At 39.6% G+C, this 72,089-nt stretch overlaps 2 protein-coding genes across 2 annotated transcripts; both read right to left on the reverse strand.

Moving 5' to 3' along the window:
• Positions 1-16,717: 16,717 nt before the first annotated feature.
• Positions 16,718-23,184, reverse strand: LOC138880148 (uncharacterized). Its single transcript, XM_070159813.1, has 6 exons — positions 22,998-23,184; positions 22,663-22,946; positions 17,720-17,881; positions 17,504-17,641; positions 17,266-17,401; positions 16,718-17,079 (listed from the first exon to the last, which is right to left on the reverse strand). The coding sequence occupies exons 1-6, from the start codon at positions 23,182-23,184 to the stop codon at positions 16,718-16,720; spliced, it is 1,269 nt and encodes a 422-aa protein (XP_070015914.1).
• Positions 23,185-48,520: 25,336 nt separating this feature from the next.
• LOC138880149 (uncharacterized mitochondrial protein AtMg00860-like) lies at positions 48,521-49,117 on the reverse strand. The gene has a single exon (XM_070159814.1). The coding sequence runs from the start codon at positions 49,115-49,117 to the stop codon at positions 48,521-48,523; it is 597 nt and encodes a 198-aa protein (XP_070015915.1).
• Between the last annotated feature and the right edge of the window lie 22,972 nt (positions 49,118-72,089).

Raw genomic sequence — 72,089 nt, forward strand, 5'->3', positions numbered from 1 at the left:
GAGTGACTGTTGCGCAAAAACAAAAATCACGTGCTCACAGCTGCCCCTCTTTGTTCGGAAACACGAAGAGTTTTCGTGCAAAGATAAAGTGAGCGTATATGAGCGATTTTTGCCTATGGACCACTCCGTATGAAGCATGTTTTTTGAAAGATCTGACCGAATCTTGCTTCAAAGATTTCCTACATATCCTGGGCTAAACAGGAATCAGGTCAATGTAGTTCGAGAAAATTTTGGTAGCTGGGACTACCATGGGATTGCAATGCTTGCTGCTACTGCTGTTGTTGTTGCCACTGCTGCGTCACTGACCGCCTTATTACAACCAAACGAAAATTGGAAACTAAGCTAACTACTTGTGTGTATGTCCACTGCTAGTTACAAGATTCATATCTATGATTCTTTTACGAACTTGATCTTGGGTCTTAGCTGATTCTGCTTGCAGACTCCGATCTGAATCTTGATGCTTGCGAGTTGTGGTGACCTGTTTAATCTCTGGGATACTGAGTGAGGCGCGACTGGCAGGGTTCAGGACCTTAATTAAATGCTGGAGTCAATCCGCCTTCCATTTACTCCGAATCTTGGGACACCTCTTTTTCTTCTTTGATTTTGAGTTGAGACTCATCTCGTGGGTCATTTCGATCCGTGTGGCTCGAGGTTAGACCTGCGGGAAAAAACAAACAAACGAACGAAATTTTCTGCCCCAGTTTCACTAGGAAAATTTCGTTAATTATTCACCAGGAAGTTCATAAAATTGATGAAAGAGGATATGCATGCTCAGTTCAGGGTTGGAGCCCTAACACCGGCTAGCTGGGGAGAGGTTCGGTTTGGCGTTTAAAACCCTAACGCCGAACAAAAGAAGAATTCAGTTTAGGGTTTAAAACCCTAATGCTGATTGCACGGAAAAGCTCAGTTTAGGGTTTAAAACCCTAATGCTGGATGGAAGGAAAAGTTCAGTTTAGGGTTAAAAACCCTAATGCTGACTAAAAGGAAAATTCAGTTTAGGGTTTTAAAACCCTAATGCTGACTAAAAGGAAAATTCAGTTTAGGGTTTTAAAACCCTAATGCTGATTGCATGAAAAAACTCAGTTTAGAGTTTAAAACTCTAATGCTGGCTGAAAGGACAAAGTTCAGTTTAGGGTTTAAAACCCTAATGCTGACTAAAAGGAAAATTCAATTTAGGGTTTAAAACCCTAATGCTGATTGCAATGGAAAAGAGTTCTCGGGTTATGCCGAAAAGATTCATCGAGTCATGCTGGGAGGATTTATCGGGTTATGCCAAGAAGATTTATCGGAATATGCCGAAAAGATTCATCGGGCTATGCCGGGAGGATTCATCGGGTTATGCTGAAAAGATTCATCGGGTTATGCCGGGAAGATTCATCGGGTTATGCCGGGAGGATTCATCGGGTTATGCCGGGAGGAATCATCGGGTTATGCCGGGAGGATTCATCGGGTTATGCCGGGAGGGTTCATCGGGTTATGCCGGGAGGATTCATCGGGTTATGCCGGGAAGGTTTATCGGGTTATGCCGAAAAGATTCATCGGGTTATGCCGGGAGGATTCATCGGGTTATGCCGGGAGGATTCATCGGGTTATGCCGGGAGGATTCATCGGGTTATGCCGGGAGGATTCATCGGGTTATGCCGGGAGGATTCATCGGGTTATGCCGGGAGGATTCATCGGGTTATGCCGGGAGGATTCATCGGGTTATGCCGGGAGGATTCATCGGGTTATGCCGGGAGGGTTCATCGGGTTATGCCGGGAGGGTTCATCGGGTTATGCCGGGAGGATTCATCGGGTTATGCCGGGAGGGTTTATCGGGTTATGCCGAAAAGATTCATCGGGTTATGCCGGGAGGATTCATCGGGTTATGCCGGGAGGATTCATCGGGTTATGTCGGGAGGATTCATCGGGTTATGCCGGGAGGATTCATCGGGTTATGCCGGGAGGATTCATCGGGTTATGCCGGAAGGATTCATCGGGTTATGCCGGGAAGATTCATCGGGTTATGCCGGGAAGATTCATCGGGTTATGCCGGAAGGATTCATCGGGTTATGCCGGGAAATTTATCGGGTTATGCCGAAAAATTTATCGGGTTATGCCGAAAAGATTCATCGGGTTATGCCGGGAATTTGGATAAAAAGGGCTCCTTGGGTTATGCCAGGGAGATCCGGGGTTTATACCGGGATAGTTGAGGAACGAGGTCTTATGCTACCATGATTTGTTTTTCTTTTGAGATGTTTATTCCTTATCTTCTTTCTTTCCTTTGGTTCTCCCCTTTCTCTATTTTTATTTATCAGAAATGCACGAAAGAATTATGGGGAAACTTACCATTGGTCGTTTTCCCGCTGCAAGGCTGTTTCAATGCTTGTGTGCTCCATTTCTTTGGGCTACACCAGCTTCATGCATGGCTGATTTGGGTCGTACCTGTCTCAATTTCCTACACAAAGAAAACATTGTCAGTTTGGAAATGGCGGTTGGTTTTGGGGGCCTTGATCGTTCCAATTGCTTTGTCTTAGCCTGATTCTTGTTGACCAACTCTGCCATTAATGTGAAACCCTTTGGACTACTCAGACTTGCGTTCCCAGATTTGTGATGATTTGCCTTATAAGGCTTTGGTTTTCCCGTCCCGTTCCGCTTGGGGATTTTCGGTGGGGATTTCATTAGGGAGACTCTGTGGGGATTTGTACAAGGGAATCTCCGTGGGTATTTGCCCAATGCGAACTCTGTGAGGATTTTTTTTTTTTTTGTAGCAGACTTGCGGGGGATGTGCTGGGGTGGACCTCTTTGGGGAATTGTACCAGGGGGAGACTTCGTGGGGATTTGTAACAAGGGATACCCTGTGGGGATTTGTCGGTTTTGGAAGCAAATCAACTACCATGGCTAGTCGGGGTGGGACTGACGCGCCACTGAGGTCGTACATTTATTTGACTCTTGCCAAACGGAGCCTTGTAAAACTGGTCCTGCCACCTTTCTTTGCGGTCATTATGGAATTAAGAGTTAGATCAAAGAAAACTATGTAAAGGAGAACATATGAGTTTAAAGAGAAAAGCCCCTTTCGGGGAAAAAAGAAGGACTTATCTGGAGTGTATGCCAGTTTCAAACTGACATGACATGCCTTTTGGACTGGATGCCCGACCTCCGAGAACTTGCATTTCCTCATGAATCAAAACAGATCTATATTTTTCAAAACCTGGGAACCTTGCCAGGACTTTCTGAGGTGGAATCATCTTTTTGGCTGACAACGCCTTTTGCGGGTTTTCGTTAGTCGACCTCTCTCATTTCTCTTCTTACTGTCGCCTGCTAGTACTCCTTGCGAGTTTTTACTAAACAAGCTCTCTCATTTCAATTTCTCTTCTCTCGTCGCCTCACGGTGCCCAAAGGTTTTCACCGACAAGACTCTCTCATCTTTATTCTCCTCATTTTGTTGTATCGGACCCAAATAATTCCATCTTCCTATTTTGAAATGCTTTGCTGATTGATCAGAAGGACTTAAAAAAGGTTTGGGGTGAAAAGAATTTGGATTGAACTACAACTTGGAACTTTTGGGTGGGATTATTGCCGAATTATTATAACTTCTGCCCCAGTTTTACGTTCGGGGGAATTCCTGGATTTATTGTTGGTGTGACTGAACCCCAAGGAGAGGTTGCCTACGTATCCTTTCGGAATCAAGTCAGACGTAGTTCATACACACTTTTTTTTTTTTTGGATTTTTGTTTTTGTTTTTGTTTTTTTTTTCGTTTCTGTTTTTGTTTTGTTTTTTTTTTTCACTTTATTTTCAACAATATTTTCAGGTTCCAAAGAGGGTAATCAAAGAAGAGTAACCAGCTCAAATGGGTTTTGCAAAGGGTTGATAGTGTTTGGGTAGCGAGAATGAAAACCTTCGTCATCTCAAACTGTGCAAAGATACCGCCAGAGTGATTTAGACATATCACCGCACCTGCTTTCCAAGCAAGGCTGACGTCGTTTCTTTCGACGTCGCCCAGATACAAATGCTCCATTTGGTAACGTTCTTCAATGACGTATGGACCATTCTTTCTGGGTATAATTGCCCGTGACAAACCGCAGTTATTAAGGTTATCATTCTGTACGGGTCTAAACCCATTTACTGCTCTCAAATTCTACTTTAGTGACGGACATTTTCCAAACCATGAACCAATTTTCTTTAGTTGTTCCTACTTTTAAATTCTTTATATCTCAAATTTTGACTCATTATTTGAAGTCTGATCGGAGTTCTCGTGATCCGGGCATGAAGTCCACAAACATGTCATGTTATTTAAAGCTGCATTTATCAGAATTGAACAGAACACAAAAAGAAAACATAGAAGAAGAAAGTGAGTAATCAAGCATGATTTCATTTCTTGGCATTTTGGGGAAGACAAGGAAAAAGTTTGACATTCAGGAAATTAAAAAAAACATGAAACTGAAGAAAAACATCTGAGTCACCCTCTGGGGTTACTCGTGATGCAGAGAAAGTGGCAAGACAGGTTCATTAGGACCTCCGGTTGATCAAGAATGGCGTAGCCTTCTAGTTTTGAACTAGGTGCTTGGTCCCATATACGATACTTCAATGGTGCTAGTGCCCTCTCCTAGCTGGACCATGTGTATTTCGCATAGCTTTTCCCTTGTCGCCTCACATATTCCCTTGCTCTCGTCGAGCGGGGACACCTTATCATCTCCTTCTTTGTTGCATTTTGGTTCCTGTGGTATGCGTCCGACAAACACTGGCTCGTTCGGCCGAGGTTGTTTGATCGTCCCCCATACCATGGAGGCCTGCTTGAATACATCACTTATTCCTTTTTCTGGCTCCGGAGTTACCCTGGGTCCTTTCTCTGTATCAGCAATGGCGATTATGGCTTTAAGTGCTGGATCAACTTCCTCGTCTTCACCAATCATCCCAACTATCGGCCCGTTGTTGTGGGCGGGCAACGGATTATTGGTCACATTTGGGATATCCTCATCTCTCAACACAATCTTCCCTTGGTCTAACAAATTCTCCACAGCTTGTTTCAATGTCCAACAGTCGTTGGTGTCGTGCCCTTCTACCCCTGAATGGTATGCACATCTGACACCCCGCCGATATGATGGTGATCCCGGGTTCTGCCCGTTCGGTGGTATGGGCTGCAACAAATTCATTTGGACAAGCTTAGGGAATAGAGTGGAATAGGGTTCACCGATTGGTGTGTAGTTGGGTCTCCTGGGTGGTTCCCGAGGGCGGAAATTATTTTGAGGAGGTCGAGGATTGTAGTGGTTTCGGTGAGGAGGCTGATTCCTAGGATGTGGGGCCTGCCCCCGATTGACTGGTTGTGTCCGCTGTATATAAGGCTGGGTGCTCATGACCATGTAGGGCTGAGGAGCGTAGGTCGCATTTTGGTGGGGGAAATACTGTTGCGAGGTTCTTTCCGAAGAACAAAGCCCGGGATTATGATATTCTCCCACCTCTGCCACTGTCATGGACGTTTCCTCTTTTTTCTTCCCTCTTGCCATTCCTCCAGACCCGCTTTGGACGGCTTGGGAGGTTGCCCTTATGGCTGCCTGACTCAAAATTCTTCCCGTTTTCAAACCGTTCTCCACCATCTCTCCAATCTTAATCGCTTCTGCGAAAGGCTTTCCCATGGCCGACATCATGTTTTGGAAATAGTCGGACTCTTGAGCTTGGAGAAAAGTAGTGACCATCTCTATCTCGTCCATGGAAGGTTTTACCCTTGACGCTTGCTCACGCCATTTGATGGCGTATTCTCTGAAACTTTCCGAGGGTTTCTTCTTTAAGTTTGACAAAGCATTTCTGTCTGGTGCGATGTCGATATTATATTGAAACTGCCCTACGAAATTTCTGGCAAGATCATCCTATATATGCCAGCGAGATACGTCCTGGTCCATATACCATTCCGAAGCGAATCCCACCAAACTTTCTCCAAAATATGCCATTAGCAGCTCTTCTTTTCCGCCGGCTCCCCGCAATTGATTGCAGTATTTTTTAAGATGTGCAATGGGGTCACCGTGCCCATAGTATTTCTCGAACTTTGGGGTCTTGAAACCCGCTGGCAGGTGCACGTGAGGGAACATGCATAGGTCGGCGTAAGAGACGCTCTTCTGTCCGCTCAATCCTTGCATATTCTTCAGACATTGTTCAAGGCTTCTCATTCTCTTGGCAATCTCATTTTGTTCTACAACTTTAGGGTTCTGATCCTGCCCTGGTGTGGGCTCGCACTGAGGCGGTAGAGGATTAGTACTGGTAGCGAACCTAGTTGGTTCCATTGAGAACGATGGTGCTTGGAATGTAAAAGAAGAGGAGTCAAAGCTTGGCTTGTATATGGCAGGCTGTGCCGTAGCCGGGCAAGGCGATGCAGTAAAGATGTTCATGCTTGCATCGGGGGCTGACATTCGGGGATGAGGGTCGGAAGGCGATCCAGCAGAGAAGGCTGAGGTGGCTGGGTACCCGAATGGGGTAGCAGGATAATTTATGGGAACATTTGAAGTCACACTTGACCTGGAGAATAACTCAGGGAATCCGGGGATGACACTTGGCGGCTCTTTCCCATTATTCCAGTCGTCCAGCATTTCCAGCATGCGGAGCCGTAGGATTCTATTTTCCTCCGCAGTTGCGGATTCAGGTGTGAGGACGGCTGAGATCGAGCTTTCCTCGGAAACCGGGGTTGTTTGCAACGGAATTTCTGAAGACATTTCCACACTTCCTTTTGACCTGGTGAAGTAAGTGTGAGTACTGCTTCTGGCCCTAACAACAGGCAGCTGAACACTTCCCCTTGACCTTGTGAAGTATGGGTGCGAGGCCAGACTTTCACCAAACCAACCGTCTTTCAAAAAACCCTGGATATACTCATCGACAAGCGCACGGTTAATTTGCAGCAAATAACAGATAGTTAATCTCACATTGGGCATGATGCACCTATACAGTTAAGTGGATTACTATATGTTTGCTACGAGAGCATGCGTCATTCCGGCATTTTTATTTTTTTATTTTTTTATTATTTATTTATTTTTATTTTTTTTTATTTTGCAGTAAAAGAAATGCGACCGGATCCGATGAGGATTGCCTACGTATCACGATGCCTACGTGAATCAGATCATTACGTAGTTCGAAACTAACAAAAATAAAGAAGCAAGTGCTCATCTAGCATAGGGCTCAAAAGATTTGGCTATTCTTTGTTTATTTACTCACTCAATTTTTTTTTTTTTTTTGAAAGAAATACTTTAAAAGAATAAAGAAAATTTTGTTTATTTTGATTTTTGTTTTATTTTTAAAAGAAATACCTCTACAATTTATTTGCTTTTGGCTTGAATTCAGGAAATTTATTAAGAAAAGAAAAATATGTTTGGTTGATTTTTTTTTTTTTTGTTTTGTTTTACCTTTTCTACGGAGGATTATTATGATGTTGCCCCTCAAATTTTGAAAGAGAGACTTTTAAGAAAATGATGTGAAATTCTGAGTTTTATTTATTTACAAAATCACTTCTAAAGAAGAATCCTAATATCTCGAAATTCAAATTTTCAAATATACATATATTATTTTTTAAAAAAAAAAAATATTTTACAACAAAGAGACTAAAAGCAAAGAGTATTTTTTTGGATTTTTTATTGCTGGTTTTTAATTCTTATTACATTATTTTACATGAAAGACTTCAGAAAGAAAGAGACTATTTTTTTTTATTTGAGTTTAAAGAAACTTCTATGTTATTTTTTGTTTCTTTTCTTTTTATGTTTTCTAAGGAAAAATTTATAAAGAAAGAACTAAAGGGAAATATATATTTTTTTTTATTTTGAAAATTGGGGCCGGAACCGATGAGGTTTGCCTACGTATCTCACATCCGGTGAGAATCAGACCCGCGTAGTTCGGCCCAATTAACCGAATTATTTTAGAACAAAACTCTTTCCTTTTCAACAAACAACTTTCCAAAAAGACTATTTTTCTATCTTTTGTTGTTTTTTTTTCTTAGTAAATAAAACATTTTCACCTTTTATTATTGCAAAATTTCAACAGCGTTTTGACGGTAATTGGGCATTGCTATTTTTCAAAGTAGAAAATTAATCCTATACACTGATATTTTTTTTTTTATTTTTATTTTCAAATACTCCAAAGTCAGGTAACATGCATGTCCGAGACAAATAAATGCGCGGAAACAAATAGGATGCAACAAGATGGTCTTTTCATTTCAGGTTGCTAGTCCTAGACGGACCCAACCCCTGTGTTGAGTCCCCTAAGTCAAATGCAACATGATGCAAATAAGCGTTCCTACTAGGGATCCGGCATGAAGTCGAGTTATACTAGGTTTAAACCTTGGTATTTGTTCTAGACTGTGTACCCGAGCGGACAACTCGAGTCGAGGAGGGGCAACTTACCGGGAACCAAAAGGCCGTCCGGCTTCGTAACTTATCCGTCCTCTTTCTTATTCCAGGTATCGACACTAACAGAATAAGGAGTCTCGACCAGCGAGCTTCTCCCCGGAGGTGAAGAGAGAAGGGTTCGGCACAGTTTATATGCAGTTCAGATAATATCAAAGCGGTAAAAGACAACATTTAGTATGTTATGTCAAAACATGTAATATATATCAGATAGTGAGGCCAAATACAACAATTATTCTAAACTCGAATTCTTGAACCCTGAACCAGCGGTTCTGGGTCTAATTCTCCAGCAGCGGTTTTTGTTATACTGGGTTTATAACCTGGGTATACGTTCTAGACTGTGTACCCGAGCGGACAACTCGAGCCGAGGAGGGGGCAACGTACCGAGGACCCGCGAGATCGTCCGGCTTTGTAATTTGTCCGACCTCTTTCTTATTTCAGGTATTGACACTAACATAATAGGGAGTCTCGACCAGCGAGCTTCTCCCCGGAGGTAAGAAGAGAAGAGTTTCAGCACAGTTTATATACAATTCAGATAATATCAAAGCGGTAAAAGAAAACATTTAGCACATTATACAAAAACATGTAATAAAGATCAGATAATAAAGCCAAATATAACAATTATTCTAAGCTCGAATTCTTGAACCCTGAACCAGTGGTTCTGGGTTAACGTCCCCAGCAGAGTCGCCAGAGCTGTCACACCTCCTTTTTGCGCGCCCCCGCCCCGAAGGGTTAGATGCGCGGGTGGGAGTTTTTCCAATTTAAGTGACAATATTCGAAATGGGATTATTTATTTAATTCAGAGTCGCCACTTGGGAAAGGTTTGGCTTTTGGTGTCCCAAGTCACCGGTTTATCTCGAATCCCAAATCGAGGAAATTTTAGACTTTTCCAAATGAAGTCTGCGAACCAGAAATTCTAAGTAAGGAATTCTGTTGACCCGAGGGAAGGTGTTAGGCACCCCCGAATCCCGTGGTTCTAGCACGGTCGCTTAAATTGTTATAATGGCTAAATATCTGGTTTAAATACATGTTGTGACTTATGTGCTTTTATTAAGTTTAAACCGCTTTTATTATTATCACTTATTTTTTATAGAATTGCAACGTCGTGAAAATGCATCTCGAACCACGTCACAATCAATGCACCCGTGATCGTCGACACATTTGGACTTCGTTGAGATTTGGATTTGGGTCACATCAATGTGCACCCGAATTTAAGAATATGATTTAATTAAGCCGCGCCTAGAGAGTCTAACGCGTTATTATTTTGTAGAAGGCCATGAAATTTATTAAATGGCCTATCCTGAATTCTAAATAATTATCATGGTTATTTATTGAGGGCCCCGCAATTTTACATTTTTATTTGGCGAGGCTCGTCTCTATTTTAGAAAGGATATCCTAAAGTGGCTACATTTCTAATGCATTAGTCTCTAAAACTAGAAGAAAAGGTACATGCTAATTCAATTATAAGCCTTCGCCTAATCTGGATTCTTGTCAATTTTTGATTAGTTATTTACAAAGTGGAGAGGCGTTATACCTTGTGAGACATGCTTCAATTGGACAAAGAAGTTACATTCGATATTGACCCAATGCTATACGTGCGTCCAAAACCTTTCTTGAATTGAATTTAACTAGATTTATTTAGGCTGGATTAAAGGATTTAGTTACTAGATATTGTTACTAATGGGACTTTGAGCGTGACCCTATGTACTGCCTAACGGAACCAAGAAAAAAAAGATTAAATGAAACAGAAACAGCATTGTATAAGATTGGAGTATACATACCCCGTATTAACAAACAACTACCAAACTAAAACACAAAGGGCTAAACCCAGTCGAGTACCAGTACATGCTTTCAAACTATTGAATTATAAACTAATCAAATTTTTTACAGAACCGTTAATGTACCATGAATATCACAACAAATACTTGAACTTCTTCAACCCTTTTCATTTCATGCTTTCGAACTATTTCAGTTACATCAATACGGGACTCGAAATGTGTACCTGGAAGGCTGAAATGCAAAGAAGAAGAGGAGAATAACAGGGAAGATCAGCAGCAACAGGAATCAGAGTAACAGCAGCAACAACAAATGAAACAATTGGGGTAGAATCTAGATCCCAGCTAGACCAAGTCTCAGAATAGACCAACAAACGACCAATAGACTCAGTCGGATTTAGAAGGAATCAGTGTTGGACAACATATCAAGACCAGTGAAATCAAAACAGCAACTAAGAATGCAATTTCTAGTTTTTGTCTGTCTGTGTTATCAAACAGGGTTCTTTCCCAGCTTTTCTGTTTGTGTGTGTATATCTATCTCTCAATGTATATTCCCCTCCCTTTTTCCAATTCTCCTATATGCTCTGTGTGTATCTATTTGTATGTATTTCAGCTCTCTCTTTCAAAAATTCCTCACAGTCTCTGTATTTTCTTTTCTGTCTTTTGCCTCTAATTCTGTATATGACTATCTCTAATCCCTCTGTATATCCCCTGTCCTTCAGATGGTATTCCCTCTAATTATGTCCCCCTTTATAAGCCTCAGAACTATCTCTTTTAACAGTCTGTTTTCAGAATATCACCATGCCCCTCCCATGTGCCTTCCATTTTCAGTTCCACTCATCTATTTTAAGTATTAACCCCCATCAACATTCCCTGGCAGGCTCATTTTTTAAAAGGTTTAATACTTCTTAAACTAAAACAAAGCATGGGCAGCAGAATATATCTGACAGCATATGCTGTCAAACCATTTTTAACTCAAAATCCCTTTTATGCAGGAAACAGGCTGTGCACAAAGCACATGAGGTGCACCAATGCACATGCTGTGCATGAGTGCACATGCCCTCCAATTCAAAGTTTAAACCAAACATCCCTTTTACATTACTGATCTAAATCAACAGCTATAAGTAAGCAAAACTGGTTCTTAATTGATTCAGGCAAATGTTCAACAGAAGCAAATCGATTGTTATCGTTCGGACAGTTGAAACTAATTGACGACATATGTCGACTCGACTATATTAATCATAACACATACAACCGTAACCAAAAATCAGACATTCAAAGTATAGGGCACATGACTTGAATTGTACTGGCTAAACAAAATTATACTTCGAGGAATCAGTTAATCAAAACAAATTTGGAATTCAAACTAATTGCACAACAAATACACACGCCTTATCAGAATAGGAGGGGGGTTCAGACAAACACAGAGGTTCAGGTAAAGTGGATAAACAAAAGTTGATGAACAGACTTTTAAAACAGATCACACGGACTAAAACAAAAAATAAAGAAAAGAAAACAAGACTCACCTCAAATCTTTGGAAAATCAAAACCTTGGCTTGGATTTGGACAGACCTTTCTTAAGGCTGAACGGACTTTAATCGAAGTGTTTCTCAGATGAGAAACACCTCGATTAAGGTCCATTAGGCCTTAAATTCTTTGGCTCGAACGAAACACGGACCAGTGACGAAGGATCTCAAAGCTTCAAAACTCATATCTGGGATTCATGCTTCCCTGATCTGATTCGGACCAAACCAAGTATGGTTTGGTCACGAGGGGGGTCTGGGGAGTGTCTGGTATGATTTTAGGGTTAAACCGTGTAGATCGAGTTTTGACTCGAATCTTCAAATGAAGATTCGAGAAGGTGGGAAGGGATTCGAACTACATGGTTGATAGATTTGGGTTCAGGATGGCAAGGGGGTTCTAGGGTGTTAAGGGGAAGGTCACCGGCGTCCATGCCGCCGGGTTCTGGTGAAGGGAGATGAGGGCGGCTCTAGGGTTTCGTGGGGGAAGGGATGAGGATGAAGGCTAGGGTATTGGATGGGGGGCAGGGTATGGTTGGGGACTTATATATGAGATGGGTGGGGTTGATCTTAGCCGTTGGATGAGGCGAGATGGAAGGCTCAGATCTTTCTTTTGATGAGGAAACGGCGTCGTTTCTCATTCAGAGTTTGGGGGTCGGTTTGGGTAAGACGGGTCGTGTTAGTTTATGGGTATGGGGATGTGATCTAGGCCGTTGATCAATCTGAGATCAACGGCCCAGATCGGGCTCAAACATTACGACGTCGTTTAGACGTCTTTGGTGTCAACTGGACAAGGGCCGGGCAAGCCTTGTTCTGGGCTGTTTGTTTGGGCCAATTTTAAATAAATTGGCCCAAGTCCGGAAGGGGTCTTTTCTTTTCTTTCTTTTTTTTTCTTTTCTTTTATTAAAAAAATACAAAAATAAGTAAAATCAAATTAAAAAAATAAACACCTAGTACAATTATTTGCACACACATTAAAATAATTCAAAACCGGTAAAATTAAACAAAACAAAAATCACGGACAAAGATGCTTGTTTATGCTTTTCTATTTAAACCGTGTTACGGTTCAGATTATGCATGACCCGTACACACATTTTTTTGAATTTTGTTTTTAACAAAGTAAATAAATAAAACGGGCCAAAGTCACAAATAAATCAACAAAGTGCCGCACAGAAATCCAAAAATTGTACAGCAGGACCAATTTTATTCTTTTGGAGCGACTGTTGCGCAAAAACAAAAATCACGTGCTCACACAGCAGATGTTATTCAGATTTATATCTTAGACGCATGCTTATGGGTGTTTGACAGATAAGACTCAGGCACTCGTCGCGGCCCATCAGTTTGGATCGTGACAATGACAAATAAAAATGAGCTAAGAGCTGATCCCTGATGCAATCCCATCATCACTGGAAAATAATTTGAATCCCCTCCAACGGTCCTCACCCCAGTTTTAGTTTCATCGTACATATCCCTATCATCCTAATAAACGCTACCGGAACAAACTTATAATTTTATATAATAATAATAATACATACAAATATTAATTTTTAAAAATTATACAGCGAAATTAATATTATAAATATATTACATAAAAAATAATTAGGTATATTAGGGACCTAAATGAAAAAATAAAATTTATAATATGTTTAATTAAAAGTGTTATATAGTAAAAATAATATTAAAATATTGATGAATAGTAATGGTGTTGATAAATAGTGTTACATTAAATTTGGTGTAGCATTATTCATACATCAAAATGGTGTTGGATTGGATCATCAAAACACCAAATATTACACCAAAATAGGATTTGGTGTAATATTTAGTATAAAGTTGGGTAAAAATGGCGTGTAGTAGCCACTAATTAAGGGTGTCTTTAATTTTTATCCACTAATTATAATGCTCAGCAAAAATAGCCACTACTAATAGAAAAAAGACAATTTTACCCTTTCTTCCTCTCTTTCGCGTTGCATTTTTATCTGGAATACCCAAGGTGATTTCACGGTCGGCCTCCTCCATGCTTGGTCAATAGCATCGGGTCTATTAGTGGCCCCAATTACTAGGACATAACCAGGTCCATCACGAGATCCTTTTGATTTTGCTTCACTATTTCTTTTACCAATACGTACAGTAGTTCCTTTTGCATCATCAAAATTTTCAAGTTCTGAATTTTTTAGCAGATGTCTCAATTACGTATAGTAATTTCTTTCTTACCTTGTTTTTGATTCTTTTAAGTTCAAGGATTAAAAGTTAAGGACATGAGTCTTTAAGTTTGACATGCAAGTTTAAAAGTTAAGGACAGACAATCCTTAAATTTGACATGCAGGTTCAAAAGATAAGGACAGACAATCCTTAACTTATAGTTTCAAGTTCAAAACTTAAGGACAGTCAGTATTTAAGTTATTGTTTCAAGTTCAAAACTTAAGGACTTTCTGTCCTTAACTTTGAGTTTTAGGTTCAAAAGTTAAGGACAGACAATCCTTAACTTATAGTTTCAAGTTCAAAACTTAAGGACAGGCAGTCCTTAAGTTATTGTTTCAAGTTCAAAACTTAAGGACTGTCTGTCCTTAACTTTGAGTTTAAAGTTCAAAAGTTAAGGACAGACAGTCCTTAACTTACAGCTACACGTTCAAAAGTTAAGGACAAGCAGTACTTAACTTACAGTTACAAGTTCAAATGTTAAGGACAATAGGTCCTTAACTTTGACTTACAAGTTCAAAAGTTAAGGATGCTTGGTTTTGAAGTTTGAGTTCCAAGTTCAAAAGTTAAGGACATGTAACCTTGAAGTCCTGAAATTAGAGTTCCAAGTTCAAAAGTTAAGGACATGTAGTCCTGAAGTCCTGAACTTAGAGTTTCAAGTTCAAAAGTTAAGGACATGTAGTCCTGAAGTTAAGGACATGAGCAGAAGGGTATTTTCGTCCGAGCAGTTAAAGTTTATTAAATCAGTGGCTAAAGACTAAAGACATTTAAAATGTTGGCTTTAAAATAAAGACATGAGCGGTTAGTGACTATCTGTGCACATCGCCCTAAAGTTGGAGATGGTCTTAGAGAAATTGTTTACGAACACTGAACCTAATTTTAAATCATAACTCAACTAGGGCAGTCACTAAAAGGTTATTACTTTTTTAAAGATAGAGTTATCTTGTTTTTTCTTTAAATAAATATGAGGCCCGAATTTGAATCGTTAATACTGCACGATAGGCCTAGTTCAAATTTTGTATACTTTCAGATTAATTAAGATGTCACGCACGACCATCATCAACAATTACCTCAGCCAACAACACCTTATAATTTTTTTTTGATAAACAGTTTTTCTATTTCATTCCATCAAAAGAATATACATTACATTCAGTAGATGCTGACCATCTACTCATCCTTTATTATAAACTCTAGTCTGAGGTTCCTTCTTAAGCTAGGACTATACATGACAATCCAGTACTCTAATGCTATTACACAAGAAACCAGTAAAAGACTCTAGCATACTAAGGGTAGCAGTTTATCTTCTGCAGAGCTTCTTTCCAGTTTTGTATTGAGACCCCCTGCAGGTGTATGTGGATAGCTATTTCTTTGCAGATATTGTTGATTATCAGTTTACCTCCTTGGAATCTCAGCTTATTTCTTGCTCTCCATATAGCATTCACCAGCATGCCAAATACACAGGCAACTATTGCACATTGTCCATTTCTCTTTTTAGCATTCTTGCTTACCCATTCGACTTCACTCTACCAGTCACAAATAGGTCTATCATATCCCAACCATCTTAGCAGCCTCAACCATAGTTCCTTTGTCAGTGAGCATTTAAAGAAAAGATGGTCAAAAGTCTCAACAGCTTGCTCGCAAAAAATACACTACTGTGGAGTTTGTATACCAAACTTCAGTAGCCTCACCACTGTTGCCAATGCCACAGTATAAATTTGAATCTTGGATGCATGTGTGGCTGCAAAATAATTCTCTTCCACTGGACGTTTTGATGTTGAGGGAATTGAAGCCTGTACAATTTTTTAATGCTGAACAATTCACCCCTCTGTAGCTAGTGCAATATGCTTTCCAGATCCCCTTGAATTCCTTGAAGCTCATTTATCATCCTTCTTGCCTCAAAATTTTTTCTAGCTACCCAGGCTGCATTCCTACGTATAGGCATATCTTCAATCGTATAGTTCTTTATGTAGTAAATGTGTATCCATTTTATCCATAGACTGTCCTTCTTCTTTGCCACTGCCCATAGATGTTTTGCAATAGCAGCTTTATTCCAGTATAGCATGTTCATTACATTAAGCCCCCCTGCACTTTGTGACAAACATATTGTTTCCCAAGAAATTAAAGCTCTCCTTGACACAATAGCTGAACCAGTCCACAAAAATGATCTGCAGATTGCCTCAATCATCTTCATCACTTTCTTTGGTAATAAAAATATTTGTGTCCAATACGATTGCACACCAAATAAAACTGATCTTATCAATTGAAGTCGCCCTGCATATGATAATAATCTCGATGTCCAGCAATTTATCTTTTGAGTTACCTTCTCTACTAGTGGCCAACACTAAGCAATGGATAGCTTTTTGGAACCCAATGGTGCCCCAAGGTACTTTAAAGGTAGGCTGCCTTCAGGGAACCCCAGCTCTTGTAAAATTTCCTCTTTTTTCCAAATTGAAACTCCAGCTATATAGACAAAACTCATGTCAGCATTTGCTTGAAGACCTGATACCTTAGAGAATTTATGAAAAGCCTGTTTTAATAGCCTGACAGATTGTATATCAGCCTTGCAAAACATTAGCAAGTCATCCGCAAAACATACATGTACCACACCCAATTTCTTGCACCTAGGATGGAATTTGAAGTCTTTTATCTTTGTCAATTGCATGAACTCCCTTTGCAAATACTCCATGGCCAGGACAAAGAGATAGGGAGACATTAGGTCTCCTTGCCTTTGCCCCTCTTGCCTTTGAAAGGTGTTGTGAGTCCACCATTTATGTTTAGAGAATAAGTAACTGATGAAATGCATTCCATTACCCATCTTGTGGATTTGTAATGAAACCCCATGTTAGTAAGCAATCTTTCTAAAAAACATCATTCTACTGTGTCGTAAGCTTTCCTCAAATCCACTTTAAGAACACATCTTGGGGAGATACCCTTTCTATTATATCCTTTGAACAATTCATGTGTGAACAAAATGTTGTCTATAATACTTCTACCTTCTATAAATGCTGACTGTGATCTCCCAATTAGACCTCTAATGACTGGTTTTAGTCTTGCTGTGAGGACCTTTGTGATGATCTTATACATTGTTGTACAACATGCTATGGGCCTATAGTCTTTAACTTGACTAGGATTTTGCACTTTAGGAATCAGTGTTACAGCAGTACTACTCACTCTTTTATGCAGCCTCCCAGTCACAAAAAAATCCTTCACATCCTCATATATATCATCACCTACTACTTGCCAATGTCATGTGAAAAATTGAATTGGAAACCCATCCACTCCTGGTGCCTTATCATGGGGCATATCTTTTATTGCCTGAAGTATTTCATCTCTTGTAACTACTTTGATTAGGTCCTATGTCTGCTGCATATTAAGACAAGGTCATTGACGTATGACCTCAGAGTTTGGACATTCACATGTAGTGTTATTCTCTACCAGTAGCTTCATGAAGAACTTGACAAACTCTTCCTCCACCAGTATCGGTTCAGATACCTTGTCTCCCAAGTCAGTGTAGATAGAGTTTATAGTATTTTTGTTTGTCCTCAGCTTCAACTGTGCATGGAAATACTTAGAATTTGAGTCTCCACAAGCTATCCAATGTGCTCTAGATTTCTGATGTAGAATATGTTCCTTTATGTTGCTCTATTTCTCTACTTCCATCATAGCCATTTTTTCTTGATCAATCAACCTTTGATCCATATGTTTGTGTTTTAGTTCACTCTGAATGGCTTCAAGTTTCTGCCTGGTCTTATTGAGCTGAAGCCTATAGGAAGCCATATAAGTGTTCAATTCCTTCAGTTCAGTTTTCAAATCTTTAAGTGTATTCCATACCCTGTGCATGTTGCCTCCATTTACCTATTGATTCCATACCTTTTCCACTATGCCTGCAAAGTCAGCATAATCCATCACAGAGCTATTGTCGACGCCCCATGTTTCTCTAACCGTAGGGTCAGAAATTTGGTATACGACATTGGGAAGGACAACTCTATTCCCTTTCGAGAATTGGGTTTCAGAATTTTGAAGAGTCACCACCTAATGATTATAGTGCATTAGGACACTTTTTAGAAGAGTTTGAGATGAAGAGACTAGAGATTAGGGTAAGGGCTAGAAATTATCCCGAGGGGAAGGTTTTAGGCACCCCTCAGGATCCACAAGTGTGGTTCCCGGCCATGCTACAATTGTGACTTCAAGAAGACAAGTAGAAAAAATAAAGCAAAGGGGCTTCACATAGTTTTGCAAACAAGTTTAAGAGTTGAAGAAGTAGAGAGTTTAGAAAATTAGTTTTAAAAGAAAACTTAAAAAATAACAAGTAAAGGGGAAAGGGGTCCTAGGTTTACCGATAATATGGATCACATCAATGCAATATCCAGCAATCACTCCTCAGAAGAGGGGTCACACGTGATATTAGCGCACCGATCATCATATCCATATTCTACCTTTCCCACCCCGTTAAGGTATTGAAGCGCAGAAAGTTTCGTTACTTATTGTATGCTAGTACTCATCCCAATTTTAGCAGTCCCAGAGGTATTTAAGACTACTAATCCTAAAGGAAAAGGGATTTGGGGCCTTTTGAGGGTTTCAAAGGACAAAATACTAAGGCGTCAATCAAAACACATAATACAAGTAGAAGTGGGGGGAATATAAGCAAGTAAGGCTCAAGTAAACCTCCTTAAATCAGATAAATCACAGAGTTTAGCATGTCTTTCATGTACTGTTTAGGTCTTTAAAATTAAAGCAATAAGCGGACTGATTCAACACATACTTTTAGACAGGAAGTCCGCATTAGGCTCACTCGGATGCAGTTGACAAAGACTGAGCCACTTTAATTAGTCAACTTTACCCTAAGTGTGGGACAAAACTACTAATTGTAAAGGAGTTGCAGAATGAGATAAGTTTCAAAAAGGATTGCAGACTTAATACAAAGAAAAAATGGTTTAAAACGAGTTTCAGAAAACATACTTGTTTAAGAAAAGGAGTTGTCGAGTTTTAACGAAAGAACTGAATTGCAAATTGATTCAAAGGGTTTATCAGATAAGTATAAAGAATTGAATTCAGATGGATTAGAAAAATGTTTGTCAAATTATCGGGAAAGCTGTAAGTTTTTAGAAAATATGCACTGTTTTGAGAATATTTATCGAGAAAGAAAAGATGCACTGATTTGGTTGCAAGAAAAATTTAAGGGTTCAGAAAACGTGCAGAAAGTCGCTGGTTTTAGCAAAAGGGGTCAGTACTGTTTTAGACGAGTGAAACAATTCTGATTTGAAGTTCCTATAGGCATAATCTCTACGAGTTACTGATTTTAATACCTTTCAAATGTTGACAGCCTTATAAACATGATATCTATATGCTGATTTATTATTAAACCTAACAGTTGGCCTAATGTCATTATAAAATGCAGGAATGCAGATCTCTATAGGCATGGTATCTATATGCATAGTTGCATAGACCAAAAATTAAATCCTATAGGCATGGTTTTTACCCTTTGTGCATAAAGTAACCCCCCTCCCTTTTCACTAAATCCCTATGAGTTTGTACAAATTATTACAGGCCGATAAAAAAATAAGACAGAAATTAAAAGTACATCAGAAATCACAGCTACATCTGAGCAGCCTAATTCAGACTTGGTGTCTGACAATATGAGATTGAACCACTTCTGAGATCCAGATTCCAAAGCCTTCTCTTATCTAGGATGTTTCAGAGATCCAAGGAGTTTCAAGAACTCCAGGCAGTGCTTACACCCAAGATATTAATTAGAAAGAGTTATAGTGCAGTGTGGAAGGGCCAGCCCTCAGGTGTCCAAGTTCAGAGGGAGCTCGGGGGGTCCCAAGGCAAGGCTCACAAGAGAGGGGCAGAACTTAATTTTCTAAGAATGAGTGCAAGTGCAATAGAAGGGTAGGGGTGTCAAGGCAGGTTGATGGTCATGCCTAGCCATAGGATAGGCTGGCACACCCCTGACTAACATGTCAGCTTAAAAATTAGAGAGTTATGACCTATTGAAGGTCAGGTTTAGCCTTGGACAACAATTTGGATGTTGCCATGCTATACCTTAACTCAGCACACATAAGGGAATGGGGGTATGGGAAATTGAAAGAGACTAGGATCCAAAGGATCCAGTTTTAATCCATGGACAATAACTTGTGTATTGCCATGTCTTAAACCATAGCTCAAACACATAAAAGAGAGTGAGGAATAGGGATTCATTGCAGCAATAGATAGCAAGACATAAGCATACTACTTTAAAAGTTGAACTCTACCAAGCAGTAAAGTAGACATGGACATAGAAGCTTGTAAGTAAACACATTGGGGTTGATGCTAGAATCAAAATTGGGACATACCAGTTTCAGAATAATAAGTGAAAGTAGAAGTTTTTGTAAGCCAAATTGCGAGCAAGTAGTATAGAAGATCTCAGAAGAGAGTATAGAATTCCAAGAGTTTATAATTGAAAGTGTGCAATTCAAAAATCAGTAAATGATGATGTCTCAAGTTTAGAAGGGATGGGCCCTTTTATAGTGCAGCAAGAAAGTAAGAAAAGGTAAGGGAATAACCTTGAAATCAATCTTCCTTTAATTAAGGGACTCTGATTTCAAACGGGTAGAGGCAATTAAGGAAAGAATCAATCAGAATATTTTCCCAAGCAGTACAATAAGGGTAAACACATAAAAGATATTTAAGGTAAAAATCCAATGGTACTTGGTTTGTAAAAAATAAGGAAATGGAATCAATCAAACAGCTAGTAACAATCAAAGTTGAAAGCCTTGTTCGAATGAACCAAGTCAGAAAAGAGGTAAAGGAAAGGATATGAGGAAAAATAAGGAAAGAATCAATCAGGCTTACACAAAGAGGTCTGAAATCAGTCCAAAATCTAAGGTCATATTAGAGGGACATTCAGTGTGTATAAAGGGTGCACAAACTTTAAGCATGCGAGGTTAAACCATAGAAAAGAGAAACAACAATAACAACTACGAAGTCCGTAGACAGTGAAACATAGTAGTCACATAGGTTGGTCTAGTAATAGGGAGAAGGGGGTATCAGAAGCATGCTAAAGAATCAAGTAAAAGGTCCTTTAGTTCAAAGATTGCAAGAAACCAAATCACATAGAGAAGCAGAAGTTAAACAAGAAGGACTTTGAGTTCAATCGAGAAACTTCAAATAGACGAAACAGTTTTCAGAAACATCAAATAAGTCCAAAAGAATTAGGGCTTCGAAATCAAACAATTTTAGAGGTGAGAACCAAACAAATCACATAGCAAATAATCATCAGAACTCGAATGCAACCTAAATCTTAGGGCTTTTGCCATCAATCGAGTGTAGAGGTGAAAGACAAATAATCAAGCAAACATTACCACGAAAATATTCAGAAACCTCAAAGAAACTAAGATTCTCGACATGCAAGTTCTAGAATGACATAAAGAGTCACAACAAAAAGGGAAAACACATACGAAGCACGGTAGAAGTACAACATAATAAGCATAGTAGAAGAACAACATAGGAAACATGATAGAATATGTTTAAAATCAGAAAAGCTTTGAAATGACTTAACAAACCCTAAATCGGAAAAGATAAAGTTTTTTTTTTTTGAAGCAAAGTTTTGAGGAAAATCTCGGAAAAGTGCTCAGAAGCTCAAGAAAAAACACAGATCTACAATGGATCTAAAAGGATCAGAAGAACCTCGAAGGTTTTAGGGTTTCAGAAGAACCCTGAACGAGAAAGGCTTGGAAAAGTCTGATCTAAGTCGGATGAGGTCAGAAACAGGTTCAGAAGACCAAGAGCCACATGAGCAGGGACGGAGATGGCCGGAATCTTCGAATCGGTGAAGGTATGAGTGAAGACCTTCGAGGTCTGGCCTCGAACCTTCGAGCATCAGGCATGCAAGAGCCGGAGGAGGTGAGTATAGGCTGTCCATGGCCTGAGAAGCCATGGATTCCGGTGAGATGGCGTTGGAAAATGGTAGAAGAGAACTAGGGTTTCGGAGAGTTGGAGAGGGTTTGAGAGACGATAGGTTTCAAAGGCGGTAGACCAAATGAAAATGAAGGGATTAGGGTGTAGTTTGGGGATTAAAAAAGGTAAGGGACGATCCTGGCCGTTGATCAAAATGATCAACGGCCTGGATTGAAAGAAAGGTTGGGCGGGTTTTTCAATTGGGTCGGGGGCTGGGTTAAAAACGAAATTGGTCTGGTCCAATTGGGGTTAGGATTGGGTCAATTGAAGGCCAAAATTAAAATGTAAATAGGCTGTAATTGCAATGAAATGAGGCTGAATGTTAAATAGCCAGTTTTCCCTTTTATTTTATAAAAAATAGTAAAAAAGATTTTAAAAGCAAATTAAAAGTACTGAGCCAATTAATAATATATAAATATTAGTTTAAAAATGTTGGGACTAATTTTACAATCATAAAAGGTTGTTAATCATAAAGTAGGCTAAAATTGCAATTATGTAATTTAGCTTTTAAATGCCAAATAAATTTGTAAGAAAAAAAATATAAAAAAATTACCTTAATTATATTTTTGTGTAAATATGAGAATAAAATAAATTATCCACAAAAATTGATGATTTTGGGAATAATTATGGATTTTGCACTGCTAAAAGTAGACAATAAATCAATTTTAAAAATCTTAAAAATTAGAAAAAAAATACTAAAACTCTTGGGTGTGCTTATATATGCATAATATGTTATTTTAAAAGTATTTTGAGTATAAAAATACATAGAAAAAAATTGGGTATCAACAACTATACAATTTAAAAGGTTTAGGATGCAGATTCCTTTTTTGATCCACAACCTTGCATTGTAGTAGAATAGGGGAGTGGTCTGACACCTCAGGATTTAGAAAATCTGCTTCAATATGACTGTACTTCTGCATCCACTCAACATTCTCCAGTGCCCAGTCAATTCTATTGTATACCCTCTTTTCTAGTTGTTGTTTATTGCACCAAGTATAGAACCATCCCAAACTTTTCAATTGTGTGAGTTGCAGGGTAATAATTGCATCCTGGAAGCCCTTGATCTCACTTTGTGTAACTGGAGCCCCTATCCTATCATCAGTGTGGAGGACATTATTGAAGTCTCCACTAAGTAGCCAACTCTCCTTAATAGTTGCTCCTAAATTCACAAGTTTATCCCATAGTTGCTACCTTTTGTTTACCTCATTACTTGCATACACCACAGTTATCAATGTCTTGAAAGTGGAACTTCTTTCTTGGACTTCACAATGTATAAACTGTTCATCAAGCAACAGTATCTGCACCTCAACATTTTGTTTCCACGATAGCCAAATCCTTCCATTTGGATGTTCCTTGTAGTTACAGCAAAATCTCCAATCACTGCATACTTTATTCATTATCCTGTGAGCCTTCATTTCCTTTACTCTTGTTTCTAAACAGCCTATAAACTCAACCTTATGTTTCCTCAGAAAGATTTTTAACTCTTTCTGCTTATGGGCCTTGTTCAGACCCCTTATATTCCATGTGCATAGGATTATTTTTGGGTGAAGCTGGATGGGCCAGCATCTCCTGGATCATCTTCTATCTGCAGCAATGAGAACCTGTTTGTGGACTGCATCATAACTACTGCACTTTATTGTACACTTTTCCCCTTCATTTTTTCATTATCAGTAAGCTTATCATCTCCTTTGTCATTTGTTTGTTGCATGTCCCCTTCATTTCTAGTATGTTGAATCACATCATCCTTCCTCTTATCTTTTGGCATCCATTTCAAGGTCCCTCTGTGTTGTTGCTTCATTTTCCCAGCATCCCTTTGTTGGACTTTTACTTCCACTGCCTTTTTCTGCACTTCCTTGAGCCAACATTCGTTTGAATTATGCCCAAATCTAATGCATTCACAACAATACTTTGGCTTCCATTCATATTCAATTTGCTGAATTATTACTCCCCTCTTAGTTTGCATTTCAAAACTATCTGGCAGTGGTTGGGATATGTCAGTTTCCACCAAAACTCTTGCATATGACACATTTTCCATTTCAGCAGTGATCTTATCAGTGTACAAAGGCTTCCCAACAACACTAGCTAGTTTACTGAGTGCTTTTGTAAACCAAAACCTCAGTAGTAGACCTGGAAATGTGATCCACAAGGGAATCACACTCACACTTCCTAGATCAAATTTGAAATTCATTCTCCATTATTGCAACACAAAAGGCTTGTTGTGATATGTATAAGGTCCTGCTTGGAGTACTAGGTCCCTATCTTCAGTATTTTCAAACCTGAAAATATAGTATCCATCCTCATGATATAGAATTTGAGGCTTCTCAACAAAATTCCATACATTTGTGACATAGTTGTCCATTGCTTTCTCATAAGGGTTGTCACCTAGCACAAACCCAATCAAAGCTGTGCTCCAGTAGGTCTCATGTTTCTTCGTATCCTCATCTTCAATTTGCACGACAAAAGTACCATCCCTCATAGCAGGCGATACATAGCATAATGTTTCTCCTTTTGAGAGTTTCGATTCTTATACATGGCTTCCTTTTTCCTCTCAACTTCCACGGGACATGTCATATCTTGCTGGATCTGCCCTGAGTTTACTTGTGCTGAAAATTGCAATCGCCGATGGACTTGCGCAGCTTCCGTGGTTTCCTTCAGCAGAGTTTGCGCTTCATTTTCTTCAATTTTTTCCCTAATTGGCTGGAATTTTTGTGGCAAAAAACTATCAAAAGTTACCGGAAGTAATCTCTGTTGAATACATGTGTCCGGCGTCACTGTCGTTCCGTCAATTTCCCCATCCTTTGCTGGTTTATGAAAAGCTGTAGGTGCACTACCCATTCCTGTTAACCAACGACTAGGTTGATTGTGAGCAGGTGTTTCCTCCTTTACTTCATATTCCATAGCTTCTGATGGCGATGGAAGCTTCTTCCTATGTCTAGCCATGGCTGAAGCGCAGGTTAGCTAAAACATGCTTAACATGCGCCTGTAGAGCTCCATGGTTGTCGTTTTCTCTCTATAGTAACAACACCTTATAATTATTACTCCTATTATTACCACGTACGACCACCAGCTCCTAGCTTTTGGAGCTATCTTCATGAAACAAATAATCACTATTTGATCAAGATTTTCTCTAATATTTTCAACATATACTACTTATATTTTTTTATTTAAAATTTATATTTATTATAAAAAAATTTAAGTAGAGATAATGTAAGTATATTTGGATGCTGAGAAAAGAAAAAGTCTTAGTTATTCATTATTCAGAACTAAAGACAATTTTAAGTTTTGTCAATATATATAGCTTTAAATCTATATTATAAATGCATTCCAAACAAATTAAGAGTAGCCCAATGCAAGAAGCATTCCATATTAACGTAGAATTTGGTTAAGGATCATAATTCAAGAGGTGTGATGTAGACAGTATATCTTATCCAACATTGATAACTACCTCTCCCAAATTAATAATTACTTTAGTTCAAATAATTTTATCCAAAATAATTGTCATTTTAAAAATTCAAGAATAAATTTGGTAATCGTTTCCAATTATATTCGTAATATTATAATTTTTAATAATGCTGCTCAATACTTAAAAAATATTTAATAGAGTTAGTTTAGTAAATTATACTTTATATTTATTGTTTTCTTTATAAACATGAAAAAAGCTAAAGCACCAATTAAAATAGAACGCAGAGAGTATATTTTAATTTTAAAGGGGCGGCTATTTCGGTATAATTCCCAAAAAAGACAAAGGTGTTTTGGTGGGGTCTTAAGTGGGATCTCGTCTTTAACAAAACCATGGGCCTAAGTGGGAAAGCATCAGTAGTATCTCTCATTTTATAAAAACCAGCCAAATACATAGGGACACAACTAGAGAAAGCAATCAGCAGATAGCGCATCAATGGACAAATTGAACGTAGAAAGCATAGCAAAAGCTACAATGGAGAAGTTGAAGGAGATAAAACCAGAAAATATGGTGGAAAATGCAAAGGAAATTGTCAAAAAATCAACACCAATTATTGCAAATTTTGTAAAGACATCGTTTGAATGGTTATTGGAAAGAATTCCTCAGCATCCAGTGATATCCACTACAAAGGAGAAGTTGAATAATTGGATGCAAAAATCCCCACTATCTTTTACCAATATTTCTATTGGTTTTGTGCTCATTTTGTTGTTCCATTGGTGTTGCAAAGGAAATGGGAAGACGATGAAAGCTCCTGGCAAGAAAAATGAAAGGATACAAAGGAGTTCTTTTGAGAGTAACCCTAAATCATATTTTCGCGATCTTCGTTCCAAGAAATTTTAATAGTTCAGTTGGTTGGGTTCCTGAATTTTTACTTTGTTGGTGAGGGTAATTAGATTTCCGACAATCTTAAATCTTATATCCACAATCTCGATTTGTGACAATCTTAAAAGTTCAGTTGGTTGGTTATCAGGATTTTCACCTTGTTGGTGAAGGTCGATTCCATCAACCTAAATCTTAGTTTCATAATCTCTATTTTGGATAATTTTAGTAATTGAAGGTTGGTTGCTTGAATTTTTACTTTTAGTTATAGAAGAGAGTTTGATTTTTCATCTTGTAATCCCTTCCATAATTCTCCTCACTACCATATGTATAATTAAAAAAGAAAAAAGTTGCATTCCAAGAAAGCCTAATTTTGATATTTTTATATCGATATATGTTTTGTCAAGTATATTTGACTTTTTATTGCCGTAGGCTTCAATATTTTCTGAATTATTGCGGATATAGTTCATGTGTGTTACGGTTTCGTATAATGTTATGTTAATTGCAAAAGAACTAGTGTTCTGAGACTAGTGATTTTGCGGAAAAAATATTGGCTGCATTGACACATAGGTTGCAAGATAACATAATTGTTTAATAAAAGGAAATCAATGGAATAAACAGACAGTACTACTCCTAGTGGCAAAATTGGAATTCATGCAATTGCATTCCTGATTCCTCCACCCACCAGCTTTAGCTAAATAAAAATTGTGCCTTTGAATCTTTCTACCTGACCAAGAAAGTCTTTGAGAATTATTGTACTCTCAACACTTCAGAGCCATACGTGTATAGGTCACCAGCTTAAAAGCAAAGCAACATATCTTACACTTTTGAAAATTTTAAAGGTAACAATCACATAGTAAAATCACAGTTATTCGTTAATTAAAGAGTGATGGAAAAAGAAAAGTAAAGAAAAAGGGAAAACAACTTTCGCTTTTTTAAAATATTCCCTGGGCCAGTGTTTAAAATTTGTTCTCTAAAATGGTTGGAGTGGGAAATTGCAAAAGTTCCTACCAGAGACAATTCATAGGAAATTGCAAATTATTATGATTCTTACTTCTTGTGACAATAACGTTTCCTTTTCTAAAGAATATCTAATAAGTTACTTTGATATTATCACTTTTAGCCCGCGTCAAAACTATTTATATTTGGTAGTCGAAAAAGTGTGTGTGCATATATATAATATATAAATTTTATATATTTTTTAACTATTATTTTTAAAGCGACTATACAATTTAATTTTTCTAAGTTATTTTCCAAGTTACACTTTTTCTACTAGCTTGCATCAATTAATGGTAAGAAATTGGCACTAATTTACCGGTACCCGCGACCAGTGGCGGATGTACATGGATACTTCCATGACGAGCTCAAGCTCGTCCATGGTGAGAGTAATTCTTTCATAGAGCAAAAATCACGCGCTTACAATACTTACGGGTACTTAAGCACTCATTACTTTTAACCGGATTTAGTAAATTTGCATAGGCAATTATAAAAATAGTTATATAAATATAGAGTGAGCACCCATAACTAAACTTGTTTACCTCTTCTTTCAGATTTTTTATCGGCGAGCACCCATCACTTTAAAATTCTGGATCCGCCACTGCCCGCGACCCAATGAGTACATAAACATATTTTCAAATCAGAAAAATTATAACTTATAGTATTTTTTGTTGTTATACTTCGTTTTTTGAGAGTCGGGTTTTGTGAACTTTAACTAATATTTTAAAGTATATTTTTTCATTTTATTAACATGAGAAAAATAATAACTTATACTAATATTTTTTGTACAATTTTTATATATCTAAATTTTTGGCTTTAAGGTATTGAGTTGATCTATCCAATTTTATTTTGAAGATTAATCAAACTAACTCTTGAAAAGTGAAACATGACAATTAATTTAAAATGGATAGAGTATTAATACATTTTCCCACCTTAATTTATGTCTTAAGCATGGTAAATTAGTATTGTTTAATTTAGTGCGAATATCGGGTGCTGTTAAATTTTTAGCAGACATTATATATATTGCATTTAACTTTTATACATTGATATTAAATCAATATAGGTCAAAAGGTTATATTTTACTATGGGTGGCAAATGAGAGGGTTGGACTGATTTTAAGCGGATCAAAATGGATAAGTTAATAAATGTGCGGGTTAATGACCCGTCCAAAAGTAACTTAGGCTGAGATGGACTGTTTCAAGTTAGACTATATTTCGGGTCATAGCTCAACCCGCCTAATTGTTATCAAGCTTTAATTAATGTGTACGGTTTTCTCTTATGAATTATTATATTATTAAATAAGGCTTTTTTTTCGTTTGGTCATATATAACATATCAAACAAAAAATAATTATTTTAAAGTTTTTTTAGCAAAGTTATTCTTGGATCAATTTGGGTTAAAAATCTGTCCAACTTTAGATGGATTGAAATGGGTTAGATTAAGATAGGTTGAGTTTAACAAATGCACGAGTCAATGATCAGTGCAGGGGCGGAGCTATAGTAATGAGTGTGGTTCGGGCGAACCCAATAGCTTTTATGTCACGATCCGGATTTTCCACCCTCGGGAGTCGTGATGGCGCCTACTCGTGAAAGCTAGGCAAGCCAACTATTAAGGTTCAACGCATTTAACATTCAACCCAAACAATTATAACCAATAACTATAGTTAAACAATTGAAAAGCGCGGAAGAGTTAAAATAAATCCAAATACTTCATTACATGCCTACCTATGAATCTGGTGTCACAATTTCATGAACGTCTAAGATTTTACTACAAACACAAGTCTAAAAGAGAAATACAAATGTTCTCGGAATGAAAAGAGACAGTATAAAAGCTAAACATTGAAGGGGGACTTTAGGCTCTGCGGACGCTAGCAGATCTACCTTGGTCTCTCTAGACTGAAGACAACTACCTCAGCTACTCACCGGGTCTGATACCGAAATCTACACAAAAGAGTGCAGAGTGCAGCATCAGTACAACCGACCCAATGTACTGAGTAAGTGTCAAGCCTAACCTTGGCGAAGTAGTGACGAAGCTAGGACACGATAATCATAAATACTTGTGCAGTTAAATCATATACAAACAGAATCATAATAATAAAAATCAACAGAATAAGGCGGGAAGAGAAGATGCTGCGGGAAATAATAGTTCTAACAATAAGCCAATATTAGAGAAGCATTAATAAAGAAGCATAATGAACATCATATCTATATCAACAGGAATAATGAAACAGTAACACGTGCACGACATCACCCTTCGTGCTTTCACTCTCATCCTCACCATAATAAACAGCAGAAACGACACGACATCACCCTTCGTGCATTACCTCACATAATCATGGCACGACATCACCCTTCGTGCATTATTTCTCACAATATCGGCACAACATCACCCTCCATGCATTAACTCTAAAATCATGGCACAACATCATCCTTCGTGCATTAACACTCATAATATCGGCACGACATCCCCTTTCGTGCATTACAGTCACTCACAATATCATGCACGACATCACCCTTCGTGCTTTACACTCTTTCTCACCCAAACAATAGAAACAATAAGTCCCGATCAATAATATCAATAATAACATCCCCGCAAGGGAATCAACAATACCAATAATAACATCCCAACAAGGGATCCAGCTATAACCAATCTCATTTCAACAATTACTTTACAAAATGAAACTCAGCTTGAGTCAATACTCAACAATAGTCAATTATCAAGAACTTTCATAAGCTTGTTCAACATCGATAATTATCAATTTAAGCATGGACAGTGCATAATAGAGTCATAATAATCATGGTATAAGACCCATGGGCATGCTTGACACCAACGTATAGATATTCGTCACAACACCTATAAGTCGTACTCGATACTAACACATAGCAAATAAGACCACAACTCATATTCCCTCAAGCGAAGGTTAGGCCAAATACTTACCTCGAATCCGCGAACAAGATTAAGCCTCAACTACCACTTTACCTTTCGGTTCCACTTCCAATTCACTTGTATCTAATCACAATTTACTTAATAACGTTAATAAATGCTAAATAAACTAATTCTAATGCATGAAAATAGATTTTCCGTTATTTTTTCAAAAAAGTCAAAAATCGACCCCCGGTCTCGCTTGGTCAAAATCTGAAGTTCGAACCAAAACCCGATCACCCATTCACTCACGCACTCAAATATGCAATTAGTTTTGAAATCGTACCTCAAATTGATGTCCAAATCCCCAAAATTTAAAAATCCTAACCTCTATCCAAAAACACTCAAATTTCCCATGAAAACCCCTAGATTTTGAAGTGAAATAATGTAAAAAGATGTTATAGATTGAAGAAAATAAGTTAGAAATCGTTTACCTATGATTTGTGGAAGAACTCACTTCAAGAAAATCGCCTATGGGAGTTTCAGGTTTGAAAAGTTGTAAAAATGAAGAAGAATCCCGTCAAAAATCCCACTTATCAGGTGCAGATGTCGCAATTATGACAAGGGGTTCACAATTGCGAACCCTGGGAACTTCTGCCATCTTCGCAATTGTGAAGGAAAATGTCACATTTGCGACCTCGAGTGTAACGACCCGGCCAGTCGTCTCATGCGTTACCACTCTGTTTCCCCCATTTCTACTTCTTATTGCTTTGTCTATCGGTTCTATATGTGATCGGGTTGGTTGGCTCGGGTTTGGAAAGGATTTGGTAAGGTTTGAGATACTTAGTCTCTTTTGAGGAAGCTTAAGTTGGAAAAGTCAACCGGATGTTGACTTATGTGTTAGAGGGTTCGGATGTGAGTTTCGACGGTTCAGATAGCTTTGGGAGGTTATTTGGGACTTAGGAGCGTGATCGGAATGTGTTTTGGAGGTCCGGAGTAAATTTAGGCTTGAATTAGCAAAATTGGTATTTTGACGATTTCTGGTTGGTAGGTGAGATTTTAATATAGGGGTCGGAATAGAATTTCAAAAGTTGTAGTAGTTCCGTGGTGTCATTTGAGATGTGTGTGCAAAATTCCAGGCCATTCGGACGTGGTTTGGTTGGGTTTTTGATCAAAAGCGTAATTCGGAAGAATTTGGAAACTTAGGCTTGAATCTGATGTGTTTTGGTTGATTCGATGTTGTTTGAGGTGTTTTAAAGATTGGTATAAGTTTGAATAAGGTTATAGGGTATGTTTGTCCTTTTGGTTGAGGTCCTGGGGGCCTCGGGGTGATTTCGGATGGTCGACGGGGAGTTTGGAATTTTTGGAGAAGTTGCAGATTTGCTGCTTCTATTGTTTCCGCACCTGCAGATTGGGGACTGTAGGTGCAACGCCGCATATGCAGATGATTGATTGCAGAAGCGGAAAGGGGCGAGGAGAGCAGAAACCGCAGAAGTGGTCAAGGAGCCTCACCTGTGATGGCACATGTGCGGATATTGCATCGCAGATGCAGAGTTGGGCAGTTTAAGTGAAAACCACAGAAGCGGTTCGTTGACCGCAAATGCGGTACCGCAGAAGCGAGAATATGGCTGCAGATGCAAAATCCTTGGGCCAGAATATATAAATTGTTTCTTTCGCGATTTTTGAGCTATTTCACTATTTCTAAGTCAGCTTTGGAGCTTTTTGGACAATTTTGAAGAAGGATTTCAAGGGAACTTCATTGAGGTAAGGATTTTGGACCTAAAACCTGTTCCTTTGGTATTATTTCACGAATTATATGTGATAACCCGGCCAGTCATCTCATGAGTTACCGCTCCGTTTTCCCCATTTCTGCTTCTTTATACTTTGTTTATCTGTGTTATGTGGTATCAGGTTGGTCGGATCGAATCCAGAATGATTTTGGTAAGGTTTGAGACACTTAGTATCCTTTGAGAAAGCTTAAGTTGGAAAAGACAACCAGATGTTGACTTATGTGTTAGAGGGCTCAGATGTGAGTTCTGATGGTTCTGATAGCATCGGGAGGTGATTTGGGACTTAGAAGCGTGATCGGAATGAGTTTTGGAGGTTCAGAGTAGATTTAGGCTTGAATTGGCGAAGTTGATATTTTGGCAATTTCCGGTTGGGAGGCGAGATTTTGATATAGGGGTCGGAATGAAATTTTGAGAGTTTTACTAGTTCCGTTGTGTCATTTGGGATGTGTGTGCAAAATTTCAGGTCATTCAGACGTGGTTTGGTTAGGATTTTGATCAAAAGCGAAATTCGGAAGATTTTGGAAACTTAGGCTTGAATCCGATGTGTTTTGGTTGATTTGATGTTCTTTGAGGTGTTTTGAAGATTGGTAAAAGTTTGAATAAGGTTTTAGGATATGTTGGTGCCTTTGGTTGAGGTCCCGGGGGCCTCAGGTGCGAGGGGTTGAACGGATCATTTTTAAGTTATGAAAAACTTCAGATTTTGGTTTCAGCCGTTGCAGGCATTTTGGTCTTCGCATTCGTGAGTGGACCCTCGCGTTCGCAAAGGGTCAGGAAGGGAGGTGTCAGGTTTGGCCTTTGCGTTCGCGAAGGGCCGAAATAGTAATCATCGCGTCCACGAGAGACCTGGTCACGTTCGCGTAGGTTGATGAAGCTGAGGCATCACATTCGCTATAGTGAGGTCGCGTTCGTGAAAAAGAGTTTTGGTCAATGGAAATTTGTTGCTTTGCGATCGCGAGGCATTGATCGCGTTCGCGAAGAAGGAAATTAAGACCTGGGCAGAAGGTTTAAAAGGTCATCTTGTCCGCGAATGTGGGGTTTATTTCTTCCATTGTTGGTCGTTTTTGGAGCTTTTTGAAGGGGATTGAAGAGGGATTCAAGGGGAATCACTTGGAGGTAAGATTCTTGGACTTAATACTCGATTCTAATGTGAATTCCACCAAAATAATCATGGAAATTAAGCCAAAAATTGAAGAACTAGGGCTTGGAAATTTAGATCTTTGATTGAGGATTTGAAGGACCATTTGAGGTCGGATTTCAGAACTTTTGATATGTATGAACTCGTGGGGAGATAAGGAATCTATTGATGTAATAATTATCGAATTCCGAGACATGGTCTCGAGGATCGGATTTTGGTAATTCGGGATTTGTGTCATATTTTGATTATTTTTGCTTAGGCTTCGTTCCCTCAGCATATTTTGACGTCTTCATTCTAATTTTGGATAGATTCGATGCGAGTGGAGGCCAATTCGAGGGGCAAAGGCATCGCGAGCTAGAGACTTGACCGGTTCGAGGTGAGCAATGATTGTAAATGATGTTCTGAGGATTTGAAACCTCGAATTGCACATCATGGTGCTATATTGAGGTGACACACACGCTTGATGACGAGTGTGGGGTCATGCACTATTGGGGATTATGACTTAGTCCGTTTCGAATGACTATTTTACCGCGTATTTGACTGAAATCTATTTGCTATCATCATGATTTGGGCTGAATGCCATATTTGGGCCTTGTGACAACTATTTGAACCATTCGGGGATTTTTACTGGTATTTCCTCATTGTTTTGACTTTATACTTGAACTCAGTCATGTTATATTTCACTGTTTTTCGTACTTAGCCATGTTTACTCTATTTTAACACTTACATGATTTTTTAAATGATATTTTTGGGATGATAATCATGTTTTACTATTGCCCGAGTGGCTTATGAGGATTTTGACTGAGTAAGGCCGAGGGCCTATGATGTGAGGAATCATTTCATACTGATTATGAGGACGAGGGCCTGAGATATGTACGCCACGTGGTGGCTCGATTTATATGAGGCCGAGGGCCTAGTGATGATGCCACGAGGTGGCTTGAAATTGTGCTTGGGCCGTAAGGGGCCCCTCCAGGAGTCTGCACACCCCCAGTGAGCGCGGATACCCATTGTGATGTGAGATTGAGCCCGAGGAGCTGGTATTGTTCTATGTGATTGACCGAGGGGTTGGTATTGTTCTATGTGGTTGCCCGAGGAGCTCGCATTATTCTGAGATGTTGCACGAGGGGCAGATTTGTTGATACTGTGCCCGAGGGGCAAACCTTTATGTGTTTACATTTCATAATTGACTGCCAATTACCTGCTTAATTATTGAAAAGGATGTTCATGAAGTTAAATTTGAGTTAAAGGATTTTTATATATCTTTCACTATTTTAGCTGTTTTAATGGTTTTACTGCTTCATTATAGCATGCTTTGTGCCTTATGTGATTTCCTGGTTTCAGTCTTTATTTATGATTATTACTCACTGAGTTGGAGTACTCACTTTACTCCATGTACCCTGTGTGCAGATTCAGGCGTATCTGGTACCGCGCCCGAGTGCTGATCATTTCCGGCTCAGGCAGATCCAAGGAGTCTCTAGGCAGGTGTTGGCATTCGCAGCCCGGAGCTCTTCCCTATCTTACTTCTACATGTTCTCAATTTCTGTATCAAACTCTATAGTTATATATATTGGAGTACTCCGTTTTGTTAGATGCTCATGACTAGTGACACCCCGGTATCGGGCTGTGTTGGGTTTTATTTCTGCAACCTGTAATATTCACTGCTTATTATTTATCTTACCAAGTTTAAGGCTTAACATTTATTAATTTAATTGCTTAAGAATTGAAATGGGAAATGTGTCGGCTGACCTTGTCTTCACGAGAGGCGTCATCACGACCGAGTCCGGATTTAGGGTCGTGACATTAGAACTATAATTAATGGATTTTAAGGGCAAAAATTGGGGAAAACTAGGGCTTGGTATTGGATACCTAGACTTGAGGATTTGAGGGACCATTTGTGGTCGGATTTTGGTACTTTTAATATATATGAACTCGTGGGGAGATGAGGAATATATTGATGTGAATTTTATCAAATTCCGATACGTGGGCCCGGGGGTCGAGTTTTGGTAATTTCGGGATTTATGTTGTAAATTGATTATTTTTGCCATTCCCTTAGCATATTTTGACGTCGTAATTCTGATTTTGAATAGATTTGACGTGAGTGGAGGCTGATTCGAGGGGCAAAGGCATCACGGGCTAGAGTTTGAACCGGATTGAGGTGAGTAATGATTGTAAATGATGTCCTAAGGGTATGAAACCCCGGATTAGCACATCGTTGTGCAATATTGAGGTGATGCACACACTAGATGACGAGCGTGGGGTCGTGCACTGTTGGGGATTATGACTTAGTCTACACCGAATGACACTTTTACCGCGTATTTGATTGAAATATATTTGCTATCATCATGTTTTGGGCTGAATGCCATATTTGGGCCTAGTGCCAACTATTTGAACCCTTAGGGGATTTTTATTGATATTTCCTCACTGTTTTGACTTTATACTTAAACTCAGTCATGCTATATTCCACTATTTTCATAACTCAGCCATGTTTACTCTGTTCTAACACTTAAATGATCTTTTAAATGATATTTGGAGCTGAGAATCATGTTTTGCTATTGCCCGAGTGGCTTGTGAGGATTTTGACCGAGTAAGGCCGAGGGCCTATGTTGTGAGGAAACACTAATTATAATTATGAGGCCGAGGGCCTGAGATATGTACGCCACAAGGTGGCTTGTTAATTTAAGGCCGAGAGCCTAGTGATGATGCCACGAGATGGCTTGATATTGCACTTGGGCCGTAAGAGGCCCCTCCAAGGGTCTGCATACCCCCACTGAGCGTGGGTACCCATTGTGATGTGATATATAGCCCGAGGGGCTGGTATTGTTAACATTGTGCCCGAGGGGCAATCCTTTATGTGCTTATCTGCCTTATTTGTCTGACATTTACATGTTTAATTGCTGAATAGGCATTTCTTGAAGTTTAAACTGAACTTATATGATTTTACATATCTTTACTGAATCACTGTTCTTACCTATTTTACTGTTTCATTATAGCCTGCAATGTGCCTTACGTGTTTTCATATTTCTCAGTAGTTTATTTATGATTATTACTCACTGAGGTGGAGTACTCACTTTACTCACTGCACCCCATGTGCAGATTCAGGAGTTGTTGATCCTGCCAGCGCGAGTTGAGAGCTTCTGGCAGGCTTTGGAGTCCATGAGGTAGCTACTTGACGTCCGCAGTCCCGTGTTTCTCTCCCCTTATCTCATTTCCTTTTCTTTGATTAGTGACTCTGTAGTAGCTTTATAGACCTTTCTTGTATTTATCCGGATTTGGTAGTTGCTCATGACTAATGACACCCCGATATCGGGCTGTGTTGGGTTGTATTTGGCAAATTGTTTCGTATTGTCATTGCTTATTTTTGGATTTATATCATGTTTAAGACTAAATGCTTATCTCTTAATTGCTTAAAAATGAATTGGAAAAGTGTCGGCTGGCCTTGTCTTCACGAGAGGAGCTATCACGACCGGGTCCGAGTTTTTGGTCGTGACAAGTTGGTATCAGATCCTAGGTTACATAGGTCTCACGCGTCATGATCAGGTTTAGTAGAGTCTCGCGGATCGGTACGGAGTCGTATATATTTATCCTCGAGAGGCTGCAGAACTTTTAGGAAAAACTTCATATTCTTGAAATTCTTGTCGTACGAATTTGTTGATTCGAGTACTAAACTTTTGTCATTCTATTCTCTCACAAATGGTGAGAACACGCGCTACCAGTCAGGATGGACGACCACCAGTACCACCAGCTGTGGCCACTAGAGGCCGAGGACGCGATCGTGGTCACGGTATAGCAAAGGTGTGGTCCGCACAACAGCTAGGGCAGCACCTGTAGATCTACCAGCCGCCCCAATTCAGGATTAGGTCCCAGTTATAGATGCTCCAGCAGCACCAGCTCAGTCACCAGCTGTGCCCATTGTGATTTCGGGTCTTCAAGAGGCCTTAGCTCAGATCCTATCAGTTTGCACTGGCCTAGCTCAAGTGGTTTCAGTCACTACAGTGGCAACTACTTCTTAGGCTTGGGGAGCCAATCAGACTCCTGCCGCTCGCACACCTGAGCAGGTCATGTAGGGACTTCATACGTCGGGGGCACATCCAACCCAGCCGGTTGCAGCTGCTCAGGACTATGTAGTTCCTGCCATGCCAGAGGACGAGCAATGTAGGTTGGAGAGGTTTGGTAGACTTCATCCTCCGACCTTCAGCGATGTAGAGGGCGAGGATACCTAGGGTATCTTGGATAATTGTCAGAGGATGCTTCATACAATGTGTATTCTAGAAACCAGCGGGGTCGCTTTCACTACTTATCAGTTTTTTGGAGCTGCCTTCACTTGGTGGGAGATTTTTGAGTGGCGTAGGCTTGTTGGTGCAGCACCCCTTACCTGGCAGTAGTTCTCCGTTCTCTTTCTGGAGAAGTATGTTCCGCAGTCTCGTAGAGAGGAGCTGCGCAGGCAGTTTGAGTGGTTGCGTCAGGGAGAGATGACTGTGACGCAGTATGAGATGATGTTCTCCAAATTAGCTCGTCATGCTATTTGGTTGGTTCCGATAGATAGAGAGAGGATTAGGAGGTTTGTTGATGGCCTCACTTATCAGCTTCGTATTCTCATAAGCAGGGAGAGGGTGAATGGTGCTACTTTTGAGGATGTTGTAGACACTACTCGTGAGATTGAGTCTGTTCATCGTCAGGAGCGAGAGGAGAGAGAGTCCAAGAGACCTCGAGGATCTGGTTGTTACAGTGGTACTCCTTTGAGAGGTCAGTTTCAGCACGGCAGAGGTCGTCTATTCAGGCATGCTCAGCTAGCTCATCCAGGTTATCGTGGGGCATCATCGGGTCATGATTCTCACAGTTCTCATCAGGGCCAGTCATTACTTAGTGCTTTTCTAGCTCAGAGTTGGTCCCGTGCTCCATCAGCTCAGGGCTCTTCTATGCCAGGTGCATCTGCTAGTCACTCCGGTGTGAGGGGTTCCCTTCAATCCCCTTATCCAGCACGTAGGATTTGTTAAGAGTGTGGAGATATGCGTCATATATGGAGGTAGTGGCCTCGTCGTCTTGCGGGTTCATCTCAGCTGAGGGGTCAGTCATCGGCTTCAGCACCAGTTACTTCATCACCACCCGCCCAGCCAGCTAGGGGTAGAGGTCAGTCAGCTAGAGGTCGTCCTAGAGGGGGAAGTCGATCAGGTGGCGGTCAGGCCCGTTTCTATGCACTTCCAGCTAGACCCGATGCTATTGCTTCCAATGCTGTCATTACAAGTATTGCTTCAGTCTACCACAGAGATACCTCTGTATTATTTGATCTCGAGTCCACCTTTTCTTATGTGTCATCATACTTTGTTGTTATTTGGGTACGCCCCGTGAGTTTCTTGCTTTACCTGTTCATGTATCTATCTCGGTGGGCGATACTATTATTGTAGACCATGTGTATCGGTCGTGTGTGGTGACTATTAGGGGGTTGGAGACCCGAGTAGATCTTTTACTATTATGTATGGTGGATTTTGATGTTATTTTGGGCATGGATTGGTTATATCTGTGTCGTGCTATTCTGGAATATCATGCTAAGATAGTGACATTGGCTATACCGGGTGTGCCACAAATTGAGTGGAGAGGTGTGACTGATTATGTTCCCAGTAGAGTGATCTTATTCTTGAAGGCCCAGGGTATGGTTGGGAAAGGTTGTCTTTCGTATCTAGCCTTTGTGAGGGATGTCAGTGTTGAGACTCCCAGTATTGATTCTATTCCAGTTGTAAGGGATTTTCCCGATGTGTTTCCCGCAGACCTGCCGGGCATGCCACCATACAGGGACATTGATTTTGGTATTGACCTGGTACTGGGCACTCAGCCCATTTCTATTCCATCGTATCGTATGGCACCAGCGGAGTTGAAGGAGTTAAAGGAGCAGCTTTAGGAACTCCTTGATAAGGGGTTCATCCGGCCTAGTGTGTCACCTTGGGGTGCGCCGGTTCTATTTGTGAAGAAGAAGGATGGCACTATAAGGATGTGCATTGATTATAGGAAATTGAACAAAGTAACAGTTAAGAACAAGTATCCTTTGCCTCGCATTGCCGATTTATTCGACCAGCTTCAGGGAGCGAGAGTGTTCTCCAAGATTGATCTCCGTTCAGGTTATCACCAGTTGAAGATCAGGAGCTCAGATATTCTTAAGACAACTTTCAGGACCCGATATGGTCATTATAAGTTCTTGGTGATGTCTTTTGGGCTGACCGATGCCCCAGCAGCGTTCATGCATTTGATGAACAGTGTGTTCCGACCTTATCTCGACTCATTTGTCATAATCTTCATAGACGATATTCTGGTGTATTTGCGAGTCAGGAGGAGCACGCAGAGCATTTGAGAGTTGTGTTGCAGAGATTGAGGGAGGAGAAGCTTTATGCAAAATTCTCCAAGTGTGAGTTTTGTCTTAGTTCAGTGACTTTCTTGGGGCACGTGGTGTCCAACAATGGTATTCAGGTTGATCCGAAGAAGCCCAGACCGTCCTCAGTCTCAGAGATTCACAACTTTCTTGGTTGGGCAGGTTATTATTGCCGGTTTATTTAGGGATTCTCGTCTATCGCATTGCCCTTGACCAAGTTGACTCAGAAGGGTGCTTCATTTGTATGGTCGGATGAGTGTGAGGAGAGCTTTCAGAAGCTCAAAAAAGCCTTGACCACAACTCCAGTATTAGTTTTTCCATCAGCTTCAGGTTCATATACCGTGTATTGTGATGCTTTGAGAGTCGGTATTGGTTGTGTATTGATGCATAATGGTAGAGTTATTGTCAATGCTTCTCGTCAATTGAAGCCTTATGAGAAGAACTACCCCGTTCATGATTTGGAGTTGGCTGCCATAGTTCATGCGTTGAAGATTTGGAGGCATTACTTGTATGGTGTGTCTTGTGAGGTGTTTACTGATCATCGTAGTCGCCAACACTTGTTCAAGCAGAAGGATCTCAATTTGAGGGAGCGGAGATGGTTGGAGTTGCTAAAGGATTATGATATCACTATATTGTAGCATCCGGGAAAGGCCAATGTAGTGGCCGATGCTTTGAGCTGAAAAGCCGTGAGTATGGAGAGTTTGGCATATATTCTAGTTGGGGAGAGACCTTTTGCAGTTGATGTTCAGGCCCTGGACAATCAGTTTGTGAGGTTGGATATTTCGGAGCCCGATCGAGTATTGGCTTGTGTGGTTTCTCTGTCTTCCTTATATGATCACATCAGAGAGTGCCAATATGATGATCCGAATTTGCTTATCCTTAAGGACAGAGTTCAGCATGATGATGCCAGAGATGTGACCATTTGTGATGATGGGGTATTGTGGATGCATAGCCGGATTTTTGTGCCCAATGTGGATGGGCTTTAGGAGTTGATTCTGGAGGAGGCCCATAGCTCGCGGTATTCCATTCATTCGTGTGCTGCGAAGATGTATCAGGATCTGAGATAGCATTATTTATGGAGAATAATGAAGAAAGACATTGTGGGATTTGTAGCTCGGTGTCTCAATTGTCAGCACGTGAAATACGAGCATCAGAGACAAGGTGGCTTGCTTCAGCGGATGGATATTCCCGAGTGGAAGTGGGAGCGGATCACTATGGACTTTGTAGTTGGACTTCCACAAACTTTGAAGAAGTTTGATGCTATTTGGGTGATTATGGATCGGATGACCAAGTCCGCGCACTTCATTCCTTTATGTACTACCTATTCTTCAGAGCGGTTGGAAGAGATCTATATCTGGGAGATTGTTCGTTTGCATGGTGTCCCAGTTTCCATCATTTCAGATAGGGGCACTCAGTTTACTTCGCAGTTTTGGAGGTCTGTGCAGCAAGAGTTAGATACTCAGGTTGAGTTGAGCACAACTTTTCACCCTTAGATGGACGGGCAATTCAAGTGCACTATTTAGATATTGGAGGACATGTTGCATGCTTGTGTCATTGATTTCAGAGGGTCATGTGATCGGTTTTTACCGCTTGCAGAGTTTGCTTATAACAACAACTACTAGTCGAGTATTTAGATGGCTCCATATAAGGTTTTGTATGGTAGGCGGTGTAGGTCTCTAGTTGGTTGGTTCGAGCCCGGTGAGGTTAGGCTATTGGGGACAGACTTGGTGCAGGATGCTTTAAAAAAGGTGAAGGTAATTCAGGAGAGACTTTATATAGCGTAGTCAAGACAAAAGAGTTATGTTGACAGGAAGGTCCGAGATGTGTCCTGCATGGTTGGGGAGAAGGTTTTGTTGAGGGTTTCACCCATGAAGGGTGTTATGAGATTTGGGAAGGAAGGGAGATTAAGTCCTGGGTTCATTGGGCCTTTTGAGGTGCTTCGGAGGATTGGGTAAGTGGCCTATGAGCTTGCTTTGCCACCTAGCTTGTCGAGTGTGCATCCGGTATATTATGTTTTTATGCTCCGGAAGTATATTGGGGACCCGTCTTATGTTTTGGATTTTAGCACGGTTCAGTTGGATGATGATTTGACCTATGATGTGGAGCTAGTAGCTATTTTGAGTCGTCAGGTTCGAAAGTTAAGGTCAAAGGATATAGCTTTAGTGAAAGTGCAGTGGAGAGGTTGTCCCGTGGAGGAGGCTACCTGGGAGACCGAGCGAGAGATGCGGAGCAGATATCCTCACCTGTTTGAGGCTTCATGTATGTTTCTTGACTCGTTCGAGGACGAATGTTTGTTTAAGTTGGGGAGGATGTGACGATCCGGCCAGTCATCTCATGTGTTACCGATCCGTTTCCTCCATTTATGCTTCTTATTGCTTTGTCTATCGGTTCTATATGTGATCGGGTTGGCTGTCTCGGGTTCGGAAAGGATTTGGTAAGGTTTAAGACACTTAGTCTCTTTTGGGGAAGCTTAAGTTGGAAAAATCAATCAGAGGTTGACTTATGTGTTAGAGGGTTCGGATGTGAGTTCCAACGGTTCGGATAGATTCGGAAGGTGATTTGGGACTTAGGAGCGTGATTGGAATGTGTTTTGGAGGTCCGGAGTAGATTTAGGCTTGAATTGGCTAAATTGGTATTTTGGCAATTCCCATTTGGTAGGTGAGATTTTGATATAGGGGTCGGAATGGAATTCCGAGAGTTGCAGTAGTTCTGTGGTGTCATTTGAGATGTGTATGCAAAATTGTAGGTCATTCGGACGTGGTTTGGTTGGGGTTTTGATCAAAAGCGTAATTCGAAAGAATTTGTAAACTTAGGCTTGAATCCGATGTGTTTTGGTTGATTCGATGTTGTTTGAGGTGTTCTAAAGATTGGTATAATTTTGAATAAGGTTATGGGGTATGTTTGTCCTTTTGGTTGAGGTCTGGGGGGCCTCAGGGTGATTTCGAATGGTCGACGGGGAGTTTGGAATTTTTGGAGAAGCTGCAGATTTGCTGCTTCTATTGTTTCCGCACCTACAGATTGGGGACCGCAGGTGCGACGCCGCATATGTAGATTATTGATCGCATAAGCGGAAAGGGGCTAGGAGAGCAGAAACAATAGAAGCGGTCAAGGAGCCGCACCTGCGATGGCACATGCGCAGATATTGCATTGCAGATGCCGAGTTGGGCAGTTTAAGTGAAAACCGCAGAAGCGGGAATATGGCCGCAGAGGTGAAATCCCTGGGCCAGAAAGTATAAATTGTTTCCTTCGTGATTTTTGAGCTATTTCACCATTTCTAAGTCGGCTTTGGAGCGTTTTGGATGATTTTGAAGAAGGATTTTAAGGGAACTTCATTGAGGTAAGGATTTTGGACCTAAAAATCGTTCCTATGGTATTGTTTCACGGATAAGAGCTATAATTAAAGGATTTTAAGGGCTAAAATTGGGGAAAACTAGAGCTTGGTATTGGAGACCTAGACTTGAGGATTTGAGGGACCATTTGTGGTCGGATTTTGGTACTTTTGATATGTATGAACTAGAGGGGAGATGAGGAATCTATTAATGTGAATTTTATCGAATTCCGAAATGTGGGCCCGAGGGTCGGGTTTTGGTAATTTCGAGATTTATGTTTAAAATTGATTATTTTTGCTTGGGCTTCATTTCCTTAGCATATTTTGACGCCATGATTCTAATTTTGGATAGATTCCACGCCAGTAGAGGTTGATTCGAGGGTCAAAGGCATCGCGGGCTAGAGTTTGGACCGGATTGAGGTGAGTAATGATTGTAAATGATGTCTTGAGGGTATGAAACCTCGGATTTGCACATCGTTGTGCTATATTGAGGTGATGTACATGCTAGTAGAGGTTGATGAAACCCATGGTTCTGATTTTGGATAGATTCGATGCCAGTAGAGGTTGATTCGAGGCTCAAAGGCATCGCGGGCTAGAGTTTGGACCGGATTGAGGTGAGTAATGATTGTAAATGATGTCTTGAGGGTATGAAACCCCGGATTTACACATCGTTGTGCTATATTGAGGTGACGCACATGCTAGATGTCGAGCGTGGGATCGTGCACTGTTGGAAATTGTGACTTAGTCCGTCCCGAATGACTATTTTACTGCGTATTCGATTGAAATCTATTTGCTATCATCATGTTTTGGGTTGAATATCATATCTGGGCCTAGTGCCAACTATTTGAACCCTTAGGAAATTTTTATTGATATTTCCTCACTGTTTTGACTTTATACTTGAACTCAGTCATGCTATATTCCACTATTTTCATAACCCAACCATGTTTACTCTATTCTAACACTTAAATAATCTTTTAAATGATATTTTGAGCTGAGAATCATGTTTTGATATTGCTCGGGTGGCTTGTGAGGATTTTGACTGAGTAAGGCCGATGGCCTATGTTGTGAGGAAACACTGATTATGATTATGAGGCCGAGGGCCTGAGATATTTACGCCATGAGGTGACTTGTTGATATGAGGCCGAGAGCCTACTGATGATACCACGAGATGGGTTGATATTGCGCTTGGGCCGTAAGGGGTCCCTCCAGGAGTCTGTACACCCCCAGTTAGCGCGGATACCCATTGTGATGTGAAATATAGCCCGAGGGGCTAGTATTGTTGACATTGTGCTCGAGGGGCAATCCTTTATGTGCTTATCTATCTTATTTGTCAATCATTTACCTGTTTAATTGTTGAATAGGCATTTCTTGATGTTTAATCTGAACTTATATGATTTTACATATCTTTACTGAATCACCGTTCTTACCTGTTTTACTTCTTCATTATAGCCTGTAATGTGTTTACGTGTTTTCATATTTCTCAGTCGTTTATATATGATTATTATTCACGGAGTTGGAGTACTCACTTTACTCCCTGCACCCTGTGTGCAGATTCAGGCGTTGCTGATCCTGTGCGCGAGTTGAGAGCTCCCGGCAGGCTTTGGAGTCCATGAGGTAGTTGTCTGGCATCCGCAGTCCCGTGTTTCTCCCCCTTTATCTCATTTTCTTTTCTCTGATTAGTGACTCTATAGTAGCTTTATAGACCTTTCTTGTATTTATCCGAATTTAGTAGTTGCTCATGACTAGTGACACCCCGGTATCGGGCTATGTTGGGTTGTATTCCGCAAATTATTTCGTATTGTCATTATTTATTTTTGGATTTATATCATGTGTAAGATTAAATGCTTATCTCTTAATTGCTTAAAAACAAATTGAAAAAGTGTCGGCTGACCTTGTCTTCACGAGAGGTGCCATCACGACCGGGTCCGGGTTTGGGGTCGTGACATCTAGTCCATCTGACAGCCTTCGCATTTGCGAAGAACATCTCGCATTTGCGAGGAAGGCTGGCCTTGAGGTCTTCGCATTTGCGAAGCAAAAACTCGCATTGCGATCCCTGATTACATTGCAATTGCGATGCCTGGTCTCGCAATTGCGAGATCAGGGGCCTGCTACACAGCTGCAACATACCAGCCATCTTACTAAGTCCAAATTCACACTGTGGCCTATCCAAAACTCACCCGAGCCATCGAGACTCCAAACTAAACATGCACGCAAGTCTAAAAACATCATACGGACTTGCTCGTACAATCATATCATCAAAATAACATCAACAACTATGAATTTAACCTCAAATTCATGAAATTTTTTAAGAACATTGAAATTTCCATGTCCGATTTATACCAAATCAACTCAGACTCTAACCAAATTTCAAAGATTCAACTTTATTTTTAAACCTGTACCGGGCTCCGGAACTAAGATACGGGCCTGATACCATCAAGAAAATGCATCATTTCTCTTCTAAAAGCTTTTATATTTTCCACCAACCAATTTTTTTTAAAAATTCTTTTCTCGAGCTAGGGACCTCGGAATTCGATTCTGGGGCATACGCCAAAGTCTCATATTTTATTACGAAGCCTACGGGACTGTCCGATTACGGGTCCGGATCCGTTTACCAAGAATGTTGATCGAAGTCAACTTTAACCAATTTTAAAGGCCAAATTCATTATTTTTTTTAAAATTTCACATAAAAGCTTTCCGGAAACGCGCTTGAACTGCGCACGCAAATTAAGGTGAGATAAAAAAAAGGTTTTTAAGGCATCGAAACACAGTTTTGACTTCTAACACAAGAGATCCTTTAGGGTCATCACATTTTTCTCCGACCCTATAATTGTATTGAAAATTTCAATGAACCTATATAATATTTTAATGCCGAACCCAGAAGCAACGCGTTGTCAGTTTGTTCCTTTTAACGAAGCTTTCCATCTCTTTTTTTTTTTTTGAAGAAAAAAGATAAAATCTCCAAACAAAGAAGGCTCACTCTCCCAATCAAAATCAAAAGAAAAGTGAATGAGAGAGTGTCTCCCTATCAAAATCAAAAGAAAAGTGAATGAGAGAGTGTTTGGTCACGTTTTTGTTCAACGTCCCATCTCTAATATTTTTTCTTTCTTCTTTTTCTCATTCTTTATTTTTCTTGTTCGTCTTTCTTTTGTCCTTTGATTTTTACGTAGATTTTGCTTTTATTTTAAAACTTTTGATTCCAAAGGTTGAACCTTATAGTATTTGTATTGTTGTGCAATACTTCTCCTAAAATTTTAGACGGATTTTTTTAATTTTTTCTTCACCATTGCCATGTGAATATGATTTGTATAATAATCGGAGGATAGAGACCATATATTTTATTCTTTTTTATTTCTGATTTTTATAAATTTCAATAGTTTTTTATACATGGCTTCACAAGTTTAATGAACAAATATTAAGCAATTTAAATCTTCAATTTTTATTTTTTTATTTTTGTTCCTTTTATGGTGCAAGATCAAATTAAAGTGAGATATTCAATTTGTAATAGTAGACTACAAATAGTTTTTCTTATAAAAGAAGTCCTTTGTAACCGTCTAAGAACTGAATTCGAAAAAAGATGGAAATTGAGAAATTGGGGAATTTTATTAATTGGGCAACAATAGTTCAAATGATTGGAAATCAACAATCGATTACAGGTAACAACTAATCGATAGCGGGTAACTTCAAACTCCATTAACACCTGCAATGGAAAAGTAGGGTTCAGAATTGATAGAAGAAAGGAGAAGAAAAGAAGAGTGGAAGAAGAGAGAGAAAGAGAGTTAGGGAAATGAATTTACCAGATTTCTAACTAACTTCCCTCTCCGTTGGAATCTGTTGAAATAGCCAACTGGTTGTAACCTTCGTCAATGATGTTTGAGATTGAATCTGTGCCCTTTATTATTTAAAAGTGGCTATGCACGTGCCTCACTTATTGAGTTGTTGTTGTCCACATGGCTTTATTAATTCCGACCATCACCTAACATATATCGCTAACCTTAATTCCTCTTTCTAATTTCAACCTTCACTTTCTAAATCGAGCCCCCAATTTCTCTCTTCAGCTTACACATTACACTGCCCTTCCCTTCCAAATCGACCTTGTCCTCAAGGTCGTAATAGAACGACAAAGTCAGGAAATTGACTTTGTATGTAGCCCTAGTCCTCCCATGTGGTTTCATCTCGCCCCAAATTTGTCCACTGAACCAAGACCTTCATGGCGGTTGCGTTGTTGACTTTGACAATATTTCATTGCAAGATGGCTAAGGGCTGAACTAACACTCGACCACCTTCATCACAAAGTGGAGGCTATTGTTGTGGAATCACTGCTGGACCCACTCTTTTTTAAGATATGGTATATGGAAGACAGGATGGACTTGCGAACCTAGAGGAAGCTCTAAGCGGTAAGCGACTGAACCTATCTTTTGTAGGACTTTGTAAGGTCCATAAAAATTGGAACTAAGCTTTAATTTTCTTCGAATAGCTACTGAGGCTTGTCGGTATAGTTGTAACTTCAAATGGACCAAATCGCCTTCTTGAAGGTGTCTATCTATTCAATTTTTGTCTGCATAGAATTTCATACGAGCTTGATTCTGTTGCAGTTTTTCTTTCAAGATTTGCAACATGTTCTGCCTCTAAGCTATACACTGGCCCACTAGCGTATATGTGAGGTGGTGTAGGGAGCCTAGTGGTACTTGTGAAGGAGGATATCCATATAGAGCCTCAAATGGAGTGGACTTGAGAAATGTGTGGTGGTTGGTATTATACCACCATTCTGCTAGAGGCAACCACTTCATCCACTGATTGAGATCTGAGAAAACCGTAGCCTTGAGAAAGGTTTCCAAACATCGATTAAGTCTTTCAAATTTCCCATCAGACTGAGGATGGTATGCACTAGTCATATTCAATTTAGTACCCAAGGATTTGAATAATTGTTGCCAAAATTGACTTGTGGATATCGAGTATCTGTCAGTTACTATGGATTTAGGCAACCCATATAACTTATAAATCTCTTTAAGGAATATCTCAGCTATGTCCTCAGCTGAATATGGGTGTTTAAGGGTAATGAAATGCCCATACTTAGTCAGCATGTCAACTACTACCAGGACTGCATTCTTAGACCTAGAAATGGGGAGACCTTCCACAAATTCCATAGCAATGTCCAGCCATGGTAAGTTTGGTATGGGCAATTGTTGTAGTAGACCTGGCGTGTGGATATTTTCTATTTTCACTCTTTGACAAACATTACACTCAACCACCCACTTATAAATGTCATTCTTCTTATGAGGCCAAAAAAATACCATACTAACTTTTTTGTAAGACCCTTGTTGCCTAGAATGGCCCCCAAGGGTAATTGATGCAGCAACTCAAATATTCTGTTCCTCAGATTGGTTGCTCTCCCCACAAAAATCTTGTGTTCAAATCTGATGATGCTCTTTTGTAAGGTATAACCCAGCCTGTTGCCAGGAATGGTTATCAACTCAGTAATGAGTTGAATGGTTGTAGGTTCATGCTCATAGTTGTGTATTATATATTGAATCCATGTAGGCTCTACACTGGTGATGGTATTAAGGGATGAGTCATCCTCTAGTCTTCTAGAAAGAGCATCAGTCACTCTATTCCCAGTTCCCTTCTTATATTGGACTTCATAGTCTAGCCCCAGTAGCTTAGTGAGTCCCTTTTGCTGAAGAGCGATAGTTACTCTTTGTTCCAGCAAGTATTTGAGGATGTGATGGTCAGTTCTGATAATGAAATGGCCCCTTGTAGATAATGTCTCCACCTATCTATAGCTAATAGTATAACCATATACTCCTTTTCATATGTAGAAAGTCCTAGATGTTTAGGGGCCAAGGCATTGCTAAAGAAGGCAATTGGTCTGCCTTCTTGAATTAGTACAACTCCCATCCCTTTATATCATGCATCAGTCTCCACTATGAAAAGTTTTAGTGAAGTCTGCTAGGGCTAGAATAGAGGCAGTAAACATAGACTACTTGAGTTATTGAAAAGCCACTTCAGTTTCTGCATTCCATTTAAAAGAATTCTTCTTGAGCAGGTTGGTTAGTGGCCTACTGATGATGCCAAAGGATTTTATAAATCTACTATAATAGCCAGTGAGACCTAGAAATCCTGTCAAGGCTTTCATAGTTTTGGGAACATGCCAATTAACCATTGCTTCTATTTTTGTAGGGTATGTGGACACCCCCTTCCTAGTAATAATATGTCTCAAGTACTCCACCTTAGCTTGACCAAAAGAACACTTTGAAAGTTTAACATACAATTGTTCCTTTCTTACAATCTGCAGCACCTTGTTAAGATGCTCCTTGTGATCTTGAACTGTGGCACTATAGACTAGGATGTCATCAAAGAATGCCAAGAAAAATTGTCTCAAATATGCCCTGAAAACATGGTTCATTAGCCCCTGAAATGTAGCTTGGGCATTAGTCAACTCAAAAGGCATGATTTTAAACTCATAATTCCCCAAATGAGTTCTAAATGCAGTCTTATACATATTTACCTTCCCCATTCTGATTTGGTGGTAGCCAGCTCTTAGGTCAATCTTTGAGAATATGTAGGAACCACTTAACTCATCCATTAAATCATCCTACTAATGGCATGAGAAACTTGTCTTTGATGGTCATTTTATTGAGCTATCTCTAATCGATGCAAACCTCCAACTACCATCTTTTTTCTTTACTAATAGTACTGGAGAAGAAAAAAAAAGAGTGAATTGGTTGTATAATGCCATTATGAAGCATCTCATTCACTTGTTTTTCAATCTTCTTTTTCTAAAAATAACTGTACATATATGGTCTAATGTTGACTGATGCTGCATCTGATTTTAGGGGTATAAAATGATCTTGTTGCTTGCTGGAAAGCAGTGTTTTGGGCTCCTCAAAGACATCTAGATATTGCTTAATGATGTTGTTTATGGTTACTGGTACAACCTCCTCCTGGTCAACTTCTGCAGCTGACAAGGTAAACATGTGAGCCCATATTGCTTGTCCTTTCTTCAGTAGTTGTTTAACACCAGTAGTACACATGTTTTTCAATTCTCCTTGGTTGTATATGCCTTTAAGTTCTACTCTTTTTCCCTTATGGGAAATATCCACCTTGTACTCTATGAAATCTAATAGAACTGGATTATGCATCTTCATCCAATCCCCCCCTAATATCATATCATTGCCCCTAGTTTTATGAGTCTCACTGAATCTTCAAATTCCACCCCTTGGATTTTTCACTTGAATTTGGGACAAAAGTGTAGACTCATGAGGTAGTTCTCATTGGCCACAGTGACCCTCATGGGTCTGTTGTTTGTGATGATGCATTCCATCATCTTAGTTGTCTCAAGCTCCAAGAAACTGTGGGTACTCTCTGAATCAAGTAGGATAGTTATCTGATTCTTCTTAGATTCTCCTTTAAGTTTGATTGTGTTGGGCACCTCAGTACCAGAAAGGGAATTTAAGATGATGGCTTCATCCATCACTTCACCTTCATGTAGCTCCTCTAATGGTTCTTTTTGGCCTATTATCTCCTCCTATTGAATTTCTTCTTCATGTTCTTCCGCAGTAATGGCATTGTTCTGTTTCTCTTTGCACTGATGTCCCGGAAAGTATTTATCACCACACTTATAATGCAGTCTTTGATTCCTCATGTACTTATTTACTCTAGTGTTCTGGTTGCCAAAATTGTTGGAACCTTCTCCCTTGTGATTTGTACTAGAACGCTGATTACTAGGATTTGCAGACTGGTTGGTGTATGAGCTCTTGCCCCAAGTGGCCTTTCCCTTTTTATCTCATGCTTCTATTACCTTCTCCTGATGTTTAGCTTTTTCCACATCTTGACTTAAGGTAAAGGGATCTAACATCTTAACTGTGTATCTAATATCCTCTTTTAGGCCCTCCATAAAGAATTCCAAAAACATTCCTCAGGAATAGTAGGGTTTCTAATTAAAACTCATGCCTTAAGATCCTCAAATTGTTTTAGATACTCATTAACAGTTCCCTTTTGTTCAATTTTTTTGAATTATCCTATCAATTTGGATTTACTATTTCTTGCATTTTGGAATCTTTTACATAGTTCCTCACAAAAATCTTGCCATCTAACAGTTCCTCTACTAAGGTGATAAGAGAAATACCAAGCTTCAGCCTTACCACATAGATGTATAACTACTTCCTCAAGCTTCTGATCTAGGTCATTAATGTGGTTGTAATGGAAGTTTCTCTCATATTTCCTCAACCAAGAACAGTGGTCTGTTCCTTCTGCCCCATCAAAATAAGGAAATTCCACCCTAGAATGGTTGCGATGTGGTCTCTCCAATGTCACAACAGTTGTAACATAATTTTCCCCAACTCTGCCACCTGAGGCTTCAAGGTGATGATTCTCTAGTAGAGCACTTCCTAAGATACCCGGCTGGCTGGGGAGTAACTTCTCCATCAAGAATCTAGCTTCTTAGCTATATCATAAATTTTTGTATCAGTAGTTTCCGATTTTTTGCTAGTTTCAGCTATGTGATGTTGTAACTAAGTCTCCAGCTTCTTCACATTGTCCTCCATTATTTTGGACCTTATTTCAGTTAATGTCATGTCTGTTGTTGGGCCAGAAAAGACTCTGATACTAGTTGTAATAGTCTAGGGGTGGCAAATGGGCAGGTCGGGTCAGATATGAGTGGGTCAAAATGGGTAATTTAAAAAATGGATATCCGACCTGACCCGTATTTGAGACGGATAAAAATGGATTTATCCGACAGATAATATGGATATCCATATTATCCATGACTTCTTAAATATGATCACTTATGAGATAATTCCTACTCTTCCAAACTTGAGAAACTCTATTTTGAGGCTTTACAAATTTAAAAGTTAAACACATTAGTTATCCATTGGTTATCCATTTAGTTAACTATTTTCTAAGTGGATAATGTGGTTCTTTATTCATATTCAACCCGTTTTTAAATGGTTCATTATCCAACCCATTTTTTGATTGATAATATGGGTGGATAACTATTTTCTTTTAATCATTTTACCACATCCATAATAGTTTAAGAATTGAATACGAAAAAAGAAGGAAATCCAGAAATTTGGGAGTTTTATTAATTAGGCAACAATAGTATAAATGATTGAAAATTCAACAATTGATTACAAGTAATAACTATAATCGATAGGGGGTAACTTCAAGCTCCATTAACACCAGCAATGGAGAAGTAGGGCTCAGAATTGATAGTAGGAAGGAGAACAAGAAGAAGAGAGTTGAAGAAGAGAAAGAAAGAGAGGAAGGGAAGTGAATTTACCAGATTTCTAACTAACTCCCCTCTCTGTTGGAATCTGTTGAAATAGCCAATTGATTGTAACCTCCGTCAATGACAACTGTCCGATTATAATTTTTGAGATTGGATCTGTGTCTCCAGCTTCTTCACATTGTCCTCCATTATTTTGGACCTTTTTCAGTTAATGTCATGTCTGTTGTTGGGCCAGGAAAGGCTCTGATACCAGTTGTGATAGTCTAAGGGTGGCAAACGGGCGGGTCGGATCTGGTCGAATATGAGGGGTCAAAACGGGTAATTTAAAATTGGATAAATTATCTGATCCGACCCGTATTTGAGACGGATAAAAATGAGTTTATCCGGCGGATACTATGTATATCTATATTATCCATGACTTCTTAAATATAATCACTTATGAGAGAATTCCTAGTCTTTCAAACTTGAGAAACTCCATTTTGAGTCTTTACAAATATAAAAGTTAAACACATTAGTTATCCATTTGGTTAACCATTTTCTAAGTGGATAGTATGGTTATTTATCCATATTCGACCCGTTTTTAAATGGTTAATTATCCAACCCATTTTTTGATGGATAATATGGGTGGATAATTATTTTCTTTTAATCATTTTGCCACCTCTATAATAGTCTATGAACTGAATTCGAAAAAATATGGAAATTGAGAAATTGGGAGTTTTATTAATTGGGAAACAGTAGTACAAATGATTGGAAATTCAACAATCGATTACAAGTAACACTATAATCGATAGTGGGTAACTTCAAGCTCCATTAACACCAACAATGGAGAAGTAGGGTTCAGAATTGATAGAAGGAAGGAGGAGAAGAAGAAGAGAGTGGAAGAAGAGAGAGAAAGAGAGGAAGGGAAATAAATTTACCGGATTTCTAACTAACTCCCCTCTCCATTGGAATCTATTGAAATAGCCAACTGATTGTAACCTCCGTCAATGACAACCATCCGATTATAATGTTTGAGATTGGATCTGTGTCCTTTATTATTTACAAGTGGCTATGCACGTGCCTCACTTATTGAGTTGCTGCTGTCCACTTGGCTTTATTAATTCCGACCATCACATAGCATATATCGATAGCCCTAATTCCTCTTTCTAATTTCAACCCTTCACTTTCTAAATCGAGCCCCCAATTTCTCTCTTCAACTTGCACATTACATTCTTTTATATAGCAATATTTGTTCGGGACAGAAAAGGATGTGTGCATTAAGCTGGCGAACTTTGCATCATTTGATAACCTTCTTCATATATTAGCTAAAAAGAACCTTATTCATATCAATAAGAAAAAAGTAAAGGAAAGCAAAAAAGCTTTTCGATGTATCTACTTTCATATGCAGTGAACTATTAAAATAAATATGCACAAGATATAAAGACTTAGTTATTTGTTTAAGTTTGATATTATCTGTTGCTATTTCAACGATGATTTTTTTTTAATGAAATTTATTAAAAATGACTCACACTGGTGATAACATTTTAAATGATTGTTTAGTTTGTTATGTAAAGAATGAAGGAATTGAAACTTGAAAGTGCCTAACGCTGCTATCATTTATCGTTCTATAAAATATGATAAGCCGTCGAATGCAATTGTATGATAATATTTATATTCATATATTGTATTTAAATGGTTCATTACTTATTGAATATATATTATTAAATATTGGTACTCGTTCCTTGTATTGTTAGTATTGTATATTAACTTGAGATTGTTGTCTTGTCTTTAAATTCAGAACCCATACACTTAAAATTCTAGCTCCGTCTATGGATCAATGCAATCTTGAACGAATTGGGGCGATCAAATGAGTTTGGGCTCAAATTGGTTTTACTAATAGGTTTCCTTACTCCCATATATCTTTGAGTTTTATCTTTAATTGTTGACCATTAAGTCAACAACTACTTTAAGTTAGATGTGGATGCAGGTCTGGAAATCTGTAGTAGTCTCTTTTGGAAAGTGTTTAAAGCTTTTCTCGGAAGCTCAAGCAAAGAAGCAACAAGGAAATTACGGGATTGTTTACCAAAAGATTTGATTCAAATTCAGTATTTATCTAAAAGATTTAATGAAATATATACAAATTACAATTCAGAATCCAGTAGCTAAAAAAGATGAGAATCCATGTTCGAAAACTAAATATGTAGAACAGGGGGATCTCCCGAACTACTGTTCCGTAGTCCCAAAGTAAGTATGCAGGGTAGGGAGTGTCACGACCCTAAATCCGATCCTGGTCGTGAAGGCGCCTCTGGTGAAGACAAGACCAGCCAACACGCTCCCAATTCATTTTAAGCAATTAAGTAATAAAACTAAGTCTTAATCATAATCATAAATCCCAAAATAAGGTAGATAATAAAGTTTGCGGAAAAAGAACATAGCCCGATATCGGGGTGTCACCAGTCATGAGCATCTACAAACCGAAAAAAGACAAGAAAAATCTACATAGTCTAATACAGAGCTAAAACAGAGAAAATAAGATAAGGGAAGAAGCTCTGGGCTGCGAACGCCGGCAGCTACCTAGAGAATCTCTGAATCCGCTTGAGCTGGAAAGATCAACACTCGCTAGCGGGACCTGAAGTGCCTGAATCTGCACACGGGGTGCAGGGAGTAAAGTGAGTACTCCAACTCAGTGAGTAATAATAATAAATGAAGACTGAGAAATAAGAAATCACGTAAAGCACATCACAGGCTATAAGGAAGCAGTAAAAGCCAGCATAAATAATGAAACAGTGAAAATATGCAATGTCACTTTAGTTTAGTTTAAGCTTCTTAAAATCCCTTTTTAAGCAGTAAAGCAAGTAAAAGACAGGCAACTAGAAAAGGTAAACACATAAAGAAATGCCCCTCGGGCCCAATACTTAGTCATTGATCAGCTGAACAAAACACCGGCACAGATTTCTATCCTATCTTTGCTGCAAAGTTCCGACGCACATAAGAATGCCTTGTTGAAGGTGCTGAGTGAGGAATATGTACCAAGAAACATAACCGGAGGATAAATGGCAAACATGGTAGGGCAGGTATTGGAAAGTCACAAGATCACTTTTCATGAAGATGAGCTGCCACCAGAAGGGTTGAGTCACAACAAAGCGTTGCACATCACCGTGCAATGCGAAGATTATTTTATCACTAGGATCCAGATTGATGGAGGGTCCAGCCTCAATATTTGTCCGTTGGTAACACTCAAAACATTGGGAAAGGGGCTACATGAGATCAAGGATGGGGCCATCAACGTCATAACTTTCGACGGTTCCCAAAGGTCCACTATTAGGGAAATTAGTTTGTGCTTGCAAATGGGGCCTACTTGGTTCGATGTCAATTTCCAAGTAATAGATGTGCCAACATCTTAACACTTGCTATTAGGATGGTCGTGGATTCATACCGTTGGGGCTGTAGCGTCAACACTACATCAGGCAGTGAAGTTTGAGTGGAATCACCAAGAGGTGATCATTCACGACGACGGTAGCAATCCCATTTATAGTCACCAAACCATCCCAGTGATCGGAGGAAGAAGAAAGATAAGCGGGGAACCCACCACCACATCGAGCGAGTCAACGCCGTTGACAAAGACAAATGGTGGGACAACAAAATTGAAAGCATATTAAACTGTAGCGGATATGAACCTGGCAAGGGACTTGGCAAGAACCTCCAAGAAATTGCCAAGCCTACCAAACTGAAGAAACATGGCACCACTTTTGGTTTGGGATACGAGTATACTTGGGAGGAATTCAACAACTGGTCGCCGCCATGGCACGGTCCATACTACCCGCTGGAGCAGCCAATACCACATTTGGAGCAGACTTTCCAGCCGACCGATGTTATCTATGGGTCGGAAGAAGAGGAAGCATTGGCAGTAGTGAGGAATTTATTCCTAGAAGATGATGATAGGGATTGTTGTGTCATTTTCGAGGAGGATGGGGAGGAAGGCCCTTCCATACAGGTTGTAAGCCGAGGAGCATGCCTCAAAAATTGGACCATCAGAACTACCAAAAATTGGACCATCAGAACCACCAGAGCCCGGAAAGCCTCGGGGTAGCAAGGCTGAATAAAGCATCATGCACTATCTTTTATTTTTACTAGTTGATTTTCCTTTCGCATTTTGAATTTTCGCAATAAGATCTTCCAATGTTCAAAGCAGTTATGAAATTTCTCAACGCATTTCGGTTTCCTTACAAATATTATTCTTATTATTTTCTCTCATTAATTTATTTATACAGCATTACTATTACCTATCTTGATGAACCAATGACTATGACATACAATGAGACAACGCAATAAACGGATATAGATTCAGAGGAAGATGATATACCAGAAGAGATTATTAAAGAAGTCGAGAACTTTGAGAACAGGATGAAGTCCAACCTAGACGAGACTGAGATTGTTAACCTGGGAGATGCAGAAAATGTCAAAGAGACACGAATCAACATTCACTTATCACCGTCAGAAAAGGAAGAGTACACAGAATTTCTAAGAGAATACGAGGACATATTCGCCTGGTCATATGGTGACACGACTGGTTTGAGCACATCTATTATGGCCCACAAACTACCAACTTATCTAACATGTCCACTGGTAAAGTAGAAGCTCAAAAATTTCAAGCCTGATATGAGTCTGAAGATAAAAGAAGAAGTCACTAAGCAGGTCAAAGCTAAGGTTCTCAGGGTAGTAGAATATCCGACATGGTTAGCCAATATTATGCTGGTGATGAAGAAGGATGGGAAGGTCAGAGTCTGTGTTGACTATCATGATCTAAATCGGGCCAGTCCGAAGGACGACTTCCCCTTGCCAAACATACACATCCTAATTGACAATTACGCCAAGCATGAGTTGCAATCATTTGAAGATTGTTTCGCTGGGTATCATCAAATCTGAATGGATGAAGAAGATGCTGAGAAAACGGTTTTTATTACAACGTGAGGAATGTACTGTTACAAGATGATGTCGTTCGGGTTAAAGAATGCGGGGGCCACCTATACGAGGGATATGACTACCATTTTCCATAATATGATACACAAGGAGATATAGGTGTACGTAGATGATGTTATTATCAAGTCCAAGAAAGCCACTAATCAAATGGAAGATTTGAGGTAGTTCTTCAACATACCGAGAAGGTACAACCTGAAACTGAATCCCGCAAAATGTACATTTGGGGTTCCTACCGGAAAACTACTTGGGTTCATTATGAGTCGTCGAGGGATAGAGCTGGATCTATAAAAGGTCAAAGCTATTTAAGAATTGCCACCACCAAAGAATAAGAAGGACGTAATGAGCTTCTTGGGGAGACTCAACTATATTAGTCGGTTCATAGCACAATCTACTGTCATTTGTGAGCCAATATTTAAGATGTTGAAAAAGGACGCTGCTACCAAATGGACTGATAATTGTCAAAAGACCTTTGACAGAATCAAGGAGTACCTGCCAACACCACCAGTTTTGGTCCCGCCGAGCCGGGTAAACCTCTATTACTCCACCTTGCAATATTGGATGGAGCGTTCGATTGCGTTCTGGGTCAGCATGATGAAACAGGGAGGAAGAAGCAGGCCGTCTATTACCTCAGTAAGAAGTTCACCCCGTACGAGGCTCGGTATTCTCTGTTATAGCGCACCTGTTGTACTTTGACTTGGGTAGCTTAGAAGTTGAGGCACTACTTCTGTGCCTATACTACATATCTCATATCAAGGATGGATCCCTTGAAGTACATATTTCAGAAGCCCATGCCCACTGGCAAGCTGGCCAAGTGGCCAATCCTGTTGAGTGAATTTGACATTGTCTATGTGACTCAGAAAGTAATCAAAGTACAGGCACTAGCAGATCACCTTGCTGAAAATCCCGTGGACGGAGAATATGAACCCCTGAAAACATATTTTCCTGATGAAAAGGTATCATTCATAGGAGAAGATATTGCAAAATCCTATGACGGTTGGAGAATGCTTTTCGATGGATCAACAAATTTCAAAGGAGTTGGTGTAGGAGCGGTCCTAGTATCAGAAACCGGTCAACATTATCCAATGTCTGCCAAACTCAGGTTCCCCTACACCAACAATATGGCCGAGTATGAAGCCGGCATCTTAGGGCTCAAGATGGCCATTGACATGAACATTCAAGAGTTGCTAGTAATTGGAGATTCGAGCTTGCTTATACATCAGGTCCGAGAGGAATGGGCAACTAAAAACTCCAAAATACTCCCTTATCTGCATCACATACAGGAGTTGAGAAAGAGGTTCACAGAGATAGAGTTCCAGCATGTTCCCAGAGTCCAGAATGAGTTTGCTGATGCATTGGCTACCCTATCATCCATGATACAACATCCAAATAAGAACTTTATTAATCCCATTCCGGTAAAGATCCATGATCAGCCAGCTTATTGTGCTCATGTTGAGGAAGAAGCACACGGAAAGCCTTGGTTTCATGATATCAAGGAATATTTGACGAAAGGAGAATATCCAAAACTTGCAAATCCTACTCAGAAACGCACACTTCAGAGGTTGTCCAACAATTTCTTTCACAACGGAGGAATCCTATATAGGAGGACTCCTGATTTAGGATTGCTAAGATGTGTCGAAGCAAAAGAAGCATCTAAACTGCTAGAAGAAATCCACATTGGGACCTGCGGTCCACATATGAATGGCTTTGTTTTAGAAAAGAAGATACTCTGGGTTGGTTACTTCTGGATGACTATGGAGATGGACTACATCTAATATGTCCGAAAGTGCCACCGCTGTCAGATACATGCAGACAGGATAAAAGTGCCTCCAAATGAGCTTAATATGAAAAGCTCGCCGTGGTCGTTCACCACATGGGGAATGGATATTATTGGACCAATCGAACCCGCCGCATCAAACGGGCACAGGTTTATCCTAGTAGCAATTGATTATTTCACCAAATGGGTTGAAGCAGCATCTTACAGGGCAGTGACTAAGAAAGTCGTGACAGACTTTGTCCGCGATCGCATTGTTTGTCGATTTGAAATTCCAGAGTCAATCATCACTAATAATGGCTCCAACCTCAACAGTGACTTGATGAAAGCTATGTGTGAAACCTTCAAAATCAAATACAAGGATTCCACAGCCTATAGGCCACAAATGAATGGATCTGTAGAGGCTGCCAACAAGAATATCAAGAAGATACTAAGGAAAATGATAGAGAAGCATAAGTAGTGGCACAAGAAGCTATCATTTGCTCTATTGGGGTATCACACCACAGTCCGCACATCAATCGGGACAACCCCCTATATGCTGGTTTATGGTATAGAAGCCATCATTCCCGCCGAGGTGGAATTCACTCATTAAGAATCATACAGGAAGCAGAGCTAGACGATGCAGAATGGGTGAAGAATCATTGAGAACAGCTAGCTCTTATAGACGGAAAGAGAATGAATGCAGTTTGCCATGGTCAACTTTATCAGAATAGAATGTCCAGAGCCTTCAACAAAAGAGTCAAGCCAAGACAATTCACACCAGGGCAGCTGGTATTAAAGAAGATTTTCCCACATCAAGATGAAGCCAAAAGGAAATTCTCTCCCAACTAGTAGGGTCCATACATGGTTCACCGGGTTCTGACAGGAGGAGCCCTCATACTTGCAGAAATAGACGGGGAAGTTTGGCCAAAGCTGATCAATTCAGACGCAGTCAAGTGATACTATGTGTAACCTTTATGCTTTCTTTTATGATTTAAGTTTAACCACGCCTGACCTGATTCCCGTTTAATAGGGGATACGTAGGCAGCCCTATGGGTTCGGTCACAATTCAATAAAATTTTCATTTCCCCCGCTATTGGAAACTGGGGCAGAATTTTGAGGAGGACCCTCAAAATTCTGAAGTCGATTCCAGCCATTTATCATTAACAGTAGTCAGAAGCAACAGCCCAGTAAATTGGGGCAGAATTTTAAGGAGGACCCTCAAAATTCCGGAGCAAGAGAAGTTGCAATGTCTTGAACCACGTCGTAGTCATCGGTTCATCTAAAGAAAACTATTCTTAATTATGCACTTATGTTATGCTTTTACTAAATCATGCATGTTTATTACTAAAATTTCCTTGTTTAGCAACGTCACCCCAGTGATATATACAGTATCGCCTGATCAAAGCTGAGCAGGTCAAGCAAAGCCAGCGGGGATACGAACTAACATTTCCCCTTTACAAACTCACGATTTTTCTTTGGATGCAGGCACTTGAGTTGCAAAATCATCAAATATACTATACGCTCACTCACAAAGTTCAGGAATACAACTCTCCAAACCGTTTCACTTGCTCGCAACTGCTATCCGCACACAAAAGTGTCCCCAACAGGCACAATATCCCAAGCAATCACGCTACCGCAATCTTCTATCAGCTAAGAAAACTCTATTGCCATTTGCCATTTTTACTTCCTGCATAAGGCTACCATTCCGCCTTCCGAGACTAAGCTCTGTCTCCATCTGCATTCTCTGCATTGCATAAGGCTACCATTCTACCTTTCGAGACTAAGCTCTGTCTCCACCTGCATTCTCTGCATTGCATAAGGCTACCATTCTGCCTTCTGAGGTTAAGCTCTACCTCCACCTGGATTCTCTGCATTGCATAAGGCTACCATTCTGCCTTCCGAGACTAAGCTCTATCTCCATATGCATTCTCTGTATTGCATAAGGCTACCATTCTGCCTTCCGAGACTAAGCTCTGTCTCCATCTGCATTCTCTGCATTGTATAAGGCTACCATTCTGCCTTTCGAGGTTAAGCTCTACCTCCATCTGTATGGCTGAAAGATCGCCACTTTATTTATATTCTACATGGCTGAAAGATCGCCACTTCATTTACATCTTGCATCAGCTGAAAGATCGCCACCTTATTTACATCTTGCATGGCTGAAATATCGCCACTTTATTTACATTTTGCATCGACTAAAAGATTGACACTTCATTTACATCTTGCATCGGCTGAAAGATTGCCACTTCACTTACATCTTGCATCGGCTGAAAGATCGCCACTTCATTTACATCTTGCATCGGCTGAAAGATCGCCACCTTCTGGCTGAAAGATTGCCAATCTGTCCAAAGGCGTCATTGTTCGGAGGCACCATTTTCATAGCCCGAGAACTCCATGCCATGGCCTGATGACCCCTTTTATCTTTTGCATATCATTATTCAAAGGCGTCATAGTTCGGAGGCATCATTATCATAGCCCGAGAGCATCATTTCATGGCCTGCGAATCCCTTATCATATGTTTCATGGCCCAAGACGTCATGGTCTGAGGACGTCATCCTAACCATCCAAAGACAACATTCATGGTCCGACGGGAACTTGCATCACGTTTAAATTTCCGCACAATATACACTTGTATTGCTTATTTGCAGGTAAAATGGCGAGTAATGACCATTTCAGTAGAAGCAATCCCACTCCAGTTCCCGTAGCCCTGTTAGACTTTAACCATCCATCCCAACCCAAATACCGCGTCCGTCTTGAAAAATCACCATCGGCATATTCCACCGATGGATCCTGAACTACATATGGCCTGATTTCTGTAAGACCAGGGATATGTAGGTAGCTTAGGAGCCAGAGCTCGATCAAATTCTTCAAACCATTCCGTTCGGTCAAATTGGCCATCATATTTTTACCCACAACTCTTTCATCCTTCCCGGGTAAAGAGGGGCAGCTGTTGATACCCAATTTTTCCCTTTATATTTTTATATGCAAAATACTATCAAAATAGTATGTCCAAATGTTTTAGTATTTTTTTTCTAATTTTTAAAAAGATTTTTAAATCAATTTATTGCCCTATTTTATCAGTAAAAAAACCAATAATTATTCCCCAAATTATCATATTTGGTAATTCATTTATTGTATTCTTGTATTTATACCAAAATATAGCTAAGGTAATTTTGCAAAATTTTTTTTACAAATTTATTTAGTATTTTAAAGCTAAATTGCATATAATTGCAATATTAGCCTATTTTAAGATTTAATTGCGTTTATAATTACAAAATTGATTCCAGTATTTTTAATTTAATATTTATATATTATTAATTAATTTAGTACCTTTAATTTGTTTCCAGAAGTCATTTTACCATTTTTATAAAATAAATAAGGGAAAAGTGGCTATTTAAATACTAGCCCTACTTATTTCAATTTTAGCCTAAATTCTACCCCAATTGAACCCCATCCAAATTCCTAAAATTACCCGCCCCTAAACCAATTAAATCCAACCCGCCCGGCTCCCCATTTAATCCAGGCCATTGATCAAACTGATCAACGACCACATTCTCTCCTTTTCTTTTTTAATTCACCAACCCCACTAACCCTAAGTCATTTTCACCTACCCGCCGCCTCTGAAACCCTCCACTCTCTTAAACTTTCTCGAGTCTTCTTAGAACCCTAGCCGCCTCTTACCGCTTCTAGCCTGAAAGCCACCGGAATCCATGGCTTCCAGGGCTATGGGAGTCTTATACCTACCTCTTGTTGCTCTTATACACCTGATCTCTAAAGATTCAAGGCCTGACCTTGAAGGTTTGTAACCAGACCTCTGTCAATTCGAGGTTCCATGGCCATCTCCGGCCTTGCTCCAGCGTACCATGGTTGTTTGAGCTTGATCCTGACCTCTCCGACTCAGATCGGTGACTTTTCAAAGCCTTTCTCATTTCTAGGGTTCTTATGAAACCCTAACCCTTTGAGGTTTTTCCGATTCCCTTAGATCTTTTCCAGATCCATGCTTTCCTTAAGGTCTTAAACGTTATCCTGACTTTTCTTTCATAAAACTACTTTCAAAATCTTTCTTTTCCGATCTAGGGTTTTCTGAAAGTATTTAAGTGTTTTCTAACTTTCTTTTTCCTTTTATGTGTATTTTCTTCTACTGGGTTCTTGTATTTTCTTCTACCATGTTCTTATGTGCTTCTTCTGCTGTATTTTCCTATACTGTGTTCTCGTATGCTTTTCTACTGTATTCTTTCTCTACTGTGTTCTGATATGTTTCTCCTACTATATTTTCTTACTAAGTTCTTAAGTTTCCTTATTAAGTTTCTTTTATTGAGCTCTGTTTAAAGTTTCTTCTAAAATTTCTTAGCATACTTCTTCTACTGTTCTTATCAGTCTTCTCTATTATGTTTCGTATTAGCTTCTTCTACTCTATTTTTCTTTGAATTCCTCTACTATGTTCTGCATGTTACATGCTATCATTGTTTTCTCATGAGTTTCTGCTGCTGAAAGAAACATGCAAGAGGTTTCATAGAACTGAAACCTCTGAGCCTGTTTCGATTACTTGCCTTCTCATCTCTGTACTTGATGCAAGGTGGAAACCCTAAAATTCGGGGGTTTTGCCAAGTTTAAATATGTGATTTAATTGAACTTGGGTTTTTATTTTAGAACCCCTAACTCTTTCAGACCAACTTCGAGTCTCTGAACTGAGTTTGGACATCTGTGTTTGCATATGATTCTGACCTTTGACTAAACTCTTCTAAAACTCTTTCTTCACTGGATTTTTCTATTGATTTTTGCAATGGCACAACATTTTCTTTCAACTCAACGTGTTTGTGTGCTCTTTACATGTGATGAATCTTCCTCTAAAAAGGCTTTCAACTCGTGATTTATTCAAATTCCTTCTAAATAGGTCTGATTGATTCCCTTTCCATTGTTTGTTGATTTCCCTTAAGTTAAAAAACCTTTCCTATCATTTGGACTCGGTTCATTCATATAAGATCCCTGACCTTTGATTTACTTGCTGTTAATTGATTTTCTTGCCTTGTTTGTGCAACCGCGTATTTTAGAAATTCTATCCTTAAATAACCTTTATGTATTTACCCTTAATTGCATGTTGTGCACAAAGTGCTTATTCATTTTTCTTTCCTTAAATTATTTTTACCCGTTTGAATCTGAATCCCTTAATTAAGAGAAGTCTTGTGTAATTGATTGACAATCAGTTCCTTGACTATTTTCTTACCTTATTTCTTCATGATTTTCACACTACAAAAGGCATGACCCTTTTTCACAAAGAGCACATCAGAATCCTTCTGAACTCATACTCTCTCACAATAACTTTCTCTTCTTGTCTGCATTGTGGCCTGTTTACAAGACCTACTACTTTTCTTTGTTTGTTTCCTTTGAAACTGGTATGTCCTGATTTAAGCTTCAGCACCACAACAATATGTTTATTTACAGTCTTTGTATCCATGTCTACTTTACTGCTTTCTGTAGAGTTCAACATTTAAATTAGTATGCTTATGTCCTACTGCCTGTTTCTGCTATGAATCATCGCTCCCTATTTCCCTTTATGTGCTTTGAGTTACAGTTTAAAACATGGCAATATGCAAGTTATTGTCTATGGATTGAACTTGATCCCTTAGAGGATCCTAACCTCTAAACAATGTGTTCTAACAGGCTTATGGGTGTGCCAGCATTTCCCATTGTTGGGTATGACCACTAGCCTATCCTTGCCTCCTTACCACCTCCCCATTCCCTATACCCCTATGTGTATTAATGTAAATTGTTTCCCTTCCCCTTTCCCTTTTTCCGAATTCTGCGCTTGCACCCTCTCGTAGTCTCTAAGTTCTACCCCTCTCTTATGAGCCTTGCCTTGGGACCTTGAGTTCCCTCTGAACTTGGACACTTGAAGGCTAGCCCTTCCACACTACACTATGTCTTCATCTATAATGAATTTGGGTGTGAGCACTGCCTGGAGTCTATATGAGGCTCTTAGGGAACCCTGACACATCCAAATGGGAGAAAGGCTTTGAAATAAGATCTCTTGGAGTTGGTTTACTTCATACTTCAGACAGGAAGTATGAATCAGGCTCTCCTTGGTTGTACTTTTTCTGATTGTATTTGTTCTTTACTTTACTCTTTCTAGGCTGTAATAACTTTATAATAAAACTCTTGGGGATGGCTAGTAAAAAGGTAAGGGTAACTATGTATGCAAAAGGGGTAGATAACCTGCCTATAGGAGTTTATGAATTCCTGCATTATCATATAAATACCACGTCTATAGGAATCTTGCATTCTCATATAGATACCATGCCTATAAGAATTTCTGCATCCTCATGTATAAATAACATGTCTATAGGAATCTTGCATTCTCATATAGATACCATGCCTATAGGTTATTTCTGAATTTCTGCATATCATATAGATATCCTGCCTATAGGTTCTTTCTGAATCTTGCATATGCATTCCTCATTAGGCAAACATGTTTATAGGTCTTAAATAATCAACTCCAATTAGATATCATGTTCATAGGCTTTAAACAAAATTCAGCATCTACATGTCGTGCCTATAGGATTTTTGCATTTTTACTATGTTTATAAAAGTGTCCAAAATCGACAACACATAGAAAGCATGCCTGCAATAGCTTTAATCGAATCTGAACCGCTTCACTCGCTTATAAGTCTAAAACCAGTAACAATGACGCATGCTCTTTTGCTAAAACTCGCCTTTCTTTAATAACAGACGATTTTTCTTAAATCAGTATGTATTAATGTTTACTTCATTGTTTATGGAATCAGTAGATATCATGCCTATAGGGTCTTCGTCTAACACTTAGGCAAGCCATGAGGTGAAAGTTTATAAACTAAATCATATTTTATATGCTACAACCAGCAGGCAGGCCTGATTCGGGCTTCTTATCTGAACTATGTAATAAAACAGTCTACGTCGATCCTTTAAGTTTAATCAGACCCTAAACAGTATGTGTAAGTCATGCTAACTACTTGCCTTTCTCTACTTAAAGGAGGTCTATTTGAGCCTTTTCATTTGTTTATATGCTTCCTCATACTTACCACATATGTTTTGTTTGTCACCTTAGTATTTTTACCTTTTGAAACCACAAATAAGCCCAATATCCCTCCCCTTTAGGATTAGTAGTCCCAAATGCCTTCGGGACTGATAGGATTGGGGCGGGTAATAACATGCAATAAGTAAACGAGACCATTTTGCACTTTAATACCTCAACGGGGTGGGAAAGGGTAGATATGGATATGATGACCATGCGATAACATCTCGTGTAGCCCCTCATTGAGGAGTGATTACCGGATGTTGTGTGGGGTGATCCATATTATTACAAACCTAGGATCCCTTTTCCTTTATTTATTTGTTTCGTTGTTTATTATCAAATTTCAAACTATTTTCTTAAAAAAATCAGCTTTTCTTTTAGTTCTTTTAACTTCACCAGTTTTGTAACCATTACATGAAAATCCCCTCTTGTTTGAAGTTCTTATTTTCCTACATGTTATTTGTACCTAAAGTCACAACAATGGTTTGGCTGGGAACCACACTAGTGGATCTTGAGGAGTGTCTAATACCTTTCTCTTGGGATAATTTCAAGCCCTTACCCAATATCTGGTTGTTCAAATCAAACCTTTCTTAGTGTCCTAATGCACTTAAATCATTAGGTGGCGACTCTTCAATTGAAACCCAATTCCCGAAAGGGAACGAGTTGTCCTCCCAAATGTCATAAACCTAATTTTGTGAGAAAAAGGGGGCGCGACAATTGAGGGGCAAGATATGATCTCTGTGTGTTATTATTGGGCCAGTGTGGAGGACTTGAGGCCATATTTTGCCTATAGCTTAAGCACTGCGGCGTTGATTGTGTGAGCACGTACTTTTGGATTTATATATTCGATGGTGTCCCTATTAGTGAAAGTGATGACTAGATAGCTACGTGATAAGTATGATGTGATTGCGAGATGTGTACATATGATTTAGACGAGACAAGAAGGGTTTGCTTGGGGGTAGTGAGAACTATCCGGTGCTTGGTTTCCATCGTGATTTGATGTTTAGCCCGAGTTGTGGGCGTGTTAAAGGACCTTTTCTATTGCCTAGTTGGGAAGTGAAGTGGATTTCACGTTGTGATATGAGTTTAGACTCAGGAAAATTAAGTAACTGCGTATTGTTTATGACGGTGGAAGGGTATAAGGAGATGTTAGTTTGAGCGAGACAGGTGGGCTATCTTCTGCGGATTGTTCTGAAGTTTGTGTGATCCTTTATGTCGTTTATTGGAAGACCTCTGTTACCAGTGAAATATATGTGTTGCAATTTGAATTTGGGTCGCCTAAGAGAGTGGGCTTGACTGTTATGAGGGTGAATGCGAGATTTGTAGAAGATTTAAAGTACTGGATGGCTTGTGTTTCACGAGCTTATGAAGGATTGAGTTTAATCTCACTATGGTATTATGGCAGTAATAGATATATGCATTATGAGTTATTATGTGTTTTGATCTAGGGCTTTGAGTCAAGTGAGGGAGTCTGCTATTGATTAGTTGATTGCACGATTATGTACTATGTTGGTTCCAGTTTGAGGCGTATGGGTGAATCAGTTATGGCTTACGGAGGTTGAGACCAAGGATGGCTCGAGTAAAGGAAATTTCAATAAAGGTTATGTTATGCTTTATGGGTGTACGAGAATCATGGAATGACTTGAGTTGTTATCGGTAAAGGATGTACGGTGCATAGACCAGGAAGTTGCTTGATTGTATTAAGGTGAGGTTACATTCTGCGATGTCGGTAAGTTAATGGATCACGGGTCGTCCGGTCCATTTGATCGGTCTAATTACGGTTTGAATAGAGTGGATGACTCTCGAGAATGGTTCTAGGGGGTTCAAGTTTTTACATGTAATAATTGGAAATTTTCAAGTTGTATAATTGGCTAGAAACTGAGGTTTGCATTGGAGGGTGTCAAGACTCGTGGTATTTCTATATCATTAGGGGATTCTATATGTTAGTATCAGGAAGGTGAAGGTAATGGCTTTGGGTTCGCAGGGAGTCCCTTCGGGGTAGGTATTTGAACGTGGTGCATTTGGGAATATTTAAGAGAGTATTAAGCGGTTTATGAGCCGTAGGACAGTGTAGTTTTATGCTTTGGATCTCGTGTGGCAAGTCTGGGTCGAGAATTGTGGTGTTGTAGCGAGAAGAAGTATCAAGTTGAAGGTAAATCAGAAGGAACTTGGATAGATGGGATAGCTTGGTAGTAGGCCGGATCGGCATGGTAAGGATATGATTAGTTCTTTGGATGCTTACGAGGTAATGAGTTTCTATAGGTGTTTCGCGGCAATGCTTTTGGGTTTTAGTGGCCTGCGTAGCTGGGTCGAGTTAGAAGGATTCAGTCCTGACGTTTAGTTTTGTGCAAGTGGAATTCAGAGAGTTCTTGATGGTTTCTACCATGGTTAGAAGTGTATATTTTCTACGAACGTGAGGAGCATGGGATGTATAGTGATTTTTTCTGGATGGGATCAATGGAAAGTTCTTGGCTAGTGAGAACGTAGTTGCTTGTGGCTTGGAAGGGATATGAAGTTCTCATATTTATCCTAGGATGGTATGGTATATACGGTATGTTGTCTAAGATTGAGATTTGCATGTGTAAGGTCACGGTTCAGTTCTGAAAGGAAGGTCATAGAATTCTTAGGCAGTACAGGCAGCTTCAGATGATTATGGAAATGATATTACTAAGTGGTGTAGCTTGATGAGGGTATACATTTTAGAAGGGGCGATGTGTTTGAGTTGAGGATACTTTATTAGTATTACGACACTCTCTTGTTAGATCGACGGCTGATATTAGAGTTTGCTGGGTGGCATAGAAGAATTATATGAGTACCTCACGTAGGATGATTGTGTATTAGGGGTGTGTTGTATATTCGGACGGTGGAGTTGAGATTGGATATGGTGATTCGCATGCTTTATGGATTTGGAGACTGGGAGTTCTCATAAACAGGTTAGGTCGTGATTGTGGACCGCGTATATCGACCTTGTGTGGTAACTATTGGAGGTTTAGAGACCTGAGTGGATCCTCGTTGCTTAGTATGCTGGATTTTGGTATGGTATTGGATATGGACTGGTTGTTTTCCATGTCGTGCTATTCCGGAATTTTACGCTAAGACGACGGCGTTGGCTATGCTAATGATGCCAGGAATTGAGTGGCGAGGTTCGATAGATTATGTTTTTAGTAGGGTGGTTTCATTTTTGAAGACCTAGTGGATGGCCAGGAAGGGTTGTCTTTCTTATTTGGCCTTCGTGATGGATGTCAGTGCAGAGACTACTACCATTGATTCAGTTCCAGTGGTGAGGGATTTTCCGGATGTGCTTCCTGCTGTCGGGCGTGTCGCCGGGCAGGGATATTGATTTCGGTATTGACTTGGTGTCGGGCACCATAGCGTATGGCACCGACGGAGTTAAAGGAGTTAAAGAAACAGCTTCAGGGATTCCTTGATAAGGGGTTCATTGGTAGACCAATATGGATGTGTGTTCTTCATCGAGTCGGCTTGGTTGACTCCGAGTTGTATTGTTGAAGGAGGTGTTGATTCAATTGTTATTGAGCTTATTAATGACCTGGTAAGATCTATGAGTTACCTTTCCATGTTGCGAGGCATTGGGATTGTTGGTTATAGGCACATGTGGTGCGGTTTTATTGAGGTCTCTCAGTGGAATTCGAGCGAGAAGAGTATTGGGTATTACTCGGCGGATAGCGTATCAGTTGTTTCCCCTTCAGGTTTTTGTAATGTTATGTCAATTGCTTTGTCATGGTTATGATGATTTTCTTTGTTCTAAACATCATATTGCGCGTGGTTCGATTTTGAGCATATTGACTTGAGGTGTTTCATGTGGACTAGCATTTGGATAGGGTCGCGCATTGCAGCGAAGTTATGTAGAGGTATGACCCTTTGGGTTAGATTCGTGTGTTCTGTTTCTACGACGTGTAATGGGTTCTCAACATTTTATTGTGGTGGTACTAGTGAACTTATGGTACAGCTATTTCATTCGAGTTGTTTTCATGATTTGAGTATGTTCGAATTGTTGCTTATTGGTGTGCGGATTGCATGAGATGTGGCTTTAGATTGTATTGATGTGTCATGTCACCAGAGTAGTTATGTTTGATTAGATGAGATCATTGGGATCTAGAATAAATACAAACGGATTCAGTTTCAGCGTGTTAGAAGGATAATATCGATGTGCGGCTCAGAACTTTGTTATGGTCCATGCCAAATAAGGAGTGGCTTCTCGAATGGTTGATCTGAGAAATGGTTATGACTTTCTACGTGTTTTATTTATCATTGGCAGTATATAAAAGTGTTGTAATGAGACTTTAATTGATAAGAGGTTATTATCGATATTTGCTTGTTGTGTGCAGTTGTTGTGATTTGAAGTTATCACTACAAGTGTTTGAGTTATGTGGTATGTCATGTAATGGCATTTGAGTCTGCGGGTGTGGTTTGTTACAGCTTGTTCGGGCTTATTCAGAGTATAGATGTGAGATTCTGATCTTGTAGAGTATTTCATAAGTGGAAATGTGGTTCTAAGGTTTATGGGCTAGGTTGGATTGTAAAATTTCATTTACATTGTGTTATCGGACCTATATGAGATAGGGTGACGTGGGATCACCCCCGGGTATGTGCATGGTAAGGTTATTCAGCGATTGGTTGGCCTTTGGAACAACTCTGGGCACGTTCGAGGACGAACGTATGTTTAAGTGGGGGAGGATGTAATGACCCGACCGATCGTTTTAAGTTGTTGTACTTCGCTCGCTAGTTCTCTGGCATGACTAGCCCTGTGAGATGTATTATGACTTATGTAAATCGTTAGTTTTGGTTTTCAGGGTAATCAGAATGGATTTGGAAGAACAGTTCTCAATTTGAAACTTAAAATTTGAAAGGTTTGACCAAGTTTTGACTTGTTAGAATATGATCTCGGATTGGAATTTTTATGATTTGGTTAGCTCCGTTAGGTGATTTGGGACTTAAGAGCGTGATCAGAATGTATTTTGGAGGTCAGTGGAAGGTTTAGGCTTGAATTGGCGAAATTAGAATTTTGGCGTTGTCCGGTTGATAGGTGAGATTTCGATATAGGGGTCGGAATGGAATTTCGGAAGTTGGAGTAGGTCCGTTGTGTCATTTGTGATATGTGTGCGAAATTTCAGGTCATTCGGACGAGGTTTGATAGACTTTTTGATCGAAAGCAAAATTTGGAAGTTTTTGGAATTCTTAGGCTTGAATTCGATGATGATTTGGTGTTTTGATGTTGTTTTGAGCATTCCGAAGGTTGGAACAAGTTTGAATGATGTTATGGGATATGTTGTCTTGTTTGTTTGAGGTCTCGAGGGCCTCGGGGTGAGTTTTGGGTAGTTAAACGGATCAATTTCATGTTTTGAAAGTAGCAATTTTGCTGGTATTTTGTTGCAAGTATTTTGCTCTTCGCGATCGCGTAGACTATTTTGGGGCTGGGGTGAAGTTATTCTATGCATTTGTAGTAGAGGGATTCACGATCGTGGTTGTTTGAGAAGTTGTGCTTCGCGAACGCGTGGGCAAGGCCGCGTTCGCGTAGAAGAAAGTGGGCTGGTGAGCGGTGGAAGGCATTGTTCTATGCGATCACGTGGGGATGGTCGCGATCGCGTGAGTTGGCTAGGCTATGTTTCGCGATCGCGTGTGTTGTTCCGCGATTGCATAAGGTTGTTATGAGGGGCAGTCCTTTTGTGTTTCGTGATCACGAGGCAATTTCTGCGATCGTGATGAAGGAAAAATCTGGGCAGAATGTTTAAGTTCAAAATCGAGAGTTTAAGTCCAATGCCACAAAAACTATTGGAGAGCTTGGGAGAAGGTGAAATTTGAGGAGATTTTCAGTGGAGCTATTGGGGTAAGTATTCTTCACTCATATTTGGTTTAATTCCATGATTTAGTCTTGAATTTCATCATTTAATTTGAGAAATTAGAGTGGAAATTGGGGAAAAATGGAAGAAAAGTTTGAGAATTCTTTTGGGGATTTGAATGGGCATTTGATATCCGATTTGGATGTTCTTTGTATGTATGAATTCGTGAGCGTGTAAGGATTCTAGTTTTATAATTTTTATCGGAATCCGAAACGTGATCCCCTGGGGCCGGGTTTGGCCAATTTCGAAATTTTGGTATAAATTGGATATTTTCGAATGGGCTTTGTTCCCTTAGCATGTTTTGATGGTATGAATCTGCTTTTGGCTAGATTTGATGCATTCGGAGGCGGAGTCGAGAGGCAAAGGCATCACGGGCTAGAGTTAGACCGGATTGAGGTGAGTAATATTTTTAAATATTGTCCTGAGGGTATGAAATCCCGGATTTCACATTGTTGTGCTATATTGAGGTGACGCACACGCTAGATGACGAGCGTGGGGTCGTGCACTATTGGGGACTATGACTTAGTCCATCCCGTATAATTGTTTTATTGCGTGTTTGATTTAAAACGGTTTGCTATCATCATGTTTTGGGCTGAATGCTATATTTGGGCCTCGTACCAACTGTTTTGGACCCTTAGGGAATTTTTACTACTATTCCTCACTGATTTGACTTTATACTTGTACTCAGTCATGATATATTCTACTATTTTA

The sequence above is a fragment of the Nicotiana sylvestris genome, chromosome 10 (genome assembly GCF_000393655.2).
Source record: "Nicotiana sylvestris chromosome 10, ASM39365v2, whole genome shotgun sequence".
In the NCBI taxonomy this organism is placed as follows: domain Eukaryota; kingdom Viridiplantae; phylum Streptophyta; class Magnoliopsida; order Solanales; family Solanaceae; genus Nicotiana; species Nicotiana sylvestris.

Bases quoted from the DNA above. Each gene is read 5' to 3' on its own strand.
- LOC138880149 (XM_070159814.1), bottom strand. From the start codon at position 49,117: ATGGATGAGTTAAGTGGTTCCTACATATTCTCAAAGATTGACCTAAGA.
- LOC138880148 (XM_070159813.1), bottom strand. From the start codon at position 23,184: ATGAATAAAGTATGCAGTGATTGGAGATTTTGCTGTAACTACAAGGAA. The intron at 22,947-22,997 runs GTAATGAGGTAA...TTGTGAATTTAG, and splicing joins GATAACTGTGGTGTATGCAA to GAGCAACTATTAAGGAGAGT. The intron at 17,080-17,265 runs GTGAATGTCCAA...GGCAAGTAGTAG, and splicing joins GGTAGAGAATAACACTACAT to GTGATGATATATATGAGGAT.